Genomic DNA, 72,089 nt, shown 5'->3' with positions numbered 1-72,089 from the left:
AGACCAGCCCTCGTGGTCAGTAGCCTCTCTGCCCTGGGGGAAATTCTGGTGTGAGGAGAATTGGCTTCTAGGAGGGAAGGGTCATTCCTGAGTGGGGGTTCCTGTGGAGATGAAGGTTCTCCTGGCTGTGATTGGCTGCAGGACGTAGAGGCCCCGCCCTCAGGAGACTGACAAGTGGCCAGGGCAGAGCCTGGACCTGGAGAGGCTTCTTTTTATTTTTTTGCTTTTTGGGGTCACACCCAGTGATGTTCAGGGGTTACTTCCGGCTCTGCACTAAGGAGTTACTCCTGGCGGTGCTCGGGGAACCATATGGGATGCTGGGAATCGAACCAGGGTCAACCGCATGGAAGGCAATGCCTTACCTGCTGTGCTATCACCCCAAACCCCTGGAGAGGCCTCTTGACTCAGGCAGGCGTGAAGGGAATACATCTTCCCTGTGAGATCATCTCCCTATCCTGACCATGAGCCCTGGGGTCTCAGTTCTGTTCCAGAGGGAGACAGAGGTGTGGGGAGGGGGTCTACATGGTCAAAGTGACCCCCCAGAGCTGCAGCCAGAGAAAGTTCCACCCAGGCCTCACACAGAGTCCCTCTCATGGAGCTCCCATTTCACAGGAAACTGGGTCTCAGAGAGATGGAGAGGCTTGCACCAGGGAAACACACACAGCTCGGAAGTGGTAATGTCGGGGTTCTTCACACCAGCATCAGGAAATAAACAGCACCCCCAGACACCCCACAAAAACCTCTTTATAGCCCCACCCCCTTTTGTTGAGGAGCCTTTGCCCCATGTTCTGCCCCTTTTCCACCTGGGCTTTTTTTTGTTCTAGCATTCAGTACCCACCCAGGGACGGATCCCAGTTCCCGATTCCAAGAGAAAGATCTGAAGGATCCCAGCCTGGTGTTTGTGCCTAACCAGACCTGCACAGGCGGGAGACGCGGCAGAGCCAGGAGGCTTTGCGGGGATGGGAAGGGTGCCTTCTTGGAGATAGACCATCTCTACGGGGTTTGAAACCTAGAATTGTAGGCACTACTTTTAAAATGCTTTTGTTTAAATTACAAATATATTTGTTTTTTATTGAAAACAAAACAACAATTTCAAATGGGGCCAGGGAGATAAAACAGAGATTAAGGCACTGGGTTTCATCCTCTGCACCCACCCGACATGGTCCCCTGAGCCCTGCCAGGAGTGATCCCTGAGCGCAGAGCCAGAAGTAACCCCAGAGGTCTGTTGAGTGTGGCTTAAAAAAACAACAGATCCATATATGAAGAAGTAGAAAACAGATCTCAGCCACCAGTGGGTGGGACAAAAATGAAGACCCGAAAATGCTGTTTGGAATCTGACCTGTAAGGCTCCTTTAGTGTGTTTGTGTTCCTGCGCGGGTGAATGTGAGTGTGAAGGGGGCTGGGTAGGAGGGGGTGGTGTGGGTGATTCTGCCTGAGACAGGGGAGACCCGGGGTGCTGGCTTCACTGGCTTTGGTCTCAAACAGGAGAGGTCTTGGGATGGAATGAACACTTCATAGCAGTCTGGGCTGGAGCCACAGTGCAGTGGGGAGGGCATTTACTTTGCATGCAGCCGACCCGGGTTTGATCACCAGTATCCTGTATGGTCCCCCAAGCACTGCCACAAGTGATCCCTGAGTGCAGAGCTAGGAGTAGCCCCTGAGCATTTCTGGGTGTGGCCCAACAAGAACAAACAGAAAGAAAAAGAGAGAGAAAGAAAACTTCACAGTTTAGGGGATCTAACAGCAGGAAGGCAGCCATGGGCGGCGGTGCCTGGTCACCCAGAATGCCTGGTCATCATCTCCCATCACTGGTGCCCTTTTCCATCCCCTGCCATCTGGAGAGCCAGTGGGGTAACACTGCGGGCATGTCCAGGGGCACTGGACCGTTAAGCTGCTCTCTGGATAGTCTCCAGGTCTCTGCAGTCGAGGCATGTGGGACACCCAAAGAATCTGTCTTGTGTGGGGCGGGATTGTAGGAAGGGGACCCAGCTTCAGTGTCTCCACTGGCAGGACCTGAGGCTTTGCTGGAAGGATCCAGAGAGCCTAGGAAAAACTGGGAGCTGACCGGCAGGAGAGACCGTCAGCTCCCCCAGTCACTCTCACCCCCTGCCCCCACTGGGCCAAGGTCCCCTCCCTGGGGAGACAGGGACTGAGCAGGGACAAACCCCCAGCCCCAGGAATGGAGCTCCCGCACCGCACCCTGAAATGGCTTCCACACAGGAAAAGCCCGACCTCGTCCTGTGTGCCCGCACGGAGCCCCCAACCAAGGTGGTGGGAACCTGGGACTCCCCCCTGAGACCCCCATAGCAGCCCCGACGACTCTGCTCGCTTCTCTGGAGTCCTCAGAGGCACTACGCGACTGTCTCGCCAGGGACAGGCACAATGAAGAGGGCCCGGATCCTGCATGCACAGTCGCGCACACGGCAGTGGCATGCGGTTTACACACGAACACACACTCTCACTACCCACACGGCATGGGAGTCTCTCACACACACGCACACGCACGCACTTGCACACACACGCACGCACTTGCACACACACACACACACACACACACGCACGCACGCACACACCCCAGCCCCCTGCGAGCCGCAGCCACGCTGCGGGGTGCCGGGCGCGCGAGGACGGGGCGGTGCCGGGCGCCCTCTGGTGGCCGCGCGCGGCCGAAGCGCCAGAACCGGGACCCGCAGCCGGGCGGGGACGCGCGGGGTCCCCCGGCTCCGCCCCCGCGTTTCCTCCGGTACCAAAAGAAGGCCGTGTGCGGCGAAGGCGAACTTGGGCGCAATCAGGGAATTCGGAGCGTAGATGAGGGGCGGCGGCGAGCGGGAAGGGCCGGGGAGGCTTTGGCGGCGGCGGGTGGGCGGCCCCAGCCCCTCGGGCTAAGGGGTGCGGCTGTGGGGGCCCCGGGGCGGCGGAGTGGACCCGGCCGGCCTGAAGCCCCGCCCCGCCCGCGCCCCTCTTTGTCCTGCGGCCGCAGCCCCGCCCCAGGCCCCCGCGCCCCTGCGGCCTCCCCTCCCCGGGCCTCGGCCGGGCAAGTCCCGGAATCCGGGTGACCAGACCCGGCCTCCCGCACCCGCACCCGCGCCGAGGACGGAGGGGACACCCCGCGGGCCCTGCACGCTGCAGCGCCCGCCCCCCTAAACTTCTGCAGGGTTGGGGCCGCCGGGAGCGGGGGGCGCTAGCGGGAGGGGCTGAGCTTGTGAGGCTGAGAAGGGCCGAGTGCAAGTGGAAGTGGGAGGGGGTCGCCGGAGTAGCGGGGCCCCTGAGGGTGGGGTGGAGCTGGGAGGAAACGCGGGGCGTTCTGCGCGGGGCGGGACATCCCTCCCCAGCATCCCCACAGATGTTTGCCCAAATGTGGGCACTCCGCGCTCCCTGCAGCCCCGCGCCACCCGCAGGTGCTCGCCGCCAGTCACCTTGGCCTTTCTGCCCGGAGCCGCAGCCTCGGTGCGTGCACCCCAGGGCGACACTGTGGCTCCCGTCCCTCACAGCTGCTTCTCTGAGACAACGGGGGAGCCTGGGGAGCGCCGGGGCAACTGTGCGGGAGAAGGGGCGTGTGACCAAAGCCGGCCACCCTGACCTTCAGGGGAGAAGAGGCGTGAGCTGGAGTTTGCGGGGAGCTGAAGAGCAGCGAAGCGGGCCGGGAACCCTAGGACAGCGGGCACGGGCGGGCTCTGACGCCCCGGCCCCAGCCACTGGCCGACTGCATAGCCCCCTGCCCGTTTCCTTTGTTTTCACTCTGTCCTTGGCTATGTGTTAGTAACTCGGTGTGGATTTGTGTGATTTCATGGCGAACCTCAAATGTTTCCTTGTACAAAAAGGGCCACCCTAAGTGTAGCCCCAAACTCAACAATAAATAAACAAAAATGAAAACGTCGGGGGGTCCAGGGGGGCGGGATGGGGAGAGGGCCCAAAGGGGTGGAGCACACGCTCTGCATGCAGGCCCGGGGGTTCAACACCCTGAACATCTCTGGAGGCCACCCTTGAGCACTAAGCAGGGAGTAGGCCTCCAACTCCAAAACCACATTATTTATTTATTTAATTTTTGCTTTGTGGGTTACACCTGGTGATGCTCAGGGGTTACTCCGGGCTCTGCACTCAGGAATTACTCCTGGCAGTGCTCAGGGGACCATATGGGATGCTGGGAATCGAACCCAGGTCGGCGCATGAAAGGCAAATGCCCTACATGCTGTGCTATTGCTCCAGCCCCTCCAAAACCGATTTAAACAAGAAAAGAAAAGGAGAGGACAGGAAGGGAAGAGGGGCGCTCAGCCCACCAAGGGCAGGGAAGGCGGGGTGCTGTCTCTGTCCCACTTGCTCCGAGGGTGCCCCCAGCAGCCAAGCCTGCTCTGGCTCTGCACCCCAGCTACCCAGGGGATGGAGAGGGCAGGGCCCCAAGCTGTTCACAGAACAGCCATTTCTCTCTCTCTCTTTTTTTTTTTTTTTTGCTTTTTGGGTCACACCCATCGATGCACAGGGGCCACTTCTGGCTCTGCACTCAGGAGCCACTCCTGGCGGTGCTCAGGGGACCATATGGGATGCTGGGATTTGAACCCAGGTTGGCCGAGTGCAAGGCAAACGCCCTCCCCGCTGTGGTATTGCTCCAGCCCCCAGTCATTTCTCTCTTTGGCCCCCAGAGAGGAAGGCAATGTGGTCTTGAAGGGGACCAGCCTGACCACCCTCCTCTGAAAGCCCCTCCCCCCAAAATAAGCTGGACGTGGAAGGACTGCAGAGGGGGATGGACCTCCCTAGGAGAGCCTGGTGACCTGCAGAGGGGACTGTGGCTGGCTGGAGAGCAGTCAGAGCTCTGAGCACTAGCAACTGTTCTGTCCTGGTCATCCTGCCTTCCTCCTTCCTGTGAAGACCCGCTAGACCACTTGTGCACGGATGCGGGGGAGGGGGTTCACAAGGCACTCCCTGGCACAGTGCTCACATTTCATTCTCGACTACCCAGCTTTGTGTGTGTGTGTGTGTGTGTGTGTGTGTTTGGGCACACGTGGCGATGCTCAAGGCCCACTTCTGGCTCTACACTCAGGGATTTGGCTTGACAGGGCTCAGGGGACCGTGTGGGATGTCAGGGATCAAACCTGGGTTGGATGCATGCAAGGCCTTACCCACTGTTCTACCTTTCTGGCCCCTCAGTTGCCCTGCTGGTGCGGGTAGCATGCATTTGGTGTGACACACACCTGGCTGAGGCTGGAAACGGCTCATTCTGTTGTCATGCCAGTCCAGAGAGCGGAGAGGCACGGCCCACACACGGCCCACACAGGGACTGAACTCACTGCCTCACGCTTGCAAGGAGGCTCTTTACCACTGAGCCATCTCCAGGGCCCCAACTTTCAAAAACTTAAAAATGGAGCCAGAGAGATAGTACAGCAGGGAGGGTGTTTGCCTTCGTGCAGCAAGTGGGGCTTGGTCCCTGGCATCCTTTGTGGTGCCCTGAGCCCTGCTAACAGTGATCACTGAGCTCAGAGCCTGGAGTAAGCCTATGAGCATTGCTAGTTATGATCCCAAAACAAAACTTTAAAAATGGGCTGGAGAGGGCTCAGGGGATAGACAGGGACGTGAGGCACTTGCCTTCTGTGTGGAACGCTTTGGCCAACCCTGGCTTGATATCGATCACTTCATAAAGTATCCTGAGCACAGAGCCCCAGCCAGCCTCTGGGCACTGCTGCATGTGGCCCTCACAAAGGGTTGCAGATAGCCTGGAGGTTAAGACACAGGCTAGTTCTGTCCCCTGAGTATCACCCAAGGGTGGTCCTGGAGAACCCCACCTCTGCAGTGATCTGGGCAATGAAGAAACAGAAAGAGAGAGAGAGAGAGAGAGAGAGAGAGAGAGAGAGAGAGAGAGAGAGAGAGAGAGAATAAAGGCAAACAAAATTTAGAGAGACCGAGGATGGTTCAAAGCAAGTGTGCTGAAAAAAATGTTGTGGGGGGCACTATTTTGGGTTCCCTAAACCCCCAGCAGTGTTCAGAGCTTACTCCTTGCTCTGTACGGGGGTCATGACGGGGTTTGGGGGGCCGTATGTGATCCAGGAAATTAAACCTGTGTCGGCAGCATGCAAGGCAGACACCCTACCTGCTCTACTCTCTCCAGCTCTGACTTTCTGTATTTTGTTTTGTTGTGATTTTGTTCAGAGGCCCGTGCCCAAGGCTTTTACTCCTGGCTCTGCACTCTGGGATCATTGCAGGTGGGCTCAGGAGACCATATGGGGTTCAAACCAGGTGAGTTGTGCACGAGGCAAGTGCCTCATTTGCTGTACTATCATTCTGGCCTCCTCTTTTTTGCTTTTTGGGTCACACCTGGCGATGCACAGGGGTTACTCCTGGTTCTGCACTCAGGAATCACCCCTGGCGGTGCTCAGAGGACCATATGGGATGCTGGGAATCAACCCAAGTCAGCCGTGTGCAAGGCAAACGCCCTACCCGCTGTGCTATTGCTCCAGCCCCTCCTCTTTTTTTTTTTTTTTTAATAGTGTCTGTGTTCAAGGGTTGCTCCCAGGGGTGTTCACAGATTCATGCGGGCTTGAGGATTGCACCCAGAGCACTACGGTAAAGCATGTGCTTCAGCACTGGGTCATCTCTCTAGTCTCCTCTTTGATTTTTGTTTGTTTGCTTTTGGGCCACACTCACTGGTGCTCAGGGCTTACTCCTGGCTCTGTGTTCAGGAGTCACTCCCGACAGGACTTGAGGGACCAGATGGGGTACTAGGGATTGAGAGCAGTCAGCCCTGTGTGAGGCAAGTACCTTAACTCTTGGACTTCCACAAGCATGTTGCAAGGAGACGACAGGGAGTGAACTCAGTACCTGGTACCACCCACGTATGCTAACCATGATTCCCAGCAGTACTACTGTTTGGGACCCCCTATACCACAACCAAGGCATGTGACACATAGTTATCACAACAAACAGGGAAGCACCAGAGAAGAAATAAAAATGTAAAGAAACAAAACTAAGAATGTATTATTTTATGTAGTTATTATATATTATATACTATATTATATATAACATATACATTTATTATTATATGTTATGCATATGTATATAATATATGCATATGTATATGCATATGTAGAGATAGGACAGCGGTTAAGACTCTAACCTTGCATATGGTCAACTCTGGTACCACATACGGTCCCCTGAGCTCTGCCAGGAGTGATCCTTGAGCATAGAGCCAGCAATAAGCCCTGAGCATTGTTGCATGTGGGTACCCAAAAAGAATGAATGGGTGGCTGGAGCGGGTAGGGCATTTGCCTTTCATTCGGCTGGCCCGGATTCCATCCCCGCCATCCTACATGGTCCTCCAAGCATTGCCAGGAGTAGTTCCTGAGTGCAGAGCCAGGAGTGACCCCTGAGCATCGCTGCGTGTGACCCAAAAAGAAAAAAGAATGAATGGCTGCTTTTTGTTTTTGGGGCCACATCTGGCGATGCTCAGAGATTACTCCAGGCTCTGCACTCAGGAATTACTCCTGGAGGTGCTCAGGGGACCGGCTGAAATAACCCCCAGTGAATGGCCGGCTGCTTTAGACCCGGGGAACAGCTTAGAACAGCCGCCTTGCAAGTTCAGGATTCTTGACTTCAACTCCCAGTGTCCACACAGGCACCGAGCGCGATCTTCCCCCCACCCCTCCGCATCCAACGATTTCCAGTCACATAGCAGCCAGTCTGGCGTGTGAGTTCCTTAAAGTGAACCAAGCCCGGGCAGCGCAAGTTACAAATGTGAGCACCGTGGCCGAGCAGTGCGCCCCCTGGTGGACACATATGAGAGCACTCCAGCCACTCCAGAGGCCCCCAGTAAGCACCGCAGGCAAGGCTGTGAGACGCCAAGTGTGACTCCCCGTGAGCACGGGTGCAAGCACCATAGCTAAAGAAACGCGGCCTCAGCACGGTGGCGAGGGTGCGAGGTGACCGGTAAGCACCGCAGCTGAAGCCGTGCGAGCGCTGCAGCCAGGCGTGTGTGCAAGCCCGGCTCAGCAACGAGGGGCCGAAGGCTGGGGTGGGAATAAAAAGAGAAACTGTGTCCACTTTGTGCATGGATGTGAGTACAGGGGCTGGAGCGGGAAGGAAGGACCACACGGTGCTGAACAGTCAGCGGGCAGTGCATGCTGGCTAGGATGTGGATGAGAGGGGGAGAGAGACAGAGAGGGAAGAACCAAACCGGGAAACCGATTCTGGGCTGCGGAGAGAGCAAGAGCCCCGACGTGTCCACTAGATGGCGCCAAGCCAGGAGACGAGGCACCCTAGGAGACCAGGGAAGACCCCGCGCCCCCAGCTGCCTCTTTTAAGCAACTGGGAGATTTGGGGCAGCGGTGGGGTGGGAAACAGGTGGTCATGAATGGGGCTACAGGTTGTGCCCTGTCCCAGAGCACTGAACTGAAATTCAGGGGGCGGGACCGGCCCGCACAGCCAGGAGGAGGGCCGTCCCGTCTCACCACACCAGCTCGGAAAGTGCTCGCGGGACGGGCGGAGCGGGGAGGACACCAAGGGTCCCATTCCCCCAGAACAGACGGCTCCGGGGCGCTGTGGGTTCCACGTCTGTCTCTGGCCCCCAGGCACTCATGGCCAAGCAGGCGGAACGTCTTGCACACAGAGTCACGATTCATTTGGAATCCAAGAGTTCTGTGAAGGAAGGTCCAGGGACTCCGTCGCCCCCCACCCCAAAGCCGCTCTCAGGAAGAGGAGGGTGGGTCGTGCTCTAATTTCCTGGAGAGGAGCTGTAGGGGTCCCGCCCTGCTCCCGCTCCGTGCCCCCCAGCCCTGGCCCCAGTTCCTGCCCTCCTGGGAGCGAAGGTTTTGTAAACCCGTGAAATGGCGCAGAAACTTCGCTCCCAGGCCCAGGTCCAGCCCACGGTGCCTGGACTTTGGGGCACAGCCAGATGTCTCAGCTGGCGGGTTAAAGTGCTCCTCCCATTCCTGCCTCGCAGTGGGCTCCCCTGAGCTCACACCGCGGAGCGTGAGGGATCCATTGTGGAGCGGTGCAAGCGGGAGATCACGTTCCAGGCTACAGCCTGCTCCCCGACCATTCCCTTGCTGGGGACTTGCATCCCCCGTCTCTGTTTGAGTCCAGAAGACCCCATCTGCTGCGTGCCCTCGGGCGAGTCCTGGGGTGTTCATCCTCCAGCTTTGCACGGGTTGGAAGGTTTCCCAGACTCAGGACTTCTAGGGCTCCCCCAGGACAGTGGGGCCGGGAGTGTCAGACCCCCTCACCCTGGGGACTCACTGAAAGAAGATGGAGCACTGAGGATGTGGCCCCGGGGAGCCCCCCATTCTGGGAGTGACTCCTGTGTCTCCAGGAAGAGTAGTCCCAATCAATCATGCATACCCCACAAAGCATCCCCCAATCCTGCTCCTAATCCAGAAACATTTCTATGACTGGGCCCTAATCCCCTTCTCTCCCTTTTTTTTTTCTTTTTTCTTTGTTGTTGTTTTGGGGCTACACTCAGGCAGTGGGACCTGCCCACACAGCCCAGAGGAGGGCCGTCTCATCTCACCCACACCAGCTAAGAAAGTGCTGTGTGCCCCTGCAATGCTCAGGGCTTACTCTTGGCTGGGTTCTGGGGGCCATGTTGGGGTGCAGGGGATGGCAAATATTTTCCCTGCTGTACCATCTCTCTGGCCCCTCTGCTCCCAATTTAACATGGGGGGGCAGGGGGTTAATTTTGAACAAGTTCCCAGAGCCTCTTGCTGCCACTGGAGGAGTCCCACCTTCCAGAACATCTGGCCTTGCTGAGGGCTCAGAGCAGGCCTGGCCCTTCCTTCTGCTGTCCATGGCTCTATGGGGCAGGAAAGGTCCTGGCAGATCCACCCACTCCTAAACCCAGAAGCGCCCGCCTGCCGGTGGCATCTGCTTCCCAGCAGGAACCTCAGGCCCTGGCAAGCAGTGAAGTGAACAAAGGTCAGAGCAGAGAGGGCCCCCGGGCTGAGAGGGCACACCCAGCAGGAAGCCTCCAGAAGCCATCTCCCAGCTGCCTTGGCCCGGCACCCCTGCAGGGCCAGGCTCCAGTAGTGGAGGACTCTGGTGTCATCTTTTGGCTCCAGAAGAAGCAAATCCAAGTGCGCTGGCAGCCCCACTGTGTCAGAACAAGGGCAGGGCCAGGTTGTCCACTCAGCCCAGCTCTCTCCCGGCATATGCTCCAGGGCCAGCAAGAAGGAAACCAGGGGTCAGAGCCACAGCAGACAGGGCACGTGCCTTGCCTGTGGCCAACCCGGCACCCTATATGCCCCCTGTGCCCCACCCAGAGTGATCTCTGACTGCAAAGCCAGAAGTAAGTTCTAAGCACCTCTGGGTGTGGCCTTCCCAAAGGAAACAAAACGAAAGGAACAGCAACACCCGAATGGGGGCGCTGTGGGCCGGGTGGAGCCTGTCCTGAGCCACACAGGGCGAGTGGGAGCTGAAACCACAGCCCTCTGTTTGTTTGGAGGTCACTTCCTTCGTACTCAGTGGCCCACGGGGTACCAGGGCTCGAACCTGGGACTCCTGCTGATGCTCCAACTCTTTGAGCTAATTCTCCAACCCGTAACCACAGTCTCAACTGCAAGTGGGGGACCTGGCATTAGCGTTGGATTTGTACTTTCAAATTTTTGTGTTTGGGGCCACACATGGCGATGTGCTGGCCTTCCTCCTGGCTCCGCTCAGGAATCACTCCTGCGGGTGTTGGGGGAACATACGTTCTGGGGATCCAATTTAGGTCAGCTGCATGCAGGGCAAGTGCCTTAACCCCTGGACTGTCTCTGCAGTGCCCACAGCCCTAGGTTTGAGTTTCCGCTCTGCTAAGGATTTGCTGTTGATCCTGAACCAACGGTTCGAGCTCCAATTTCTATGACCAGGGCTGGAGCGATAGTACAGTGGGGAGGGCATTTATCCTCTACCTGGCCAACCCAGGTTAAACCCCCAGTACCCCATAGGGTCCACTGAGCCCCTCCAGGAGTGATTCCTGAGGGCAGAGCTAGGAATAAGTCCTGAGCCAACCCAGGAATGGCCTCCAAATCCCCCCCAAAACCAATTCCCATGTTCACCTCTGAAGCACGACTGTGAGAAAGCGCCGGAAAGCAGCGGGCACCACAGCTTGCATTAGCTCATTAGCTCGCCAGGGTCCGGCAGGAGGAGGGAAGCTGAGGGCGATTCTCCCCAGGGACGGCCCCTCTGATGGCTCCCTCACTCCTTCCTAGGCAGGCCTGGACGCCCGACTCCGTAGCCTCTCAGGACATCATGCCTGCTCCCCTCTCTCCCCTCCAGCACCAAAGCCAGAACCCCAGAAGTGAAGAGGGATCGTGTGTGCGTGTGGGGTGTGGGCCAAGGAGCAGGGCGGGGCCGGGCACGGGGGTGGGGGGCCCGGAGTGAAGAGGAACAAGGGGCCTGCAGGACACTGACTTGAGGGGATGGAGGAGATGGAGGAGCCACTTGCGCCCCTTCTTCTGGGTTGCCCTCCCCAGAATCCTTTCCCGAGAACGGTTCTGTGGGCACAGGCCCTGAGCAGGCGCCCTGCAGGCTGCTGGTGCCCCTAGCTGGCCTGCTCGACTCCCGAGTCTGCTGAGGGGAGACACTAGCTCCCTCCTCGGCGGGCTTCTGCGTCTGTTCCTGCGGGGAAAGCCTCACTCCGGCCCTCATCCTCCCTCCGCCCCGGGGTGGGACCCCCCAGAGGGGACTCCCGGATGGGCCAGGCTTGCCCACCCGCTCTCAGGCTCCTGAGTCGGGTTTGGGAGATACAGCAAACTCTGCTCTGGATGTGGTCGGACGCCAACTCAGGACGGGGTGCTGCAGGGGGCAGCTGGGGAGAGGATGGAATCTCCGAAGTCGAGAGCGACCCAGGAGAGTAGAGGCAGGTCCAGACGCCTCTCCCCCAGCGGCTTTCACCTGAAGAGCTCTGGGGAGCATATGTGTGGAGGGGACACCCTGGAGGGTGGCTGGACAGGAGGTGGCTGCAGAGGGAAGAGGAGGGCTGAAGGCTGCAGCAGGCTGGAGTGAGGGACCAGGAAGGTGGGCACCCACAGACAATCCCACTCAGAGGATTTGTGAGGCAGATGAGGTGGGTTTTGGACACCCCAAGTTGGAGATGCCAGTGGGGTTCCATATTAGAATCCACAGGAGCCCCATGTTCCTGGGGCTTCCCCTTTGCTCTGTGCATGAGGCCTGAGTGGGCAACTCCAGTCCTGTCCCCCCACTACGGACAGGGCGGGCCTTCCCCTCCCCACTGTATGACCGAGGACCCTAAACCAGCTCAGTTCAAAGGGGGACGCTGTGGGCAGGGAGGGCACAGAGATGGTACAGCGGTAAGGCGCTTGCCTTGCATGCAGCTGACCAGTTCGTGCAAGGGTTCGATCCCTGGCATCCCATAGGGTCTCCCAAGGCCAACAGGAGTAATTCCTGAGTGCAGAGGCAGGAGTAACTCCTGAGTGCTGCCGGGTATGGCCCAACAACCAAAATCAGAAAAAAAAAAAACCAAAACAGAGGGGATCTGGTGGGTGTGGTGTCCGTACTCTCCAGCAGGGAACCCCAAAGACTTGGGAGTGACCCAGCAGGCCGCTCAAGCAGCCACTCAGAACAGCCCTGGTCACCTGCAGCTACGAAATGGACCTCGAGTTCAACCCGGGTTTTCCTGGCATCTTGGTTCAAGCCGCCATCTCCTCACCTGGGCCACTGCTGCAGCACAGAACTGGTCCCTGCTCTCCCCAGGTAGCAACCAGCAGTTCCGGGAGATGGCTCGACGCGCTGGGTGCAGGTTTTGCATGCGGGAGGCCCAGGGTTCAATCCCCGGCACGGCATGGTCACAAGAGCACCTCCAGAACTGACCCTGAGCACTGCAGCTGTAGCCGCCAAATCAGTCTTTTGAACACTTCTCCCTCAACTGCCCCCCACCCCGTGGGCTCTCAGGTCCTCATTACTCCTGTCCACCCAGTCTTCCTTCCAGCCACACTGGCACAGCCCTTCTGCCACAGGACCCTGTGCTCGTGTCCCCTCCCCAAGATCCCCTCAGCATTCATTTTCTGTTTTGGGCTTTTGGTCCTACCTGTGGTGCTTGGGGGACCATGCAGCGCGGGGAATGGAACCCGGGATGCTTAGAGCATTGCTTAGGCTGTTGGTCTGTCACTGGCAGAAAACCCCTTTCTGGAGCTCCCTGGCTGGACTGGACAGGGGCCCCCACCTGTCTCCCATCATCCCCTTTGCTCTCTCCATCGCTCTTTCCTTTGACAAGATCCTGTCTCTCGGTTTCCTGTCTCTGCCCAGCAAGCTGTCAGCTGTGTCCCTGTGGGCTCCAGCCAGGTCTGGGTCACGCTGTTTCCGACCAGGATGGCCCCTTGTGCAGAGCAGAAATCAGACTCCTTCCTGCTCAGCAGTGGCCTCTGTGGGGAACCTCCCTCAACTCCAGAGGACGCTGGCAGCGGCGAGTGTCTGCACAGTTCTATCACAGGGCAAACGCTCAGGCTGGAGCCCCAACCCTGCATTCAGGCTTCCCGGGGGCCCCTGGGTCTCACAGCGCCCGCGTGGTTCCCGAAGGCCAGATGAGGAACTTCCTACCCCTTCCCAGTCTTTAAACTGTGAACACCGTTTCCTACCGAAACACAATCTCAGTTAAGACGGTCACTGGTGGTGGGGCTGCAGTGATAGCACAGCGGGTAGGGCGTTTGCTTTGCATGCGGCTGACCTGGGTTTGATTCCCAGCATCCCCTATAGTCCCCCAAACACCACCAGGAGTAATTCCTGAGTGCATGAGCCAGGAGTAACCCTGAGCATCGCTGGGGGTGACCCAAAAAGCAAAAAAAAAAAAAAAAGACAGTCACTGGTATGGTGGCAGGGAGACACCAGACCTGCTGTGAATGTGATGTGGTGTACACAGATGTGGAATCAGAACTAACACTGAGACGTCCATGGTGCACACAGTAACCTCAAAACATTTATTATTGTAGTTTGGTTATGTTGATTACACTCACAAGAGTTAACATTTGTGGTTTTGGTGTACAAAGTCACTTCTTCACCATCACAATACTTGTATCCCTTCTTGCCCCACTGCTTGGTAATCTGTTTTGTAGTCCAGAGATGAGGGCTTATGACCATCCAATACTATTCTCTTGTTTTGATTCTGTGTCATGTGAGTCAGACCATCCTGTATTTGTTCTTTTCTTTCTGAGGTATTTTGCTTAACATACCTTCCAGTTCCATAAGTTGCAGCAAACTTCCAGATTTCATCTTTTCTTACAGCTGAGTAGAATTACATCCACACCACAACGTCTTCATATACTCATCTGTTGCTGGTCATTTGGGCTGTTTCTTAACCTGGCTAAAAATTTTTTTATTAAGAAAAAAATCCTAGGGGGCCGGAGCGATAGCACAGCGGGTAGGGCGTTTGCCTTGCACGAGGCCGACCCGGGTTCGATCCCCGGCATCCCATATGGTCCCCCAAGCACCGGCAGGAGTGATTCCTGAGTGTAAAGCCAGGAGTAACCCCTGAGCATCGCTGGGTTGTGACCCAAAAAGCAAAAAGAAAAAAAGAAAAGAAAAAATCCTAGGTTGGGACTGGAGACAGTGTAGCAGATAAGGCATCTGCCTTGTACACGGCTGGTTCGATTCCTGTCATCCCATATGGTCACCTGAATACCACCAAAGGTAATTCCCTCAGTGCAGAGCCAGGAGTAACCCCTGAACACTGCTTGGTAAGGCCCCAGAACAAAATCTTGAGGTCAGTGAGATACTACAGTGGCTGGGTGCTTGCCTTGCATGCTGTGAACCCAGGTTTGATCTCGGAGCCCCATATGGTCACCTGAACATCCACCAGGAGTGACCCCTGAATACAGAGCTGAGCATTGCCGGGTCTGGCCCCCCAAAAAACAACAACAAAAAAAGTAAAGAAAAACTCCAGCTTGCTCTTCAAATTCATGTTCTCCCTTGGACATGTATCTTTTGCTGGTTTCTATGTTTCTTTGCCTATTTCCACTCTGGAAAGGTCTCTGTTCTCTCCTGAACACAGACTTCCCCTTTCTCTCCTCTCAATCTTTCTAAATAAGTTTTGATAAAAATGATCTCGCTTCACCAATGAAAAAATTTAGAAAAAGTACTACGCCGCAGCAGAGCAGCTCAATGGTTGAACACCCGCCTTGCAAGCCTGAGGTGAATCTGGTGGTTCTGGCATTTGGGATCCCAGGTGCCACGACAAAAAAAGAAGTGTGAGTTGTTCACACCATGATGAAGTGTTGCATGAGCATGACAAAGTGTGAACTCTGGTGAGCAAGGCAAGCCAGCCCAAAGCCTGAGTGCTGCAGTGGCAACAGCAAAAGGCAGTGGGGGTGGGCGGGGAGACCAAAGCGTTCAGTTCCTGGGGTAGGGAAGGCCCTAAGCAGGAGCTGGTGCAGCGGGAGGCAGCTACGGCTCCTAGCACAGGAGCCACAGATGGGGCAACAGGAAGCCTCAGCGAACGCACAGGAGGCGGCGGCAGGAAATGGGCCTACTGAAAGGCAGGGAGGACTTTGAGAAAGGAGTCCACGGGGTCAAGTGTGGCAAAGCAGGGCAGGGTGCGGGGCGGTGAGTGGCTTCCCGGAGCTTACTGGAGGGGCAGCCGACATGGGCAGCTGGCTCCACAGTGATTGGGCAAGAGGTTAACGCGCGGCTGCAGGGATGAGGGCGAGCTTTTCCCCTTTTAAGCTGAAATCTGAGCATGTTTTCATGCCAGAACGTTGAGGCAGTCAGGTCAGGCAAGGGCTTTTGTCTCTGCAGGCCTCAGCAGACATAGGGTGGGGTGCAATGCCCAGGAAGCAGGGTTGGCCAGGGTGAGGACACCGGCAGACATGGAGGCTTCTCCATCGCTGGTTGGGGCCAGTTCCCTGGGAACCGGGCCTCGGGGCAGTGGGCCTATACCGGCTGTTGGCAGGGGGCAGAGTCATCTAGAGTGCCAAGCAGGAGGAAGTTGAGTGGCCCTGAGGTCACATTACCAGGCCATTCCCTGGGGGCAAAGAGGAACACTTGCTTTCCAGCAGCTCGTGCCAGCCAGGAGTTGAGTGGTCCGAGGTTCTGCTTCCTCCAGCCAAGCCTCCTCGAGTGTGGAGGGTAATCTTGTCCCTGTGGGGCCAGCCCGTGCGGCACATATGCTAGTTCCAAGAACATGCACAGCTCACGGAGAAAAGTGTTCCAGCAAACCAACACACCTGGCCGGTATCATGAGCCCAAAATTGCAGGCAAGACCATGCCACTCCACGAAAGCACACAGACGAACACCCCACAAAACGACTGGAGAAAACCAGGAAATGAAGACCAAAGGCTTTCAGGAATGATTAACTGTGTGGCTCTGAAATCAGTTTTGGTTCCGCAGCCAATGACTCTGATTTTTACGGTCAGTGAGCTATTTCCTTGTGCCATTTTTTTTTTTAAAACAACTTAGGGCTGGCCTGGGGGTGGAATGAGACAGTGCACAGGAGGCTGGGAAGTTTCAGTGAGTCAGCAACCCTGGGAACAGCCTCAAGGGTGTCACAGCTGCTTGGGCTAGCTCCAGAGTGGAGGTTCCCCCCAAAGCCTAGAGGGGGGCCCCCTGACTCCAGGAAAACAGCAATAAACAGAACCACCAGGTGGAATGGGATGTCCAGAGACAAAATACCGTGATGAGGCGCTGTTCACAGCTGGCCCCCCTCCCCTCCTTAAACAGTCAGGTGTGGCCCCCCCAAGCAAAAAAAAAAAAAAAACACAAAACCTCAAACACCATCACCCCCAAGAAACCCCAGAAGAAAAATAATGTGTAAATTTTTTTTCCCTGTAAAGTGTATTTTATATGCCCCGTCCACCCAACTCCCACTTTTTTTGGTGTGGGCCACATCTGACAGTGCTCAGGGATTATCCTGGCTCTGTTCTCAGGGGTGACTCATGGCTGTAATCAGGGGGTCATAAGCAGTGCCATTCCATGGGGGCTTGGTTGCATGCAAACCAACCAGTCTCTCCCTGGCCGACGTTTCTTTGGCTCTGGTATGTGTATTTTAACCACAACTTAAAAAAACTTTTTAAAAAATCAACCTGTCACCAATTGGCATAATAGCCACATTTCAACAGATCAAAAGGTTTCGGTGTAAGACTAGATACACCACGCTAAGTAGCAGTCCCTGAGTACTGCCAGATGTAGTCCCCCAAAACAAAACCCAAAGTAAAACACCACTGAAAGCCATATGCGGAATCCCTGAGACACAGGATCCGTAACTGGCAAAAAGATTATGAAAAACTCAATATTTATTGGTGAAGTTGGAAATGCCACTGACAGGCTAGACAGGCTAATGCCTTTTCTGCAAGGTTTTTGGAGTCATTCAATGGAATGATAATGGTCTCTCCAACTGAGGAGCCAGGACGACAGGTCGAACACACACAAAAGGAGCTGGGAAGGCAGCTCGCAGCCAATGGCACATTTGAGGACCAAAGTTCAAAGCACCTCATGGCCCTCAGCACTGCCTAGGTTGCTCTGGAGGCCCCGCCAGCACATCCAGATGGCCCCTGGCACTGCTAAGCCTGGGCAGCTGCATCCTCCAGGTCCAGCACTGAACTTTCCCCCCAGTTGGCCAAGCATCACTGAGAGTGGTCCTTGGGTCCCCAGAGCAGTGCTAGGGAGATTTTCCCTCCCTCCCCCAACTCGAAGAATGAATGTGCTGGATTGTAGAACAGGACCTGCTCAAATTTCAAAGAATGTGGGGCTTAAGGATAGTACAGCAGCTAGGGCATGCCTTGCATGGGGCTGATCCAGGTTCAGTTCCCAGCACCCCATATTGTCCCCAAGCACCACCAGGAGCAATTCCTAAGCGATTCCAGAGCCCGAAGTAACCTCTGGGCATTGCTGATTGTGGCTCAAAAACAAAAAAAAAATTGAAAGAATTTTAATCTCTTATTACTTAATATGCAAAATTAATTAAATAGGATAGATAGGCTATTTGTAAGAACCGGAACTGAAATTACTGAAAATAAACAGAAGGGCATTTTTATGGCCTTCGATTTTTTGTAAGCAGGGTTGAGAGCACACCTGGTTGGCTCAGGTCTCATTCCTGGCTCTGATCACAGGATCACTCCTGGGGGGTTCAGGGGACAATATGAGGTGTTGGGGATTGAACCCCTGTCAGCTGTGTCAAGACAAGTACCCTATCTACTGTACTATCAATCTCTGCTGGTTTGGGGGCTACCCCCAGCAGTGCTCAGGGGCAAGGCAAGCACCCTGCCAGCTGTACTAGAGCTACAGTTCCTCAAAACAAAATTTTTTTTTTTTTTTTTGCTTTATGGGTCACACCTAGCAATGCACAGGGGTTACTCCTGGCTCTGCATTCAGGAATCACCCCTCAGAGGACCATATGGGATGCTGGGAATCGAATCCAGGTCGACCGAGTGCAAGGCAAACGCCCTACCCGCTGTGCTATATCGCTCCAGCCCCCCCTCAAAACAATTTTTAAAAGGGATAAGGAAACATTACTCTCCAAGATTTGATTTAAAGTGTAAGATACTGGTACACTGGTGATAACTAGTACAAGGGCAAAAATGAACTAATCAAAGTTGAGTCCAGAAATGCACAATACGTTTTTAAATGCAAAGAACAGTCTACAAAATAATAGAGTATATTAGAATAATAGAATATATTTAGCCCTTTAGAATACAGAACTATTATGTCAGATTCCTAGTTCACTGCAAAGATAACTTTTAGGGGAAAAGCTCAAAGATACAAAAAAAAAACAAAGATACAGAAAGCCAGGGGCTGGAGCTATAGCACAGTAGGTAAGGCACTTGCCTTGCATGCAGCCAATCCGGGTTTGATCTCTAGCACTCTATATGATCCCCTAAGACCCACCCATAGTGATCCCTGAGCAGTCAGGAGCAGGCCCTGAACACTACCAGTTGGCCCAAAATACTAAAACCAAAAACAAAAAGAAAACAAAACACAAACCATAAAGTTTAACAATTTTTTGTTTTTGGGTCACAACTGGTGATGCACAGGGGTTACTCCTGACTCATGCACTCAGAAATTACTCCTGGCCATGCATAGGGGACCATATGGGATGCTGGGAATCAAACCCGGGTCAGCCACGTGCAAGGCAAACGCCCTACCAGCTGTGCTATTACTCCAGCCTCAAGTTTAATAAATTATAAGCATGCACTTCCAAACAACCAAAGATATTATAAATAAAGACAAGTCAAACTACGGTACCAGCTATTTGTGATGCACATGATCCAAAAGCTGTAGCATCCAAAATACTTTAGAGTACTCCCAAGTACTTGTATAAGTACCCTCTTATGAGAAAAGGTGCAACAAAATATGGAACAAAATGTACAAACAGGTATTTAAATCACAGGCCAATGCCTTAAGAGTCTTGGTCTGATTGTTGAAAAAAATACAAACCTGGGATGGAGAGACAGTACAGCAAGTAAGGTGTTTGCCTTGCAAGTGGTTGGCCTGAGTTTAATCCCTAGTGCTGCATTATGGTCCCTCATGTCCCTCTGCGAGGCAGAGCCTGGCAAGCTACCCATGTGTATTGAATATGCCAAAAACAGTAACAATAAGTCTCTCAATGAGAGACGTTACTGGTGCCCGCTTGAACAAATGGATGAGTAACGGGATGACAGTGATACAGTGATGTCCCTCTAGGAGTGATCCCTGAGCACAGCGGGGTGTGGTCTCAAAACCAAAACCAAATTAAACTTTGGATGAGATTCTTTTTTTTTTTTTTTTTTTTGCTTTTTGGGTCACACCTGGCGATGCACAGGGGTTACTCCTGGCTCTGCACTCAGGAATTACCCCTGGCCGTGCTCAGGGGACCATATGGGATGCTGGGATTTGAACCCGGGTCGGCCGCGTGCAAGGCAAACGCCCTACCCGCTGTGCTATCTCTCCAGCCCCTGGATGAGATTCTGTGACACCCATCAGACTGATAGTCTGACAAGTGCCAGCAGAGATGTAGAGACCAGTTATGCTGGCTTTGGAAGCTCAATTTTATACTACCTAGAGTAATGACTGACCTAGCTCATGACCATCCTGTAACTTGGTACAGATGCTCCAACCCTCACAAGGGCCGGAGCAATGGTACAGCAGGCAGGGTGCTTGCTTTACACTTGATCAGTCCGGATTCTAATCCTATCACCCCTTTATGGTGCCCTGAGCCCTGCCAGGGGTGCTACCAGTGCACAAAGTCAGGTGTAAACCTTGAGCACCACCAGGTGTGGCAAAAAAACAAAAACAACCAAACCAAAACCAAGCCAAAGAAGAAACCCTTGCATATGAGCTAAGTAGATACACACACGAGTGCTGAAAATACTGAATCCTACATGTTCACCAAAAGAATGATTATATAATGGCATAGTGTCCACATGATGAACAAGAAAAAAACAGGGCTGTATGAAGCTGATCAATCTAACAGATCACTTTTCAAATAATAAAAAGCATCACAAAACCATCACTGTATCAGTTATCCCGTTGCTCATCGATTTGTTCAAGCGGGCACCAGTAACGTCTCTCATTGAGAGGCTTATTGTTACTGTTTTTGGCATATCCAATATGCACGGGGAGCTTGCCAGGCTCTGCCACTCGGGCTTGATACTCTCAGTAGCTTGCCGTGCTCTCCGAGAGGGGCGGAGGAATCGAACACGGGTTGGCTGAGTGAAAGGTGAAAGCCCAACAGTTGTGCTGTTGCTCTATCTCCTTATTCTGGAAGCTCAGTTATAAAAATCAAAATGAGCAACCAGAATGCCCGCCTTGGGTAAGATAAGCACCACAACCAAGCATATGTGAGAGCCCGTCGTCATGGCAGCACAGGTAAGATAAAATAAAATGGCTACAGTGGGTGGAGAGTGCCGCAGGCTTGCAAGCAGTAGAACCAGGTTTGATCCCTGGCACGTCATAAGGTTCCCTGAGTCCAGCTCAAGGAGTATTCTGAGCAGAGCCAGGAGTAAGCCCTGTACACAGCCAGGTGTGGCCCAAAAATTTAAAAATGAAGTCATGTTCCATTGTGTGGTGGCACTGGTCACCCTCAATGCAAACCTCTTTCACTAATGTTTAATCACTTAGACAAGATCTGCAGCAAGTAAGGCAAAATGGCAGATGGGACCAATGTGGGTGGAAGGTGCTTATTATGCTCAAGACTTTTCTGCATGTTAGAATTATCATTAATTGAAAAGAGGGAGAAAAGGAAGGGAAGTTAGAACTAGTATCTCTTGGCGATAGGCTTCTCACTTCAGTTTTCCTCTCTTCAGCTATGCATGCTGTCTCAATTTTCTGTAACAAATGTGTGGTGTGCGCCACTTGCAGTGGAAGTCACATATTTGTAAAATTCATGCCGGAGGCAGCCTGCTAGGCATACACGTCCCTCTGCTTTTCTTAGACACCTGCCCACTCCAAGTTTGGGGTGGCACCTGGCACCAGCTGGAGACAATGCCACCAGAATCTGTAGGGGAAGGCAAATGAACAGCACAGATCCTCCACCCTGGTCATCTGGGAATAGGCCGTGCCAAGCCTGCTTCAACACGGCACACAAACACTGTGAACATCTCATCAGGATGGGGGTGGGGGCTCGACAAAATCAAAGAAATCTGGAGCACTCGATCACTTCAAGTCCTGGGGTGCTGCTGCCAGTGAAGGGAGCCACTTTAGGTCACAGTCTGTTGCAGATTAGCTGCTATCCTAACCACGACTGGGGGCGGTGTAGTGTGCGCTGATGTTCTATTACTGAGGTAGATATCTCTGGCCAAAGAGCCATCTTGGAGAGGACCTCCAAATTCTAGGCTTAAGTTAAAATTCAGTAGCTGTGTAGTTGTGGACATTAGCTCTGTGGTAGAGCACACATGCTATGTCTGAGGCCCCGGGTGGGGGGTGGGGTGGTGGGAGGGATACTGGGAACACTGGTAGTGGAGAATGGGCAATGATGGAGGGATGGGTACTCAATCATTGTATGACTGGAACGTATCACGAAAGTTTGTAAGTCTGTAACTGTACCTCATTGTGATTCATTAAAAATAAAAACAACAACAAAATACCAAATACAGCATATCCACCAATTAGAAATTCAATCTAATATATATATGTATATATGCATATATATATATTTCTTGCTTTTTGGGTCACACCTGGTGATGCACAGGGGTTACTCCTGGCTTTGCACTCAGGAATTACTCCTGGCGGTGCTCGGGGGTCCATATGGGATGCTGGGAATCGAACCAGGGTCAGCTGCGTGCAAGGCAAATGCCCTACCTGCTGTACTATTGCTCCAGCCCCTCAATCCAGTATTTTATGGTAAATCCCACTCAGATTTTCCCTGAAGTATAGGAAAGACATACAAAGAGCCAGAAAATATAAAAGACCCACGAGACCTCAGTTCAATTCCTAGCACTGCAAAAACACAAAACCCACTTGGGAGGCTGCGCAGGGCACTTTCCTTGCTCGTGGTGGCAGGGTTCCATCCCTGGCATCCCATATGGTCCCCTAAGCACTGCCACAAGTAAGCCCTGAGCTCAGCTGGGTGTGGCCCCCAAACCCAAAACCCCACCTTGGCTAGGGACAGAGGTCAAAGAGTGCATTGTTTTTTGTAAGTGGAAGCCCACGTTTGGTCACACTGTGCCAGGAATAGCTCCCAAGGAACAAGTGTGTCCTTGCCCTCTACACCTCCCCAAAAAAGGAGGGCGGGGGAGATTTGCAGTGTATCAAAATAGATCTTAAAACTAGAGTAAATTAGGACTAGAAGGACAGCTCAGTAGATGAGAGCACATGCTCTACATACAGCAGGAGCCCGGGGCTCATCCCCGGCACCACAGGCTCTCCCGAGCCCTTCTGGGCCCCTTCGTAAGCAAAAACCTCCCCCCAAAACCAGAGCAATTTAGCACATAAACGGTCAAACAGGCAAAGGGAACAGACCTCAGAAACAAAGATTTCAATGCTTAGAAATAAGTGAAATGTGGGGCTGGAGCGTTAGCACAGCGGGTAGGGTGTTTGCCTTGCACGCGGCCGACCCAGGTTCGATTCCCAGCATCCCATATGGTCCCCTGAGCACCGCAAGGAGTAATTCCTGAGTGTAGAGCCAGGAGTAACTCCTGTGCATCGCCAGGTGTGACCCAAAAAGCCAAAAAAAAAAAAAAAAAAGTAAAATGCAGGGAAAAAATGAGATAAAACAACACGGGGGTCAGAGTTTAAGTAAGCAGCAAGGCCATAACTGTCAGTGCTCAGGATCACATCCGGTGGCACTCAGGGGTGCCAGGGATCAAACAGAGGTGAGGCACATGCAAGGCAAATACCTTAACCTTTCTACTGTCTTTCTGGCTACCTTATGCCAAATAAAAAAAAAAGGGGGGGGCCTCTTCACATCCAGCATACTCAGGATTTATTCCTCTCTCTGCACTAGAGATCACCCTGGCAGGACTCAGAGGACTCTATGTGGGGACCGGCCTCCCCCCTATTTCAGGCCCTCAAATTTTAAATGCTAGTAAGTCAATATAAAAATTATCCAAATGAGGGGCCAGAGCGATAGCACAGCAGGTAGGGCGTTTGCCTTGCACGCGGCTGACCCAGGTTCGATCCCCGGCATCCCATATGGTCCTCCAAGCACCGCCAGAAGTAATTCCTGAGTGCAAAGTCAGGAGTAACCCCTGAGCATCGCTGGGTGTGACCCAAAAAGAAAAAAAAAAAAAAACAAAAAATTACCCAAATGAAAAGTGGGTAAATGACACAATACAGAGGAAACACAAATTATCAATTAAAAAAAAAAGGCTCAGAAAGATGACCGAGGGATAGAGCACATGCTTTGTAGAGAAGACCTCTGAGTTCAAAGCCCTGGTACTTCTCGGTCTCCTGAGTACCAGTGGGTGGTGGCCCCTGCAATAAAGACAACCTTCTTAGTTATAAGGGAGACACATATTACAATGATTCACCCACCAAACCATCAGACAGACCAAAAAATAAAGTTTGGTAATAAAAGAGTTCACTGGAAAATCACTGATAATGAAAATGAAGTATTTAAACATTTCAATGACAGGAAAAAGGCCCAAGAGTCATTCTACAAAGAACACATGGCTGATAAAGAGGAATGGAGCTGAGCTGTTCCAAATGCAGGTGGAATCTCCAGAGCTTTAAAAAGTCTAACTTATTTATATAAAACACATACACACAAAAAATTTGCTACAGGGCTGGTTGTGGTGGTGGTAGAACTTTGGAGATTATCTGAATGATCTTAGTCAAGGATAAAAACTGTTACAAATTGTGCAACATGCCATTAAAGGTTTTAAAAATATCAGCATTGAAAATGTGTATGTAGTTGTACTTGCTTTTTTCAGAAAGTCTTGTCCGTTATTCCTTTCTCCTGGGGTTGAATTAAGCAATCTCCTGCAAGCTTTCATTATAGCTACAAGAGATGAGTTAATCTGGCCAATTTATATTTTACTCAATGTTTGACAGAGTCCAAATGGCAATGTGATGTGAATTCTGAAAAAGCCAGCCACTTCGTTTGAATTAAATACCCTAATCAAACCACTACACAAATGGTTAACTAATAAAAATGGTGGGCCAGAGCAAATAGTATAGTGGGTAGGGCATCTGCCTTGCAGCAGTATCCTATATGGGCCTCTAAGCCTGCCAAGAGTGATTCCTGAGTGAGGAGCCGGGAGAACCCCTCAACAATGCCAGGAGGATCTCAAAAACAAGAGACAAAAAGGCTGCAGCTTTAAGATTTTATTTTTCTTTTTGGTTGTTTGTTTTGGGGTCACACCCAACAATTCTCAGGGGTTACTCCTGGCTCTGCACTCAAGAATTACTTCTGGCAGTGTTCGGGGGACCATATGGGATGCCGGGGATTGAACTCAGATCAACTGTGTGCAAGTCAAGCGCCCTACTGTACTGTATGATCACTTTAGCCCCTACAGCTTCTTTTACCATAAAACAATTCCAGGGGCTTGGAGAGATAGCTCAAAGGCTGGGTATATGCTGTGCTTGTGGGAGGTCCGAGTCTGACTCTTAGGAGACCACCCGATCCCCAACACTGCAGGGCAAGACTCCTGAGCTTGACAAAGCACCAGGCATGGCCCCCAACTGTCCCTCCAATCAAACCAAATAAGAAGCACCAGAAATAATGAAAATACCATAAATCCAAACATACAGGTGTCAAAAATTAAATAACCAACTTGGACTTAAAAACCTTCAGCTCTGAAAGTTAAAGAACCTAAGCAAATATACCTGAGGGAAAAAATAAACCTAACTTTCTAAAAAGTGAGTGAATGGACATTAGTCTGCCCATGACCCTGAGCACTTTTCCAGGTTGCAGGCAGCAGTGTTGATCTGAGAAAAGCCAGGGTAGTCATAATGAGATCTTGGGTTACAGACAGTGGCACTCGTTCCACGGAGTCCCCATCACTTACTACTCTGAACTGACTACTTCAGCACATTTCTAAGATGTGCTCACACATCAACACCTCAATCCTTGACTATTCTCTGGTATTCTTTATGGTATGCCAACGTAATGGATTGAAGCGATAGCACAGCGGGTAGGGCATTTGCCTTGCGAGTGGCTGACCCGGGTTCGATTCCTCCATCCCTCTTGGAGAGCCGGGCAAGCTACTGAGAGTATCCTGCCCGCACAGCAGAACCTGGCAAGCTACTTGTGGCCTATTCGATATGCCAAAAACAGTAACAAGTCACAAAGGAGACGTTACTGGTGCCCACTAGAGCAAATCAATGAACAATGGGATGACAGTGCTACAGTGTTGCTCCAATGTAACAAAAAACTAAAAATGGAAAACAAACCCAAGATCATCTAATTCCAGTTCTCTAAATTTAAACAAAGAGCGAGAGACACAGTACTGGGGGTAAGGCACTTGCCTTACACGTGGCAGACCCTGGTTCAAGTCCCTGCACTGCATTTGGTCCCCTGAGCACTGCAGGAGTAAGTTCTGAACATAGCTGGGTGTGGCCCAAAATCCCAAATAAATTTAAGCAAGCAAAAAAAGATTCAAATCGAGTGAAGGTCATTTTTACAAGTTTCTGGAACTCCATTAATAATGGGGCATTTGTTTACTGTGGCCTTGTAGGTGTGACATTCTAGGAATAATTTTTTTTTTTTCTTTTTGGGTCACACCCAGTGATGCACAGGGGTTACTCATGCACTGAGGAATTAACTCCTGGCGGTGCTCAGGGGACCATATGGGATGCTGGGAATCGAACCCAGGTCGGCCGCGTGCAAGGCAAACCCCTACTCAGTGCTATCGCTCCAGCCCCTCTAGGAACAATTTTAAAGTAGTTTCCCCGTGCATTTCAAAGAACATGTTACTCACATGGTTGAGTCAAAAAAACAATTTTGTAAAGTCACTTTCTAGTAAGCAAAGTCAGTACTGGGCCTGAAAGAGGGTTCAAAGGACTGGTATTCATGCTGTAGTACATGCTTAGTATGCAAGAGACAAGGGTTCAATCCCTGGCAATGTATACTCCCCCTAGCACCAATGGGTTGAGGCATGGAGGCCTATCTATCTAGCACCGCTGGGGTGGTTCCAAAAGAAAAAAGTCAGTGCCACCCATCAAGAAGATAAATTATTTTGGGGGGTTGGGGGATGCACAGAGGTGCTCACGGATCACTCCTGGTGGGCTTGGGTGAGCATATGGGGTGCCGGGGGCGGTACCTGGGTTGGCTGCATGCAAGGGAAGCAAGCGCCTTACCTACTTGTACCATTGCTCTGGCCCCCAGAAAAATATTTTAAAGCCTTTTTGCCCTACCACCCAACTGATGAAATAGACTACTTTAGAGTGTAACTATATTAATAAAACATCAACAAGTTACAGATAAACGTTTTAATTGATTAAATATATTATTCTCAAGATCTTTTTGAAATTGTACTTGTACTGTACTAATCAACAGCCAAAGTCAATAAAAAAGTTTAAAACCAAAAATGTTCTTATATGAACACAAGACAGGAATTACTGCTATGTAAAGTAACATACACTGCTCCCAAGAACAATGATATTTTTAGAAGAGAATTCATCTTAATATATGCAAGGACAAATCTGTAATCAAAGGCTAGAAGAAATATATATTAGTGCCTGCTTTTAAAAGTTTATTTTACATCTTAAATACAGTATTTTTTTTCATTAAAAAAAAAAGAAAAAAGCCAGTAAGTGCCTAACCCCGTGGTTTCTCTACCATATATACAAGGAGTTGATGGATGACCTGAAGACAATTCTAGATGTAACAGTGTGGATACCTGTGAGCTGGGACTACCAAAATCAAATCTAAAACATAAATAAAGCACTGCTCAAGAGAAAATAATCCAGTTTCAGAGTAACTTAAAGAGAGTTAATAGGTACAAAACTAGGTATTAAAAAACAGAAATATAGCACACACACAAAAATCCCTTATGTAGTGACCTGTATATACTGCAGCTTATCAATGGAAACCCTACTAGAAGTGATTTGAAAATTTAAAAATCTATGTATTTCAGTAACAGAGAATAAGCATGTTATGTGTATATTGCCATCTTTGTCATTTTCTACCTACATTACCCTCCCTCCTGAAAACAATTTCAGACTAGTCAATCACATAAATTTGAGGCAATTAATCCATATTTGTTTTCAAGTAAGGAAAACAAAGATGTAACTCATCCCATCAATAAAGACATAATACAGATTAAAGCTATAAAAATTTTAAGCATGGCATATGCATCACATAGAGTTTGTATTTTAGTAATAAAATAAAGGAAAACGAACTATATCTCTGGCAGTGATTTTCCTATTAGTGCAATGTTATTCCCCATACACTGCATTGTACTTACATCAATTTGTTTTTATTTAATAGGTGCCAATCCGAGTTAACAAAATCCCCGACTACATGCTTGTGTTAGAAAGGTTCAACTTGATATGCTCTTTATATAAAGCCAAATCAAGAAAAAACAAACCGCATTTGCTCTGCTACCAGCGGTACGAACACATGAAAAGAAGCCAAGTGTGTGGAGGCTTACTAAGGATATCTGAGATCTTCTTATACTGGGATTTCAACTACAAATTAGGTTTGAATAGTCTTAAGATGATGTCAAAAAAAAGAGCTCCCTGTAACAAATCTCTCAGCTAGACAGCTGCACCCAAGGTAAAAAATGATCTGCCACTCAGAACAAGATCAAGTCAAGATGACTACCTCTTTTCCTATCATAAGATCTTAGTTTTTAATTTAAAAAGTGGCGACCTTTCCTCAAAATCATCTTCGCCTCATGCAGACCATGAACATAAGGATTTCAAATGAGACCACTCTAACTGGGTTTGCAGAAAACACAGCAGGCAGCAATGGACTAACCATCAGCCAGGTGGGGTCAATGTTGGGATATTTTATTTGGGAGACTTTCAAGATTTAACACATAGCTCATGTAACTTCAGCATCCATTAGTGACTCTGCTGGTGAGCACCCACGGGCTGGATGAGTCGGAGACTCCCTTCCACCCCGACATTTGAATGCTCAAGAGTCTCAGGGAAATCCTGATTCCCAGTGAGTTCGCAGACCATCAGAACAAAATCAACAGGGTAAACACAGACTGCAATGTTCCACAAAAGTCAAAAGAAATTTCCAAATTAAATGCTTTCCTCTGCCCAACCCTAGACTTTGAACTCTGTAACAACATTTTTATCTAGTATAATAGACTCTGTAGTAGACAGATTTTGACCTCCACAAAGAGTAGGAGTTGTCAAACTTGAGGAGATAGACTCCTCTCCCTGGATATTGGTGGCTGCCGGCATATACTTCTTCGTGACAGTCCCGTCGGTACACAGGCACAATCTCATCCAGCAGAGGCTTATTGGCATTCTTTTTGGCTTTATCTTCACAAGTGATGTTTTCTGTGAGAAAGCAGGGAGGAGACAATGAGTAGATCCAGGGAAATTGTGGTTTAAAAACCCAGGTTAAAACCCCAAGCAGTGAACCTTGATTCTTTGAGAATTTATTCACTGAAATTCTCTCAGTCTATTCTGCAATTTATGTACATGGAAAATGTATCTAGTTATTCTTTCAGTTGCTCATACATCTGAGCAACTGCTGTGTACCACACATAGTGAGGGTCTGGGCCGCTCAGTGGTGAACCACCAGTGGACGTCTGAATTATAATGACACAAGGTTAGAAGAAAAAGACTTCTCCATCTATAGGAATAGGGCCAGGGATGGAGCTCTGTCAGATTTCTTGTGAGTTAAATTACTTAGCAGGGCTAAGGAGAGGAAAACGGTCTTTCTCTGGGCCACACCCAACCTACTGCTGAACATACACTGTCATCATTACTCACAAAGCTCTTTATACAATGATGTCCACATACACAGAACATCCTTCCTAGACCTTTGCAGAAAGTTTGATTTCCACCCCTCTAGTTTTTAGACCACACCCAGCTGTGCTGAGAGGACCATATGATCGAACCCAGGGATCAAAACCTGGGTCCAGGTGCAAACAAGGCAAGTGCCTTATCCACTGTACTCTCTCCAGTCCTGGAATTGTCTGATTTGAATGAGAGTCTGTGCTGCATCAGAAAGGCCAATACTGGAGCCGGAGCAATAGTACAGCGGGTAGGGTGCTTGCCCTGCACCCTGAGCATTGCTGGGTGTGACCCAGAAACAATAAACACAAAAAGAAACATCAATACAGGGTCCAGGCCCGGGTCCTGGTGTTACTGAGGGGCATGGAAGCAGCCCCTGACCTACAATCTGCCTCACCGCACTCTCAGCGCCTGGATTTTTACATTCCTGTAGTTCTCTCAAGTTAAGTCAACAGTACTTGTGGACAATGTGTTTCTCTGGCTAGTGGTAGTGCTTTAGTATCACTGATCAGAAATAAAGATCAATGAAATTAAAACGCCATATAAGACAAAGCAGTTCCCAAATGGTACTAGTCTTTATATATGTGTGTTTTCAGACATAACACCAGAAGGCCAGAGCCATGGATGGCCGGGAATGATTGAACTGAATGGACACCTCAAAAACTAACAGAACTCTCAGTTTCCCTTCGTGTATCTGCCTCTTATGAGACTGAGCCCAACACAATCGCTGTGCAAAGACATGACTGACCCATGACAGGAACAAGCACTGAGTCATAAGACACCCGAAAGGTCGGTTCAGTTCAAGGACTGAGAAGGCCCTTCCACATCAATACTTGGCGCTGGCTCCTGGTGTGTTCTGAGGCAACTTTGAAATTCTCTGCATAACAGGACTGAGGGGTGGGACCATCTTCTCAAATAAGCAGTATATTTTATTACCTATGATCACTGGAAATATCCAATTGTATCTACTTAGTGAAAAAAAAAAGTTAAACAGGGACTTTAAAAGGGAAGAACAACTGAAAAAATTAAAAATAAAAATTATCAGATGTTCTGGTATTCTGGAAACAAAATGTGGTAATTTAATTTCCACATTAAAAAATATCTTAGCCAGGGGGCTGGAGAGATAGCACAGCGGGTAGGGCGTTTGCCTTGCACTCGGCCGACCCGGGTTCGATTCCCAGCACCCCATATGGTCCCCTGAGCACCACCAGGAGTGATTCCTGAGTGCAGAGCCAGGAGTAGTTCCTGAGCATCGCCAGGTGTGACTCAAAAAGCAAAAGAAACAAACAAACAAAAAAATATCTTAGCCATAACACTTAAAAAACTAGTATCGGGGCTGGAGCAATAGCACAGCGGGTAGGGCGTTTGCCTTGCATGTGGCTGACCCGGGTTTGATTCCCAGCATCCCATATGGTCCCCTGAGCACCGCCATGGGTGGTTCCTGAGTGCAGAGCCAGGAGTAACCCCAGTGCATTGCCAGGTGTGACCCAAAAAGCAAAAACAAAAACAAAAAAGACCACCAAAACAACAACAACAAAACTAGTATCAGAATATAAATTTATACAAATTCCAAAGGTGGCAAAATTTCTTGTTTGCTCCTTTACCATTTTTTCAAAATGACATTCTTGCATACTAAGATTTTCAACACCCAAAGCTGGAAGCTATAAAACAGCATAAAGAAAGCAATGAAATTAACCGTCAGATAGCTATTCCCAGCAATTAGGAAAATTCAGGATTGGTTCCCAAGCCCTTGAGCAGTGGCCCTCAATCTCACTCCCAACCTTTTTCCTTCCTACTGTCCCCTGGCCTACCAAGTGGCCCCCAAGTCTCATGCCGTGGCCCCCATTTATGTGACCTTCATCCATGGCATATCCTGGGAGCCTACAGGGAACACTGCCTATAAGATGCTGGCCCATCTCACAACTTTCAGCCTCAATCTCACCAAACAAGAAATCAATTCCTGGCTGTGAAGTATGACTGGCTGACAGCCGAACCCCCGTCACTGCCGCAACGCAAAACCCAGCAGCTACTGAATCTGGACCAACAGCTCTACCTTCTTCCTCCTCCTCGTCATCGCTGGACTCACTGACGTGTACACTGACAGCAGTGTTGGGAGAGTCTGTCCATTCAAAATATACCCCAAACCCAATGTCATAATGGTCTGTCGCAAATTCCCAAAAGAGGTATGATCCTTCTTCATGGGTGGGGACTCGAACAGTGACCACTTCTCCTCGGCCCACTGTAATCACGGAATCTGCATCCTGTCGAATCTTTTCTTTAAAGTCTTTGATCTGGGGTCGTGTCCACATGGATGGCGCTGCTATGGCTGGAAGAGAGTCTAAAGGCAACAGGAATTACAGAAGCTAAAGAGGCAGAGCCTGCACGAGCAGGCAGCAACAGCTGCGGGTGACCAAGTGCCCACACCCAGCCGAGGCACCTCGCACCTCACACCACGCCCAGTGACCAAAGTCTCCCCTCAAAGCATCACACATTTGCAATGTCATGGGGTACTCAGAGGTCATCCTACTATTTGAAGTAACAAAGTAATCTATAATCTTAGTGAATTTTTCCCCAACAGTCTTTTTTTTTTTTTTTTTGCTTTTTGGGTCACACCCGGCGATGCACAGGGGTTACTCCTGGCTCTGCACTCAGGAATTACCCCTGGCCGTGCTCAGGGGACCATATGGGATGCTGGGATTTGAACCCGGGTCGGCCGCGTGCAAGGCAAACGCCCTACCCGCTGTGCTATCTCTCCAGCCCCAACCCAATAGTCTTAATTAAATATAGAAATTTAAGAATGACCTTATAAACTTCCTCTTTGGAGCTGGGGAACTTTCTAGAGGAAGAGATATGAATTTAAGGATAAACTCATTTTTGATGAGTTTGAGGCTTTCATTTTAGTCTCTATGTGGAAAAAAACTCTTGGCCTGAGTATCTCAGTTTTGGGGGTTTTCTAAAGGAGTGCAAATAAATAGAAAAATTGGGGTCAAACTGAAACCATGCAGGGCTGAGTGAAAAGGGTGAAATCTTGCTAACAAGCAGGATTGAGAGCTCTGGACAAAATATCCATTTGAAAATACTGGGGAATGCTTGGGCCGGGGATGTAGCTTAGAGCTGTAACACTTGCCTTGCACATAGGAGGCCCTGGGTTTGATTCCCGGCACTGCAAAAACAAAACACAAAAAACACTAGTTTGAAAACGAGGGTGAACTCTCTTAAAGTTGGGATGTAGTGGATCAGGGCGTGGAGGGAATTTCAAGGGTCATCAGAGGAGCATGTGGTGCCGGGGATCAAACCTGGGCTTCCTGTATGCAAATATGGGCTCAGCCCATTGAGCTATCTCTCAGCCCTGAAGTTATTTTCTGTTACTTATTCTAAAATGACAAGCAGCCAATGTTTTTCCTTTTAAATAGCGGATAAGCAGTATTGTGGTGGGGTGATGGGGCCATATTTGGGGGTTGTGGAACCATACTTATAATTGTCTGGGGCTGAGAGAACACAGTTCTGGGGATGGAATGCAAGGCAAGGCCTCCTCTTACTTCCCCAAGCTCTGAAACCAACTTTTTTTTTTTATTATTAAATTAGTGTATCACCGTGAGGCAGTTACAGGCTTACAAACTTTCGTGCTTGCACTTCTGTCATACAATGATTGAGTACCCATCCCTCCACCAGTGCGCATTTTCCACCACCAATGGTCCCAGCATCCCTCCCACCACCCCCACCCCGTCCCCTCCACCCTGCCCCGACTCTGTGGCAGGGCATTCCCTTTTGCTCCCTCTCTCCTTTTGGGTATTGTTGAAACCAACTTTCTTACAACTTCCACCACCATGTCTGACCATTGTCACTGACGTGCTCTTCTCTTTATTAACTCTCACTCATGTTTCAGGTATCTCGGATAATTTGTCATTCACCAAGAAAGACAGGTGACCACTTTGATTTGGTCAAATTCTCCACATTACATGTTCTCAAACAATAATGCACCCCTCTCTTCATCCCCAGCATAGTACTAGTCACAGAACAATTCACATTTTATGTGTTATTTTGCCTCACCACTGTACCTCTGGCAATTCAAAAATATCTCAACCAACTGCTGAATGATTTGCCACGAAATACCAGTAGTTTTGAAGCTGCCAAGTTAACTCTGGTTTCAAAAAATATATATTGCCATATATGGTAACCAGCCTCCAAGACAGTCCTTGATAATCCTCACCCTATTTATCTTCTGCTACTGTGGGGGCCACATCTGGAAGCGCTGAAGGGCCAGGCAGCACTAGGGATGGAACTCAGGGCCTCATACATGCAAAATACTATCCTACCACTTGAGCACACCTCTGATCCACCTCTAGGTATTTCACACGAGTAAGATCACCAACCACAATTAATCAGATTGGTGAGTGTGTGCTCAGAATACAGCAGAGGTATTGACAGATCACCTCCAAATCTAGGCCATAAAAGATACTGACAGTTTCTTTTATTCTCTTTGGGGTCATGAAGCATGGAGAAAGTCCATCACCAAATAGACAATGAGATATGATGTGGAGGAGACTCATGCAGCCCTATGGGTAACACTGCAGGGCAAGTAATGGAGGTCTCTTGCTAACAGCCAACCCCAGGCGAGGGACTCCATTTTGAAAGCAGATCCATTACTCTAGTCACCTTCATTTTCACTGCAATCTCACAGACCAGAGCCACTGTCAACTGAGCCAAATTGCTCCTAGATTTTTTTTTTTGGTTTTGTTTTTGGGTCACTCCCGGCTCATGCACTCAGGAATTACTCCTGGCGGTGCTCAGGGGACCATATGGGATGCTGGGAATCGAACCCGGTCGGCCGCATGCAAGGCAAATGCCCTACCCGCTGTGCTATCACTCCAGCCCGCTCCTAGATTTCTGATCCACAAAAACTGAATCAAATAATCATTTTTAAGCCATTAAACTTGGACATTATTTATCAGACAGCAACAACATATATAATAACCTAAAGTGTTTGAGATATCTACAATAAAGTCACCTGGAAGCATCCACTTCAGAGTACAAAGGTGACCAAACATTCAACTTTGAAAAGTAGTGAATCCAACCTTTTCATCAAGTCTGAATTATGATGGAAGTCTGGATGGAAAAACACATGCCAAATCATACCTTTTGGTCCATTCTCTAGGACTTCTTCTGCAGCTTCTGGCTCAAGCTCTTTTTCAGGATTGTCAGCGTTTGTTTTGGCCTGTCCATTAATTGACATCACATCATTTGCTACAGTTGCATTCACTTTTGATGATGCAGGCAAAGATGCCCCAGCAACTGCGACTTCCTGTTGTTTCTGTAATGCTGCCTAAAAGCCGAGAAAAAGTGAAGACACACTGACCAGGAAGTGCTAACAAAGGGACATTTGCCTTGGTGAGCATTCTGGCCTATGTTTTTGCCCAACCAAAGCACTCTGCTCCAACAAAGTAACTTACCAGATTTTATTCTATCTATAGTGTAGAGTATATAAAAGCTTAAAAATTACTGCAAAAAACACAAGGACAACAAACTTACTTAGGAATAGTATTTTTGTGAACTGAGAATAACTAGAAAAATGACTAAGAAAAACTGAAGTAGGCAGAAATAACGCAAAACAAAAGCGATTGAGAACAAAAATTGGACACAGTAACATATATTCTTTAAGCTGAAAGAAAGCCAGGGATACGACTCAGCAGTTAGAGCTAATGCCCTGTATGTGTGAGGTCCTAGGTTAGATCCCAGGCATGCCACACAAACACACACACACACACACACACACACACACACACACACACACACACGGAAAATCTTGATATAATTCAAATATATAAAATCTGAGTCAGGAAAATTTCAATGTGGTAGAAATAAATGGGCCACAGAGGAAAATTCATAAAGGCAGGGCAATACCCATCTAATATGGGTATTCAGAGTAACAAATCACATATAGACAATTATTCTTATACAAACCAAAAAAACCATCAAGTAGTCACTATAACACAAATACAAATTCAGAGCATAGTTAATTGAAAACTGCTAAAATGTTATGAGATATATTAACATAGGTAATAAATGTTTTTGAAACGGTGGTTAAAATATTCTCTCAACGAAATATTTGTCACTGCTTACATAATTATGGTTAAAGTATATAGCACTGTAGCACTGTTGTCCTATTGTTCACTGATTTGCTCAAGCGGGCACCAGTAATGTCTCCACTGTGAGACTTGCTGTTATTGTTTTTGGCATATTGAATACGCCACAAGTAGCTTGCCAGGCTCTGCCGTGCGGGCGGGATACTCTCAGTAGCTTGCTGGGCTCTCTGAGAGGGGTGGAGGAATCGAAATGGATTCTTTTATTTTTGCTTTTTGCGTCACACCCGGCGATGCACAGGGGTTACTCCTGGCTCTTCACTCAGGAATTACTCCTGGCGGTGCTTGGGGAACCATATGGGATGCTGGGAGTTGAACCTGGGTTAGCTGTGTGCAAGGCGAACACCCTACCCGCTGTGCTATTGCTCCACTCTTGTTTAAAGCATATATATTCATAAATGTGGAATCAAAATGTACCTTGAATCAAAATGGGAAAGTGAAAACATTTCAAATATAAAGAAAACTACTTTGAGATATTTTTTTCATGCCGTTAAGTGGACAGGTGTTACTACTACCAGAGAACCTTATTACTTAGGTAACTTTTGGGGAAGCACTTTGAATAACATGCATACATAAAAAAGTATACAACTCATAAATGTACAGCTTGATCAATTTTCATAAATCAAACAGATGCATATAACTAATACTCAGAACCAAATCCCTCCGAATCCTCCCAGTGCTCCTTTCTATTAAACTCCCACCCCCAAGGGTAATGATCATGTTGACAACACTGTAGATTTGTCTTGCTGGTCTATAATGAATATTTCTTTTTTTTTTTGGTTTTTGGTTCACACCCGGCGATGCACAGGGGTCACTCCTGGCTCATGCACTCAGGAATTACTCCTGGCGGTGCTCTCGGGACCATATGGGATGCTGGGAATCGAAACCCCGGTTGGCCGCGTGCAAGGCAAACGCCCTACTCGCTGTGCTATTGCTCCAGCTCTTCTTTTTTTTTTTTAAATAGTATTGTACACCACAGCACTTTTATTATTATTATTTTTTGCTTTTGGGGTCACACCCGGTGTTGCACAGGGGTTTCTCCTGGTAGCGCTCAGGGGACCATTTGGGATGCTGGGAATTGAACCCGGGTTGGCCGCGTGCAAGGCAAACACTCTCCCCACTGTGTATCACTCCAGCCCCTGAATATTTCTTTTTGTGTCTTTTCTTTCACTGAACATAATTTTTGTGATATCCACCTACTGGCCACAAGAAACTATATTTTGTTAAAGTGCAAAACCTGCTGATGAGCATTTGGCTACGTAACTTTCTAAACTAAAACACTTTAGGTCATATGGGAATATGTATTTATAAAAACTTAAAATATATAGGAAAAATGTATATAATCTCATAGATTAGAATAATGACATTTTGGCATAATCATAAAGCTTTTTATTTAACATTATCATTTACAATCAAATTACTTAAATAGCAGCATCTTTCTTTGCTGCTAGCACACAGCTAGTAACACAGTTAAGATTTTATAATACCTTCTTCCAAGGCCTAGATTGTCAGTAATTTCCACTGTTTTACAGAAAGAGTACCAGCTTCCAGAAGTTCAAACAACCAAAACAAGTCAGCACACTTAGAACATTCACTGCATGACAGGAAAGCAAAAAAAAAAAGAAAAAGTATTTCTGTTGATGATCAAAAGGCCCAATTCAAATGTTCCCTCTTCAATTAAGCCTTTCTGGAAACTAAGCTGAATGAACATCATCATGGGATTTGACTGTGCACAATATGTAACATTACTATTATGTGTTCACATAATCCCCCTTCTACTCTTTGAGACGTCTAAAAGCACAGAAAGGTACAAGAACGATAGAAAGAAAAAATACCCAAGTAACTATACCCTCATATTAACAAGTGCTCCCCTTTTTGAGAAAGGGGACTGAAGTTCTCTATTTCCCAGTTTCTTTCCTCTCCCCAGAGACAACCAATTTGATACATAAAGTTAACTACAGTAATATAGTCTGAATTTTCTTTCTTTCAAAATCTGTTTCAAAGACTTCTGGTTATGCCCATAGGACTGGTTTTGTTCTCATTAAGAGCAACCTAAAAACAAGGACAGTGTACAAGCTCACCTATTAGTACATGATCTCAAAATCAAAGAAGCAGGAAAGGGAAGTGAAATGCTAAAGCAGAAACATGTTTTAGAAGACAGAAAAGAAATTCCTCAAAATGACTACTCCTTATCTTGAACAGGATCCAGGGTTGACATCCTTTTCCTCTACTTATTGCTAAATATGCAGTGTCTTTAAATTTCTCACCAATGTTAAAGATAGAGAAAAAGATTTAGTATAAATACTAATTTTCAAGGAACTTAAAAAGTTTGGCAAAAGCAATGAAGATTACACTTTTAACAAAAAAATGCTGAGCAACTACATGGAATATTCTTCTTTACTAAGATCTGACAAACTAAAGGCTTTATAAGGAAAAAGAAGTAAAACTTAGCTAGGCTTAAAGACACATTTTAGAATCAGTTATCTTCCATATTTACAAAGTAATTTCAAGGAGAAACAAGCTTCTCATTTTATTCTAACAATGCTGTGAAATTAATAGGACATAGTGACAGGATTTTATATCCCACTCCTGATTTAAGAGAAAAAGCAGAAAAATCAGATCAGTAGGTGAATAGTGTGAAATCAAACAAGATAATCAAAACCAAGCAGAATCCCAAGTATTATCTGACCTCCTAGTGCCATGTTATTTCCCCTCAACTCCTATACAGAAGCAAAATATTTGAGGGTAGAGAATTGGAGGAGCCCTACCCAGGTGTTGCAGGTGAGCACTATTTAATGGTGGTACCTAATACAAAAGTAAAGATATGTCTCACACAGCCCAGCAGAACCAGTGATAGTCTGATGGGGTGGGGCTCCCTCCCAGAAGCTGCCTGAGCCTATCCAATGTCTCTGAACTGGTCACCCAAGTGCTCATCACTATCAGAGTCGGTGTTAATATACTAGTTCAGACAACTCTCAAATGCCCTCCCTTAGCAGAACAAAACAGTGGCAACATCATTTACTGCTTCAATACCATATATTCTCTTTCATAATTGCCAGTGCAATGCTAAGATCTCCATTGATAAATATCACCTAGAAGTTACTTATACTATAGAGACTAATGCAAAATTTATTAGCAACTCTTTAAAAAGAAATTGCTTCCAGTGAACTAAAAAAACCCCTAAAGCTGAAACCTACGGTTGTCTAGCATACCTGTTGCTGTGCAAGCTGGACTTGATATAATTGCTGCATATACTGCTGATAGTGCTGCTCCTGCAACTGGCGGATGAGAATTTGCTGCTGCTCGTAGTTCCCTGGATACTGCTGGGCTGCATACTGCTGGAACTGCACGGCAGTCTGGGAGTTTAAAGCTGCCATTATCTGCTGCCTAAAAACATTAAAATATATATATATATATATATACTAGTCTGACTATAGGAGGTTTTTCATGACAAAATATCTTTTTAAATTTTAGAATGTGTAACTTTAAAAAAAATGACTAAACTAGTAATGTATATCAATCAGCATGTGTTCCAGGCCCAGAAGAAAGACGTTAAGAAAATTGAACTTGGAATCTGATTTTTCATTAAGGTTGCCACATAACATATGGGTTGCAGAGGGAGAACAAGCATAATACCCACACCACTACTACTGTCATAAGTGCCAGCTTTTCCTGTGCCCATACTAGGTGTTCTTCAATGGCCAAAGCACTCCCATAGGCTGGGGAGACTCAACAGGCTAGTATGCACACGATGTATATGGGAGGCCTATTCAAATCACTTATTCTGCCTTGGTCCCTTGGGCACTGCTGTAATAACACCTAGACACCAAGCTGGGAGTGGTCCCAAGCAACATCATGTATGGTCCAAAAGCCAAACTCCCCCCCCCAAAAAAAAAAGAGACCAACTAAACCAAAGGAAACAAACAAACAACAAAAAACCCTAAAGCATTTTCATGCACTAAGACCTCAGTTCCCAGTGCCACCCCATGGGAAGGCCTCATAAGGGAGAAAGTGACGGCATTCAAGTAGCTTGCCCAAGATTACACTGCTAATATGCCAAGGCGAGGAGTCAAGTATAAGCCTGGTGGTTCTAGCCCATCTCTTTAACCAGGATGCTTTAGAGGAAGGGAGGGCAGCTAATAGACAGATGAGATATTTAACTAGTGGCCCTGGCTTCTCTACCTAAAAGCAGGGCCAGGGCCAGAGAGAGTATAGAGGGCGGGGTGCTTGCCTTACACACAGCCAATCCGGGCTCAATCTCCAGCACCCCATATGATCTAAGCCCAACCAGGATGGTCCCTAACAGAGCCAGAAGAAAATTTTGAATACAGTGGGGTATGGTCCAAAACCAAAACCAAACAAAATAATGTTGTTTAAGAGCTACTGGAAATAAAGTAAGTCAATGAAAACTTACTTTTTTTTCTCCCCCTTTTTGGAGTGCCACACCTAGCAGGCTCAGGTCTTACGCCTGGTGAGCATGGGGGACCATATGGAATGCTAGGAATCAAACATGGGTCAGCTGTGTGCAAGGCAAACACCCTCCCCGCTATACTATCAAATGGGCCCCAGCAAAATCTTAAGGATCCTGAACATTTCATTAAAAGCCAAATAAAGAGCAACATTACAGGACAGGAGAGGTAGCACAGCAGGTAAAGGGCTTGCCTTGCCCGCAGCTGACGTGGGTGTGACCCCAGCATAATCCCTGGGGTCCACCAGGAGTGGAGCCCCTGGTGCAGTCAGGAGTTAAGTCTTAAACACTGCCAGATGTGGTCACAAACAAATCTGGGCACACTTGGTTTAAGATTCGAACTTTATCTACTGTAATTATTTTAAATTTTCCTTCCTAGAGGAACTACAACATGCTTCCTAACTCACTATGTGACTTGCTTTAACGAAGATCTCAAAGCCATCCAATAATGAATAAATTTCAAATGCAACCTCACAAACTCCTGAACAGAAAACGGCACTGGATCCATTTAGGGCACTCTCTGCCCCCAAAGAGTAATCATAGGTTTACTCCAAAGAGATGAAGCTCTGGGTCAGTTTGAGATAGACCTACAGCTTTCCTGAGGAACTACTCACAGATAGAGAAAATTAAAAAGTGGAGCCTCATATTCTCGTGTTTCAATTCTATGTCCCAACACTCACTCAGAGAACCTCAGGCCTTCTCCCCACTGTGTACTGGATATTAATCCCCTCTGAAGAAACAGTTCCTTCTGAGAGTTGTTCCCACAGTCCTTACTGAAGAGAAAAGGCTTCAGCTTCAAAGTCCTGTCCTAGAAGAGACACTAGTTGTAGGTTTCTCTGTCCTGGGAACTTATACCTAACTGGATCTCCCAGATTTCAGCCAATTTCTCTCATATGCAGGAAACAGACTATCAAAATTCGGGCTGAAATAGCCCTATGTATACCAAAGCAGACCAACAATTTGCAGAGAATAGGAAGAATAAAGCAGAATTAAGCTGAGAGAAGAGATTGTGTCGACCCAGAAAAGATGGCAAGACAATTCAGCTTGTGCTCCAATCCCAGGTGCTAGAGCTAATCCCAAATCCTTCCCAATATGCAATGCTTACTCTACGGTACTCTACAGACCTTTGGAACAAATGGCAAACAACTAACATTAGTCAACTTTCTAGTTATACAAAAAACAAAGGTATTCGAAGACACAATAACAAGCCAAGCAACAAGACATGACGGTACACTTCTCATTCTTCATTTTCACCAGCCAACCAGCTTACTTTTGCTGCTCCAGTCGAAGCCTCTCCTCTTCTATTCGCCTCATCTCTTCCTCCTCTCGTCTAAGTCTTTCCTCCTCTTCTCGCATACGTTTTTCTTCCTCCTTCTGCAGACGCTCTCTTTCTTCTTCTTCACGTCGCCTTCTCTCCTCCTCCTCTTTCCTGCAAGGAAAAGGAAAGAGAATGAACCCTATCCAGAATCTGTTAAAAATAGCTTGACTTATTTCTTAGTGAAAATTGATACTTTTGGGAGAACAATGTGGTATTATCAAAACCCAAAATACATACACTCTTAGTAGTAAGTACATCGTATATTGTCTACCTCACAATATGCAAGATCACAGGAAAGACAATTACTGCTACACAGCAGTAGAAAAGTGAGCTCTCAGAGCAAGATATCATTTAATCCACTCCAACAGATGATCACTCCAATAGATGATCGCAGCACTACAAGCTCTTCTTTTATACTTCTTTGCTAGCTGCTATAAAATCTGTGCAATAAATCTAGTGGCATACCTTCCTGACCCATTATTAACCACGTTGCTTAAGGGCAGAGGTGCCTGGTTCAATTAACTGCATCTTCTAAATTTAACATCTTGATGGGAAGATCCACAACAACAACTGTATATAAGAATACTCTGTACTAAAATGCCATGAAACTATTAAAAAAAAAAAGGAACAGAACTATATAGTCTAATAGAGAAAGGTCATTGGGGGTAGAGGGGGTTGTTTGTTTTGGGATATACTCCTGGTGGCTTCAGGAATCATACCAGGGCTTTCTGGGGCTGGAGCGACAGCACAGCGGGTAGGGCGTTTGCCTGGCACGCGGTCGACCCAGGTTCGATTCCCAGCATCCCATATGGTCTCCTGAGCACTGCCAGGGGTAATTCCTGAATTCAGAGCCAGGAGTGCAGGAGTGACCCCTGTGCATCAGCCAGGTGTGACCCAAAAAGCAAACAAACAAACAAACAAACAAAACCAGGGCTTTCTGCATGCAAAGCATGAGGCTGTTAGCCATTGAACTATCTCCTGTCCCAATAAAGACATTTAATATATCTCTTCAGTGAAAAAATATTGGTAAAATTCCAGAAAACTGCCTGAGAAGATGCAAGTTACAGGTGTTAGTTATTATGTAGGGGAAGAAGAGCACGATAAAGAGTGAGGTGGGGAGGTCGGGAACATGGCTCAAAGGGCTGGAGCACATGCTTTTGCATGCAGGAGTCCCAGCACCACAGAGTCCCCTGAGCACTTCCAGGAATGACTCCTGAGAACCAAGAAAGAGTAGCTCCCCAGCATCAATAGGTATGGCCTTCCCAACAATAGAAATTGGCTATGAGTGCCTGCCTTGTAAATGACAGTCCTGAGCCAGACTTCTGGTGCTGCCCCAACTCATTCCTGGCAGCCCTGCTTTCTGGGACCCCTGGTGAGCACTATAAACCAAACCACTATAAAACCCAAATGTGGGGCTGGAGCAACAGTACAGCAGGTAGGGCATTTGCCTTGTGCGCAGTATCCCATATGGTCCCCCGAGCACCGCCAGGAGTGGTTCCTGAGCCACAAGTAACCCCTGAGCATCACCAGGCTTTTGGGTCCAAGGAGCCAAAAAAAAAAAAAAAAAAAGCAAAGCAAAAGCAAAAAAAAAAAAAAAAAAACCAAAAACCCAGAATGTACAAGAGTATTACAACCACATGAGTGTGGGCCCTGGCAGTAACATGTACAAGCACCACAGTCTTAAAAGCCTGAGTCCCGACCATCACCACAATCAAATTTTTGTTTCTTTGTTTTAATTTGGTGGGGGAATTCCCAAGCAGTGCAGAGGGGGTCCCAGGGCCACCCCTGGAGATACTCAGGCCCTGCAGGGAACTGAAGTTGAGGCATACCTATACCAGGCCTGCAAGTCCTTTGAGCTGTCTCCCCACTCCCACAACCAAGCACCACTGGTGATGACAACAGCAGCAACAAAGGGAAACAGGGGAGGAAAAATAATGATTAAATTAAACTTAAATAACAATTCGAGCTTAGATTTTGACTTTAAAAAGATAGAACAATTGAAAAATCTGGGGTGCAGCTCTAACAGCTATCACTGGCCCCTCCCCACACCATGTAAGCCCAGTCCCTTTCCTAAGAGATACTGCTACATAGGAATGGATGCTATTCTGATTTAAGAGTGGCAGGAAAACACATAAAGAAGACTCCTGAGGATTCTCAGACACCATACCATTTCTTGGTCCTACCACTAGAGCTGTCCAGGATATCATACTTTTCTTCCCCAAGTCCTGTAAGTGATCAGCAACACACCTAAGCCATAGCCAGGGCATAAAATAAATGAGTTCATTGTATCACAGTTGGAATAAAGCAAGATGTTTCACAAATCTGAGTTTAATTTTCAAGACAGAGGAGACATACCTAGTCTTAAATACTTTAAACTAATGCTTTTCAACAACACCTTTCACACCTTGTGGATCAGCACCTGTTTATGGATCAGCAGTTGAAAATCACTTCTTTATCAAAGTTTTGATAGAATTCTATATGGATTTCACCTCAGGAAAAGTGTATTTTTAAAAGGAAAATATTTATTATATATGTTAAGATCACTAGAATCAATTATTATAAAAGGGATAATTTAAGAAATATATTTCCATAAAGCACTATACATCACATAACATCACTACACAGTGGACATAACCATATCCTACTCTTTTCAAAAATTTTCTTTTAATTAAAAAAAATCTTTCTTTGGGGCCAGGGAGATATTACAGCAGGTTGGGCACTTTGCCTTGCATGCAGTCAGCCTGGGTTCAATCCCTGGTATCCCATATGGTTCCCTAAGCATTGCCAGGAGTAACCCCTGAGCATTGTTTGATCCGAAAACAAACAAAATCTTCCTTTGGCTAAGTAGTTTCTAAAAGTGTACCAAGGTATTTCCTAACCTCTCAAACATAAACTACAATGTATTCTCTACTTTTTTTGGGGGGGTGAGGGAGCAGTGCTGAGGATGAAACCCAGGGTCTCATATATGTAAGGTTGTCACTTTACCACCCCCAGCCTAGTGCTCTACTTTTTCACGACTTAGGAATTATAATTATGTACTGTACTATGACAGAGACGTTTACATTCACACCAAATAATCTCTGAATGCCACACTTTTATGATTCTTCGGTTATTTTTTTATGGCTTCTGTCATCACTTTCACTACCAAGGTATTTTCTTTTTCTAATATTATTTCAATCTAGGTTAAAGTGGGAAACCAGACAGCCATTTTTTTTTTTTTTGGTGGGGAGAGTGAGCACTTGAAAGTACTCAGGACTTACTCCTGGCTCTGCACTCTGGGATCACTCCGGGTAGGCACGGGTTGGGAACACAATGGGGGCCAGGGACCAAACCTGAGTTGGCTGAGAATTCCATAAATATGAATAGCATGTTCAGCTATTCATATTCCCTCTTGAACCCCTGGAATGCTGATAACCATGATATGGGACATTATTTTATTTTATTTTTTTTGGCTTTTTGGGTCACACCCAGCTGTGCACAGGGGTTACTCCTGGCTCTGCACTCATGAATTACTCCTGGCAGTGCTGGGGGACCATATGGGATGCTGGGAATCGAACCCGGGTCGGCCGCGTGCAAGGCAAACACCCTACCCGCTGTGCTATCACTCCAGCCCCATATGGGACATTACTGATTGAAGCTGTGCTTATCTTAGGCTTGTAATCAGGGTAAGTAAGCTTCTTCCACAACATTCTGCCATAAAACTCACCAGAGCAGCAGGTAAGGGGGAGGGAATAGTTCATGGTAGAATTAAAAAAAACTTAGCATATCAGGAAAGGAGTGCTGCTATGGGATGGGAGATTCTTTTTTTTTTAAATGTAAAAGCAGCAGCAACCCCCTTTCTCCAAGACTCAGAAGATAAATCCCTGTCCATATCAGGATGTCTGAGCAGCTGCAGTAGTGGGAATCTATGGGAAGTAAGACATTTATTTAACTAGAATTGATGCTCCACGAGAGTAAAACCACCAAATCACTGGGATAACCAGGCTTTGTCCTGGAATGTCACCTTTTTTTCTCTTGCTCTTCCTTCTCTATTTTGTGGGACGTGACGTATGTTGAGAAGAGATGGCAACACCTATTTAGGAGCTTGACAAACTCTACCATGGCATCCTCTTTTGACATGCTTCCAAGGGCTGCCCATTCTCTCCTGAAAGGAACAACAGCAGCAAGTTATAGCCTATGTAACATACTGATAATCTAAGTGAATTTCAATTCAGGTACAAATAAACTGCAATGTCATAAATGAAGAACTATTATAAGCAAAAGGATCAAAACTTCAAGTTTTAATATTTATTAAATTAGTAAGCCATATACAATCTAAACTTACTGTCATAAACTTGTAACGGGGGGGGCGGGGGAAGTGGGGAGGGTGGTGGCAATAAAAAAATAAAATACCAAAAACCTGTAACTCCATTGCTGTTAATTGCCATATTAGGGGCTGGAGCGATAGCACTGCGGGTAGGGCGTTTGCCTTGCACGTGACCGACCTGGGTTAGATTCCCAGAATCCCATATGGTCCCCTGAGCACCACCAGGGGTAATTCCTGAGCTCAGAGCCAGGAGTGACCCCTATGCATCACTGGGTGTGACACAAAAAGAAAAAAAAAATCGCCATATTAGCAAAAGGGTATCAACGTTTAATTTTTTGTTTTGTTTTTGGGTCACACCCCGGCGATGCACAGGGGCTCTGCACTCAGGAATTACTCCTGGCAGTGCTCAGGGGACCATATGGGATGCTGGGAATTGAACCTGGGCCGGCCACGTGCAAGGCAAATGCCCTACCTGCTGTGCTATTGCTCCAGCCCCTCAACGTTTAATTTTCCTTACATCACTATTTAGTCTCAATTGAATATTTGATGTATTATTTTCTCATGTGTCCCAAAAATAAGGACATTAATCATCAATTATTATATATATATATATATATATATTTTTTTTTTTTTTTGGTTTGTGGGTCCCACCCGGTGATGCACAGAAGTTACTCCTGGCTCATGCACTCAGGAATTACTCCTGGCGATGCTCATGGGACCATATGGGATGCTGGGAATTGAACCCGAGTCGGCCGTGTGCAAGGCAAACGCCCTACCCGCTGTGCTATCACTCCAGTCCCCTATTATACATTTTAAATAACCTTTTTTTTCCTTTTTGGGTCACCCCGGCGATGCACAGGGGTCACTCCCGGCTCTGCACTCAGGAATTACCTCTGGCAGTGCTCAGGGTACCATATGGGATGCTGGGAATCGAACCTGGGTCAGCTGGGTGCAAGGCAAATGCCCTACCCGCTGTACTATCCCTCCAGTCCCAAATAACTTTTATTCTTAATTAAAAAATGTTTTTTGGGGGGCCAGAGTGATACTGTGAGTAGGGGGCTTGACCTGCAGGCAGCTGACCTGGATTCAATCTGTCACCTTATATAGTCCTTCAAGCACCAGGAGTAATTCCTGTGCACAGAACCAAGCGTAACCACTAAGGTATGGCTGAAAAACAAAAGAATAAACACATTTTTTGTTTGTTTTGGTAGACAGGTGGAAACAACAACAAAAAGGAAATAAAAACAAAAAGTGTGTTTTGTTTTGAGACCATACCTGGCAGTGCTCAGGATCACTCATGGTGGGCTCCAGGGACCATATATAGTGCCAGGGAACCAAACCTAGGCCAGCCATGTACAAGGCAAGCATCTTACTCGCTGTACTATCTCTCCAGTCCTAAGCAGCTCCTTAATACTTATGAAGAACCAAAATGAAACTGTGCTTATTTGATTTTCATAATCAGATAAGCAAACTTCTTCCACAATATTTAGCCATAAAAACTCCAACAACGACAAACCAACAACCTCCAAACCAAAACATGATAATCATATGAAGTGCAGAAATATTTTAGTTAGTTTTTTTTTTTTTCAGGTAAGACCTTTACCTTGCATGCGGCCAACCCAGGTTCGATTCCTCTGTCCCTCTCGGAGAGCCCGGCAAGCTACCTAGAGTATCTTGCCCGCACGGCAGAGCCTGGCAAGCTACCCATGGTGTATTTAATATGCCAAAAAATAGTAACAAGTTTCACAATGGAGATGTTACTGGTATCCGCTCAAGCAGACTGATGAACAACGGGACTAGAGTGCTACAGTGCTTTGAGGGGGTCACACCTGGCGTTTACTCCTGGCTCATGCAGTCAGGAATTACTCCTGGTGGTGCTCAGGGACCATATGGGATGCTGGGAATTGGACCCAGGTCGGAGGTGTACAAGGCAAACGCCCTACCCGCTGTGCTACTGCTCCAGCCCCTAGCTTTTAATCTAAGCTCATATCCAGCTATTTATATTTCAATCAATTCACTGTGTACCCTTTTCAATATTTTTCTCATTAACTTTTTAATACAACAAAACTGTTACCTCCTGTCATTCCCTAGTACGTCAAAGAATCCAACCTCAGGACAAGTGTCTGGATTATATGGACCCATAAGAACCTGCTTATGCAGGGCCACAAGTTTCAATTTTTCTTCATAAGTTGGATGAAATGCTTTGCAATCTTTTTCTATGAGAAAAAAGAAACACAAAGAGAACAATTAGCACTGGCAAAATACATCATTTTCAGCACAAAATATGGAAGTTTTATTATATCACAACTGCCTAGAATAGTCATAAACATTACTATAAGATTACACTCTTATTATTATTAAATTTTAATAGTCTAAAGCAGATGGTGGGAATGCCGACTGGTTCAGCCCTTCTGGAAAACAATTTGGACGATTCTCAAAAAATTAGATATTGAATTCCCATTTGACCCAGCAATACCACTGCTGGGAATATATCCCAGAGAGGCAAAAAAGTACAATCGAAACAACATCTGCACATGTATGTTCATCGCAGCACTGTTTACAATAGCCAGAATCTGGAAAAAACCCGAATGCCCCAGAACGGATGACTGGTTGAGGAAACTTTGGAACATCTATACAATGGAATACTATGCAGCTGTTAGAAAAAAGGAGGTCAAGAATTTTGTAGTTAAGTGGATGGGCATGAAAAGTTTCATGCTGAGTGAAATGAGTCAGAAAGAGAGAGACAGACATAGAAAGATTGCACTCATCTATGGTATATAGAATAACAGAGTGGGAGACTATCACCCAAGAACTGTAGAAATAAGTACCAGGAGGTTGACTCCATGGCTTCGAGGCTGGCCTCACGTTCCGGGGAAAGGTCAACTCAGAGAAGCGATCACCAACTACATTGTAGTCGAAGGCCATGTGGGGGAAGGGAGTTGCGGGCTGAATGAGGGCTAGAGACTGAGCACAGCGGCCACTGAACACCTTTATTGCAAACCACAACAGCTAATTAGAGAGAGAACAGAAGGGAATGCCTTGCCACAGTGGCAGGGTGGGGTGGGGGGGAGATGGGATTGGGGAGGGTGGGAGGGACGCTGGGTTTACGGGTGGTGGAGAATGGGCACTGGTGAAGGGATGGGTTCCCGAACTTTGTATGAGGGAAGTATAAGCACAAAAGTGTATAAATCTGTAACTGTACCCTCACGGTGATTCTCTAATTAAAAATAAATAAAATTTAAAAAAAAATAGTCTAAAGCAGAAACCCTTTATGCTTTTTTTTTTTTTGAGGGTGTGGTGGCTAATATTCAGCAATGCTCAGGGCTTCCTCCTGGACCTGCACTCAGGGTTCACTCTAGTGAGGTTCAGGGACTTGCTGTACTTTCTTTTTGGCCCTGGATTTCTCTTCTTTTTATTTTTTCTTTCTTTCTGGGTCACACCCTGTGGTACTCAGGGGTTACTCATGGCTCTGTACTCAAGAATTATTCGAATTACTTCTGGTGGTACCTGGGGGACCAAATGAGATGCCTGAGATTGAACCCAGGCTGGGCGCGTGCAAGGCAAGTGTTTATCTGCTGCACTATTGCTCCAGCCCCTAGATATTTTATTTTTAAAAACAAACATAAGCACATACAATACTTGGAAAAATGTCACTGTCATCCCATTGCTCATCGATTTGCTCAAGCGGGCACCAGTAACATCTCCATTGTGAGACTTTGTTACTGTTTTTGGCATATTGAATATGCCATGGGTAGCTTGTCAGGCTCTCCTGTGCAGGCAACATACTCTCAGTAGCTTGCCGGGCTCTCCGAGAGGGGCGGACGAATCAAACCCGGCTCAGCCTTCGTTGCAAGGCCCTACCCGCTGTGCTATCGCTCCAGCCCTGGAAAAATACTATGGAAAAAAAATGAAAACAACCAATCATGGCACTGACCTCATTTTATAAAAATTGAAACTCAGTAATCTATGACCCATCCATCTGTTTTTACCAATGAGCAATTATCACTAGATAATGAGCAAAAAGGGTAGGAACTTCCTCTAAAGTGCTTAGAACACAGTGATAGCTCACCAATTAAAAGGAAATTCCCATTTCAAAGCCTAAGCTTAGAATTCTATTTTAATCAATGAAGAATTATGTAAGTTTTTCCAACGTCTTAGGTTGACCAGTAATTGTGTCTTTTGAAAGTCCAACACAGGAGATCAGTGAGACAGCTCCAAAGACTTGAGTTCGTGCTTGGCCTGCATAGGACCCAGCACTGCTAGGGAAGCCCCAAAACACCAAAACCAATTCTAACATAGAATATAATCAATAGAGTCAAATTAATTTGAGTACATATCATTAAAATACATGGTTTGGTTTTGGCCGGGGGTGGGGGGAGATCAGTCACGTTCAGCAATGCTCTAGAGCTACTCCTGGCCTAATGCTCAAAGATCATTCCTGCTGGTGTTCATATGTGATGCTGGGGATCAAACAGGGGTTGGCAACATGCAAAGCAAGTACCTTATCTCCTGCACTGTCCCACTCAAAATACACCTTTAACAAACCTAAAAGAATTGCTTTTTTGCTTCATTCTCTTCCCAATGAAACTTCTAAAAACAAAGTTGAAAACCTATCTTTTTTTTGCTTTTTGGGTCACACCTGGAGATGCACAGGGATTAGTCCTGGTTCTGCACTCAGGAATTACTCCTGGCGGTGCTCAGGGAATCATATGGGATGCTGGGAATTGAACCCAGGTCGGCAAGGCAAGGCAAGGCACTGTGCTATCGCTCCAGCCCTTGAAAAACTATCTTGGCAAAAAACTTGTGGTATACTTATTCACTTGTTGCGTTAAAGTTATTTAAAAAATCTAATGGCAGGCCAGAGAGATAGTATAGGAACTAAGACTCTTGTCTAGTATGCAACCAACCTTGGTTCAGTCCCTGGCACCCCATATGGTCCCTCAAGCACCATCAGGAGTGACTCCTGACACAGAGTTAGGAGTAAGCCCTGATTAGTCAACTGTGGCTCAAAAAAACAAAACAAAAACCAAGAGGTAATATAATATTCAGAGAGAACAGTAGCAACCAAATACATACAACCCCCTTGGTTATTAACAGAAATAAACAAAGGGAAGAAAAACAGAAAAACATTTTCTATAATTTTAATAAAATAAAACATGCCCTTCCACTAGCATTACTATTACTTAGCATAAACTAGTATTTAAAAAAAATAATAAAACCCCGCCCTCGGCCCAGATAAATCCGGAGCCGCTGAGCGCGAATCGGACCCTTTGCGCCTAAAGACTTTGATTCCAAAGATGTAACACATTCGGGCATCCAGCGCAGCATCTGATAGCGATGCACTGGGACACCGAACTGGGCTACAACTCTGTGGGGCCGGGGGTGGATTTTTTTTCCTCCCCACCCTGTCTTCCTGCACGGAAAGCGGCGGGCTGGCGGCACCCATGTGGCAGGCGCCATCTTCTGTGACTCCAAACCCACAGGTATTCGGATTTTACTTTAGGGGCTCCCAGGAACTCATGGGAAGGGGGCGTAACCGGCACACCCTCGGCCCAGATAAATCCGGAGTCGCTGAGCGCGAATCAGACACTCTGCGCCTAAAGACTTTGAATTCAGAGACTTCTTACAGCAACGCACTGGGACTGTGAGCTGGGCTATGTAATTTCTGGCAGAATTTTCCCTGGACTTTATACAGAAATCCAAAACCGCGCGGACACGGGTTCAGTCCCTGGCGGGAGCGTCCACGCGACTTAACATTTATAATTGTCAGCAATGTGAAACGGTTCCATTTGAACAGGTCTGACTTGGGGGGGGAAACTCCAAATAATAACAGTAAGTTTTTGTTGAAATATTGAAGGTTTTTAATGTAGCAGCCACCTCTGGACTGTGAACTATGCAAAAGCCCCACGCTGGCCGACGAGGCGTGGCGTACACCATACTATGAGGCGCAGGAAGGGGGATAAGGGGGAAAAAGAAAAAAAAAAAAAGGGAAAAGGAAAAAGAAAAAAAAAAAGAGAGAGAGAGAGTTATGTACTTGTAGCAGTGGGGCTACATATCTCTTCATTTCCAGCAATGAAAAACTAACTATCAAATGTAGTAGGTCTGTCTCTCTTGGTTGGAAACTCCAACAACTATAGTGAGTTTTGTGTTGAATTATGGAATGTAATCAAGGTAAAGAAAAAATGGGATGAACCGAGAGCCGCGGCACGAGAAGCAGAGCCTCCCGCCTACTGACTGTGATCCTGAGGTCTCCTAACCCATTTTGGCACCAGAGCGGATGCATGAGCCATGCATTTTGACTGTGAACTGAGCTACAACCCTGTGCAGCCCGGGGAGGGATTTTTTTCCCTCTCCACCCCATTTTTCTGAGCGAAAATGGTGGCAGCGGCAGCAGCCACGCGGTGAGAGCCACCCTCTAAGACCCCTCCACCAGGAGGTAGGACTTTCTTTAGTGACGTAGCCTGTAGGTGGTCCTGGGAGGGGAGGTGTTCCCGGCGCGCCTTCCGCCCAGAGATGAACCGAGAGCCGCGGCACGAGAAGCAGAGCCTCCGCGCCTATTGACTGTGATCCTGAGGTCTCCTAACCCATTCTGGCACCAGAGCGGATTCTTGCAGCCATCCATTTTGACTGTGAACTGAGCTAAAATATTAGAAACCCAAAACTCAAAGTCTTCACTCTTACCAATGAAGAGAAATTATTAGATGATGCCTATTCGGCAGGCCTGATTGTTGGGGAAAATTTCCAATCAATAATAGTGAGTTCTGTATGGAAATATGAAATGTACTCAATATATATAGAGAATAATGGGAATATCATTAGCTACTTAGATGGGGGGTGGGGTGGGAGGGGGGGTGTATTGGGGTTCTTGGTGGTGGAACGGGTGCACTGGTGAAGGGATGGTGGTTTAATCAGTATTTGACTGTGACTTAAACCTGAAAGCTTTGTATTTTTTTCTTGTTTTCACGGTGGTTCAATAAAATATTTCTTAAAAAAAAAAAAGAAAAAATGAAGTGAAATTCATTAGTTATACAGTAGGGGGTAGGGGGTGGGGGCGGGGGGTATACTGGAGTTTCTGGTGGTGGAATGTGGGCACTGGTGAAGGGATGGGTGTTTGAATATTGTATAACTGACATATAAACCTGAGAACTTTGTAACTTTCCACATGGTGATTTAATAAAAATTAAAAAAAAAAAAAACCCTTCCCTGTAAGATGAAGCACATGACAAAGTTGCCACTCTTCACCACTTCTATTCAATACAGTACTGGCAGTACATGCCATACCAATTAGGCACGAAAAAGATATCAAGGGCATCCAGATAGGAAAGCAAGAAGTCAAGCTCTCACTATCTGTGGATGGTGACTTTATTTAGAAAATTCCCCAAGACTCTACAAAAAAAGCTCCTAGAAACAAAAGATTTGTATAGCAAAGTAGCAGACTACAAAATCAATATGCAAAAGTCTATGGCTTTCCTGTATGCAAATAGTTAAAGAGAGAGGTGTTTAAAAAAATCCCCATTCACATTTGTGCCTCAGAAAATAAAGTACCTTGCAATCAACTTAACAGGTGAAACAAAGAAAACAACAGACTACTATTTCAAGAAATGAGAGTAGACAAAGAAATGTAAACATATCCATTTTTCATGGACTGGGATGATTATTATCATTAAAATGGCAACACTGGAGTATATTTTCGGAGCCAGTGCATCAGCAGCCTGATGGTGCCTTCAGGCTTCCTGATACCCCCAAATTGCCGCTGTGCCTTTGGCTGAACCCCAACAACTTGGGACCAAGTTTACCAAGAAATTAAACAGCCAAAACTTAGGTATGTGGGAGCTATGCCCACAAACCACCTCTGGCTCAGCTATACAAGCTCATTTATTGGCCTTATTTCAGAGATCCATAGATAAATAACTGAAAGAGATCAAAAGCCACAGTTAATCTCAGACCCTCAAACAGCTGAATAGACCGGGGTAAACTGGAGGGGGGTGGGTTGGCCTGCTGGCCTGCCCAAGCAGAGCCCCCAGCAGCCATTTGTTTCCACAATCCAAAATCGCTGCTATACCCCTTGCCTGACTCCACTGTCTCAGGACGAATCTCACCAAGATAAAATCTGCTGAAAATTTTAGTATATGGGGGTTTTGTGACTGAAATCTCCAGGCTTTCTCGGTGTCAGGTTTGGCTATCTTCCTCTCCCCCCAGCTGTACTTCTGGAAGCCTCATCAGTCACATCCATATCCCAAAGCAGCCACCAAATTGAAAAGTTACTCCAGCCTTACCATACCCAATGCCCTGAACACCATGACCTCTTAGCACCTGTATTGCAAACCATAATGCATAAAAGGAAAAGGAGAAAGGGAGCAAGAAGGAAAGTGCCTTCAATAGAGGGAGACTGAGGGTAGGAAGTGGGGGGATGGTAGGGGGGAAATGAGGGAAATGTGCACTGATGGAGGGATGAGTGCCGGGTCATTGTATGACTGAAACTCAATTATGAACAGCTTTGTAATGGTCTATCTCATGGATATCCAATTAAAAAAAATTTAAGAAAAAAAAGTAATGTGGAGTTCATGCCCAGTTCAATCAGTTTAATCAATGGCTGAATAAATAGCAGTACTTCCTACATTAATAAATAAAATAAAATGGCAATATTCCTGAAGGCATCATATAAATTCAATGCAGTCCCCATGACATTTTTCAAAGAAATAGATCAAACACTGAAATTCATACAAAATAATCCCCCTCCCCCCAAGTAGCTAAAACAATCCTTGGGAAAAAAGAATATGGGAGGCATCACTTTCCCCATCGACAAACTGTACTACAAAGCATTAGCAATTAAAACAGCATGGTACTAAAATTAAGACAGACTCTCAGATCAATGGAATAGAGCTGAAAATCCTGAGACAGACTATGAGGAATATGATCAGTTAATCTTCAATAAAGGAGAAAAATAGGAAGTGGAACAGAAAAGTCTCTTTAACAAGTGGTGCTGGGAAAAGTGGTCAGCTATGTGCAAGGAAGCCAGACACAAAGTCAAATCAAAATGAATTAAAGACATTGATATTAGACCTAAAACCACAAGTTATACAGAGGAAAGTGCAGGCAGAATTGTCTGACATTGAAGCTAAAGGCATCCTCACGGATGAAATACCACTGATCAAGCAAGTGAAAGCCAAGATAAGCAAATGAGACTACATTAAATTAAGAAGCTTCTGCACGTCAAATAAAATGACCAGGATACAAACATAGCCCACAGAGTGGGATAAATTATTTGCCCAACACTCATTTGATAAGGGGTTAATATCAAAGATATATAAGACACTGGTAGAACTTCACAAGAAAAAAATTAATCCCTATCAAAATATGGGGAGAAGAGATGAATAGAAACTTCCTCAAAAAATACAAATGGCCATGGGGCTGGAGTGATAGTACAGCGGATAGGGCATTTGCCTTGCACTCGGCCGACCCGGGTTCAATTCCCAGCATCACATATGGTCCCCCAAGCACCGCCAGGAGTGATTCCTGAGCGCATGAGCCAGGAGTAACCCCTGAGCATTGCCAAGTGTGACCCAAAAACGAAAAAAAAAAAATGGCCAAAGCATATGAAAAATTGCTCTGCATCACTAATTATCAAGAAGATGCAAATCAAAACAATGATACATCATCTCATATCACAGAGACTGGCACACATCAAAAAGAACAAGAACAAAACCTGAAAACATACAATCTTTTAATGGAAAACTAATTATCAAATGCTTCCTTAATAGGGTTATCTTGTTTGGGGGTATAACTCCCACAACAATAGTGAGTTTTGTGTTGAAATATGGAACGCAATCAAGGTGAAGAGAAAATTAAGTGAAATTCATCAGTTATACAGTTGGGGTGGGGGGCGGGGGGTATACCGAAGATTTTGGTGGTGGAATATGGGCACTGGTGAAGGGATGGTGTTTGAATACGGTATAACTGAGACATAAACCTGAGAACTCTATAACTTTCCACATGGTGATAAAATAAAAAAAATAAAAATAAAATAATAAAAAAAAAAAAGAACAAGAACATCCAGTATTGGCACAGATGTGGGGAGAAAGAGACTCATACACTGCTGGTGGGAATGTCAACTGGTCCAACCTTTCTGGAAAACAGTATGAACATTCCTAAAAAATCTAGGAATTGAGCTTTCATTGGACCCAGCAATTCCACTTCTTGGAATATACAGTAAGGGCCCTAAAACAGAATGGGGGAAAAGACATTTGCACCCCTATGTTCTTTGCAGCACTACAATAGCCAAAATCTGGAAATAACCCAAGTGTTCAAGAATAGATGACTAGATAAAGAAACTATGGTATATATACACAATGGAATATTAGTCATAAGAAAATATAAAGTAATGAAATTTGCTGCTACCTGGAGGGACCTAGACAGTATCATGCTGAGTGAAGCTATTCAGAGGGAGAGAGACTAACACAGATACTAACACAAAAAATTTCTCATATTTGGGATTATAAAGATACATCAAGGTAGAATAATAAATACCTGCAGACAATGGAAACAAACATGAGAACCGGTATTCAGCAGGTAACACACCACCTGAGGGAGCTGTGAAACAGGACATGGAAGAGCAAACTCTTTGGCGAAGGAACATTAAACTGGCAGGAGGTGGTGCTGAAAGGTGGTACAGTGTTGTGTATGAAACCCTATCAATAGCAGTACTGTAGACCACATTACAAAAAGTTATTATTGAAAAAAAAAACCCTCTTAGAAGCAGACTTGTGGGAGGAAAGCAAAGGGTGGTGAGGGTCCTTAGTGAAGGGAAGTAGATGCTAGTGAAGGGATAAGTGTAATACTGTATGCCTGAAACCCAATCACAAATAACTTTGTAATAAATGATTTAAAATCCAAGTTAAGGGGCTGGAGCAATAGCACAGATGGTAGGGCATTTGCCTTGCATGCAGCCGACCCAGGTTCAATTCCCAGCATCCTGAGCACCACCAGAAGTAATTCCTGAGTGCATGAGCCAGAAGTAACCCCTGTGCATTGCCGGGTGTGACCAAGGAAGGAAGGAAGGAAGGAAGGAAGGAAGGAAGGAAGGAAGGAAGGGAGGGAGGGAGGGAGGGAGGCTGGAGTGATAGCACAGTGGGTAGGGCGTTGGCCTTGCATGCGGAGACCGGGGTTAAAATCCCAGCATTCCATATGGTCCCCTGAGCACTGCCAGGGGAGATTCCTGAGTGCATGAACCAGGAGTGACCCCTGTGCATTGCTAGGTGTGACCCCCCCAAAAAAAAAGGAAGGAAGGAAGGAAGGAAGGAAGGAAGGAAGGAAGGAAGGAAGGAAGGAAGGAAGGAAGGAAGGAAGGAAGGAAAGAAGGAAGGAAATCACAGTTAAGGGGCTGGAATGATAGCACAGCAGGTAGGGCGGTTGCCTGGCATGCAGCTGACCTGGGTTCGATTCCCAGCATCCCATATGGTCCCCTGAGCACAGCCAGGGGTAATTCCTGAGTGCAGAGCCAGGAGTGACCCCTGAGCAACGCTGGGTGTGACCCAAAAAGAAAAAAATATCACAGTTAAGATTTTTTTTTGGGGGGGCGCCTTTTTTTTGGGTTATACCTGGTTCAGGGTCTACTCCTGGCTCTGAACTCAAGAATTATTTTGCTTCAGGGACCAGATGGGATGCCATGAAAAGAACCAGTTTGGCAGCATGCAAGGCAAACACCCTACCTGCTGTACTATCGCTCTGGCCCCAGTTATAGTCAGATTTTTAACATTTTGTTTGCTTGTTTTGGGGCCACACCTTGGCAGTACTCAATGCCTGACAAAAAACTGAAACCAAACCCAAAGCACCTTATTAAAAGGGAACCAAGGCCCAGGGTTAGCTCAGTTGTAGACCTTGGGCATGAGGTCTGGGTTTGACCCCTGGTACTGCTCCACCTATTGACAGTGATCTCAATAGCACAACTGTACAATTTCAGTGAACCACAACCAAGTGAATAGTTTTGTCTAATTTTATGTTTATCAGTCTCTATTTAGATCAGTGTTTCCCATAGTGAGCATTACTCCCCCCTCCAAAATCCTATCATTAAAGGAATACAAGGAAGGAAAATTTTTAATTTTAAAAAATGGAAATGCACCACTAGTGATTTAAGGAAATAAAAGTATGGCAAGTCTAAGAAATAGTGAGAGTAGACTGCATAACGGAATAAAACTTCCTTAAATTGTTCAGTCAAGATTCCTGGAATTTCATTTTGCTTTTGGTCTTAAAGAAAAATTAAGGGTTGGGGAGATAGCTCAACAAGGTGGAGCCATGCTGTGCATGCAAAAACTCTGGGGGCTGGAGAGATAGCACAGTGGGTAGGGCGTTTGCCTTGCACGCAGCCAACCCAGGTTCAAATCCCAGCAACACATATAGTCCCCTGAGCACCACCAGGAGTAATTCCTGAGTGCAGAGCCAGGAGTAACCCCTGTGCATCGCTGGGTGTGACCCAAAAAAAGAAAAAGAAAAAAAAAAACAAAAAAAACTCTGGGTATGAGCCCTGGAACTTCATGGTCCCCCTAAACACTGAGCTTAGAGTAGCCCTGGAGCACTGCTGAAAGGAGGATGGAAGTAAAATTTTATGAAAGGGGGTACTGTGATCTAAATTAGTTTTCCAAACTTATTTCACTTATTTCCCCTTTCCTGGGGCAGGGGAAATTACTCAATACCTTGAACATCTACCGTAAGAGAACAGAAAGAGACTCTCAATTGCATCCAGGGCAACTGCTACACCCTTATAGTTCTAGCACCCCCGGAAGATAGGAGGGGGGAGTAATGCCCACTATAGGAAACATTGATCTAAATAAAGACTGATAAACATAAAATTAGATAAAACTATTCACTGGAAGACCAAACACTTTTCTGTTTAGTCATGTAATCCACACTTAAAAAAATTAGTATTTACTGCAGGGAAATTACATGAAGCTGACAGGGCAGTAGGCATGAAAAAACACCCATCTAATAGATGACTATTAATTTTAACAAAGCATTCATTCCTTTGCAGGTGAGAAGTTTGCTTATTTCAAACATTTAATGGTGTCAGCTAGGTTAGGTGAAATAGGAGAGGGTGAGGAAATAAGCAAACTACCAATTATTCAGCAAGGCGTGAATCTTAACTCAAGTGCTCAAAACGAATTGACTCATTGAGAGGCAGGAGAATTTCAGGATCTGGGAATGTTCATTTTTATTAACACCTTTTTGTATCTGACAAAAACTGAGACTACATTTCTAATACATAAAGAACTGTTCAAAATACAAATTTAGGGGATGCTCCTGCTGCCAGCTGCACGCAGGAGTTTAAGGACCACTTCCAGGACTTTGTAAGCTGGAAGCCTGGATTCAAATTCAAGCATCACAGTCACCTGAGCATTGCTAGGAGCAACACTTCCCAAACCACCCCGGGTGAGGCCTCAAAATCAAAGGGGGTGGGGGGAGGGGGAACTTATCCAGTCTAACTCCAGTTTGATAAGAACTAAAATACAATCAGGGTTCGAGCAACAGTGAAGTGAGCAAGATGTTTGTCTTGACCATGGCCGGACCCAGGTTCAATCTTGGCATCCCACAGGGTCCCTGAGCACTAAGAGAAATAATTCCTGGGGCTGGAGTGATAGCACAGTGGGTAGGGCGTTTGCCTTGCACGCGGCCGACCCGTGTTCGAATCCCAGCATCCCATATGGTCCCCTGAGCACCGCCAGGAGTAATTCCTGAGTGCAGAGTCAGGAGTAACCCCTGTGCATTGCCGGGTGTGACCCAAAAAGAAAACAAAAAACAAACAAACAAAAACCACCCAAAACCAAAGAAATAATTCCTGAGTACAGAGCCAGGAATAACCCTTGAACATGGCCGATTGTGGCCCCCAAACCAATAAATAAATAATAAAATATAAAAAGCTGGGAATTTGGAAAGATGAAAAAATAAACATTTTTTTTGGGTGGGGCTCACACCTGGCTGTGCTGGGGGAATGTGCAAACAAGCATCCTACCTGCTGTACTATCCCCCTGGACCCTCTTCTTTTTTTTTTCTTTTTAGGAGTGGCGTGGCACACTGGGCATTGCTCAGGACCCACTAGTCGCTTTGTGCTGAAGGATCACTTCTGGTGGCCCGGGGAGTGATATGAGGTGATAAGAATTGAACCCAGGTTGATGTGCAAGGCAAATGCCCTACCTACTGGACTATCTTTCTGGCCCCCCAATTTTTTTTTTTGGTTTTGTTTTGAGGCCACATTGGTGCTGCTCAGGGGTTACTCTTGGCTATGTACCAGGGGGGATCTTTGGGATACCTGGGATCGAACCCAAGTCAGCCATATGCAAGCTCCCTACCCATGTACTATTGCTCCGATCCCCTTTAAAAATTTATTTTTAAATTTAAGCAGCAGGAAAAATTAAGATAAAAACCTGAAGGAACAGTTAAAACAATAAAAATTATTGCCTAGGAAAAAATGTTTTGGAGACAGAAAAAACAGAGATAACAATTCTTCATTATACATTTTGTAGTACAATTTGGACTTTTAAATTTTCAGTTACTTGGTTTGGGGCAGGAGGGCTCAAGAGGCTGGAGCAAATTCTTTGAAGCAGGAGCTCTGGGCTGGATCCCCGGCATCACCTATGAGCACCACTGGTGTGGCTCCTGCCCGCCAAACCAAATAAAGAAATAACTCTGGTTTCCATCTTCATAAAAAGACTAAATTAATAAATTCGCATAGTCACTTTTTGGTAATCAGTTCATGGGATATATGTGGTTGGCGAATAGTAAAAGATGTCCTAGCGCCTGTAAATATATTAATTACATAAAAAAAGAGGGTGAATAAATCTGTAACTGCCCTTATCCTGGAGTACCCACATGAGTTCTATAAAATCACAAATGTCCTTATTAATGGAAGGGGGGAAAAAAGAGTCAAGAGACCTTTGAAGTGGAGCACACTGTGTAGATGAAGGGGCCACATGCCAAAATAGTTAGGTGACCCCAGAAGATGGAAAAAGAAAGGTTACAGTTCTCCCCTAGTTTCTAGAAAGAACACAGCTCCGCTGACGACCTCATTTTAACCCAGTGAGACCCATTTTAATCTTCTGCCCTCTTATAAGACAGTATGTGTTATTTCAAGCTACTAAGGAGCAGTAGGAAATAAATTTAACATAATTTCCCATGCAATGTGTTTCAAAAGCAAAAAAAAAAATGGTTTCTAGATAATCACTGTCATCCCATTGCTCATCGATTTGCTTGAGCGGACACCAATAATGCCTCCATCGTGAGACTTGTTGTTATCTTATTAAATAGCTAACTTTATAGTTCTAATAAAGATAGCTTCAATCATTTGATAATTGCATTCTAATCAGATACCAATACCCAAAGTTCTGAAAGATTAAAATCAAGTCCTTTCCATCTGAAATTAATTATACAAAATGTTAGTCATCCCAAATCTCAATTGCTAAAATAAATTTGAGACAAATAATATTTTTCTCTTAATCTGTGGAGGCAACGATAGATTACTTTAATGTCCTTTCTAGACTTTATTTTGATGAAAGCCATACCATAAATGGGTGTAAAGCAAGACCAAAGCTCAAATCCCTTCCATACATTTGCTTGGCCTAATACTGGCTGTAACAATTTAAAAATGAATACATTATAAGACATGAATTTTAACACCAATAACCTAAAATATAAGAAATAAATAAAAATACAGCATTTCTATATGTTAAGGAAGTTATCTACTCAAACTACTATAAGGTATTTTCTCATAGCAAACATAAATACACAAGATAATAAAAATTAAGGAATCAAAGCATATCTACCTAGCAACTGCTAAACTAAGCACGAATACTTTTTTGGTAATGGGAATTCACTGTTCTAAAGAAGTCTGTTTATTCCATCTTTAGTTTACTGTGATCTTTAATCTCTTTATTCTCAGTTGATTGTTGTACTCACCAAGGGTGCGCTGCTACTTATATTTTTAGTTTGTTTTCTTAATATTTTGATCACACCCAGCAGTGCTCAGAGCTGACTCCTAGCTGTGCACTCAAGGATCACTTATTGGTGGGCCTGAGGGATCCTTGATCAGTTTTGAGGATCGAATCTGGGTTGGTCGCATACAAGGCAAGAGCCCTACCCGCTGGACTATGTCACCCTGCACCAGGGTTACTTCTCATCCTCAGCATTAAGTTAAATTCTTCTCACAGATTAGACCTCAAAAAGGGACATAAAACATTAGGGCTGGGGAGAGAACTCAAAAGTGTATGATTTGCAGCACAAAGGAGGCCTGAATTTGATCCCTGGTACCATACAGTCCCCAAGCACTACTGGGTATGAACCACCCCCCCACCCCACCCCAAGCACATAGCCAGTAGTAACAGCCCTTGAGCACTGCAGTGTATGACCCCCAAATCCAAAAAAGGGTCTCACAAAACCCATGTTTGCCATGAGTTCTCTGTTTTTAGGTCAAACATCCCTATTTAACCATATGAAACTTATAGCTAAATTCCAGAGCTGAAATTTACTACACTATCACTGGCAAGTTATATATTGAAGTTACAGTTCTGTTATCAATAAAATGACTGTATTATGTTGTGTAAGTTAGAAATAATGTGCCCAAAGTCTTGGCATACAGTGCCTGCATGAAGCAGTCCTTGCCTAAATAGCAGTTATTAACAATATGGCAGGGACTCATCCCCACTTTATACACTGTTCTCTTCTGAATGAACTCTACTTTGTCTTTAACCCCAACGGACAACATTTCAAACTGAAAGCAGAATCCAGGAAGTGTATTATCTGCATAGGAGAGCACAGGGCCATCTCTTACTTTCCTCCTCCTAGATAATGTATTTCCACCAACGCAGTCTAAGATTAAATCTGTTTTCTTTCCTGGTCCTATCACACCACTGTTTCAGAGACACAATACTTTGAATAAAATGATTTTTTATACAGCCAAGAGGGAAGGGCATTTGCCTTGCACGCGGCCGACTCGGGTTCAATTCTTCTACCCCTCTCGGAGAGCAGCAAGCTACCGAGAGTATCTCGTCCCCACGGCAGAGCCTGGCAAGCTACCCAGGGCGTATTCGATATGCCAAAAACAGTAACAACAAGTCTCACTATGGAGATATTACTGGTGTCTGCTCGAGCAAATCCATGAGCAACAGGATGACAGTGACTAAAATTAAAACAAAAAAAATAAAATTAAAGCAAAATTTCTGGGCTGCAAAAAAACTCCTAATGAGTACAATTTTAACCTATTTCTAAAAAGAACTATAATATAATGCAGTATTTCTAAGTCAATGAATAAAAAACACTGCCTAACATACATGCTAAGTGCTTAATAAAAGCTGGCTTCTCATTAATTCAACATATCCCATATAAGTTCTCAAATATTCTCTCTTATTCAGTAACAAAAGCAGCCACAGAATACCAATTTCCTGATACTCTGATAGTTCATAAACATATGTAACTCCTTATAGTATTTTGTTTTTGTGTCACACCCAGTGGCGCTCAAGGCATATTCCTGTCTCTGGGATCACTTCTGGCAGGGACTGGGAAAGCAATGGAGTGCTTTTCTGAAGACAGAATCTGGGTCAGTCAAGTGCAAAGTAAATGTCCTATCCTCTGTATTACCTCTCCAGCACCAATTTACTTATACTCTTACAATGACCCCGAGTTTAAAAAAAAAGGGCAGAGTACTCCTGGCAGAACCAGAAAAGTACCGCAGGTTTTGCTGATACCAGAGCTCCTAAAGAGTAAGCCAGAGAAGCTCTCTGTTTTAGTGTTAAAAATGGGGACTGACATTTTCGACAGGTCTCACTGTTTGGGGGAAAACTCCAAATAATGACAGTGAGTTTTCTGTCGAAAATTGAATGTAATCAAAGTAAGGAGAGAGTAAAGTGAAAATCACCTGCCACACAGGCGGGGTGAGGGGGTATGCTGGGGTTCTTGGTGGTCGAACATGTGCACTGGTGAAGGGATGGGTGTTTGATCATTGTGTGACTGAGACTTGATCCTAAAAGACCTGTAACTGTTCTCACAGTGACTAAATTTAAAAAAAAAAAAAAAAAGGCGGGGGTGCTGGAGAGAGGACAGCAGGTAGAGCAACTGCCCAGCACACAGCCAACCCAGATTCAATCTCCGGTATCCCATGCTCACCCCATGCACTGTCATGAGTAAATTCTTGAGTGCAGAGTCAGGTATAACTCCTGAGCTTTGCTGGGTATGAACCTGCACCCTCCAAAAATAAATAAATAAATATTAAAACAGACATTTCAGGCCAGGGAGAAAGCTCAAAGGTCTACTTGGGTGATTTGCATGCAGAATCCCCAGTTCAATCCCCACATCCATCATCCTCACAGCAGTGTTGGGAGGGACCCACCCTCTCAGCACCTCGAGGTGTGATCCAGAAACCCTCCAAAATTTAAAACTAAAAGACCCTATTACATCCTTTGGGTGCTGGTTACCAATGTGTTTGCACTTTGTGAAAATTCATCAAGTATTTTTGTACCTTTACGCATGTGTGGTTAAGCAGGCAAATGTTAAAATCACATTAAGTGTATGCACATTAACATATCCTTATATCCAGCTGTCAAAACCTTGAGCATGAACAGCACTGCATCAGGCCCTTGCACTGAGCACAAAAAAAGGGTGGAGGGGCGCATGAAATAAAAAGAAACATGAGGGGCTGGAGAGATAGCACAGCAGGTAGGGCATTTGCCTTGCACGCGGCCAACCCGGGTTCGATTCCCAGCAGCATCCCATATGGTCCCCTGAGTGCAGAGCCAGGAGTAACCCCTGTGCATCGCCAGGTGTGACCCAAAAAGCAAAAAAAAAAAAAAAAAAAAAAAAAGAAATATGAACTAGCAAACATAAATTCAGATGTCTGAGAAGCATCGTTATTCTTGGTAGTTATAAATTCATTCATTCATTTAGGTTTTGAAGCCACACCAAGCGATGCTCAGGCACAACATGTGGTGCCAGGGATTAAAACAGAGCAGGCTGCATGCAAGGCAAATGTCTTAACCTCTGTACTGTCTCTCCAGCTCTATAAATTTATTTCCTACAACTATCTTTAAGTCTTTAAGTCCAACAGTACACACCTATGTCTAAATCTAAAGACAAGAAAAAATAAGCTAAAAATGTAAATATTCAATAATAACAAATAAATTTGAAATTACCTGAAGCTTAATCACTAACATCTAGGAGGAACACACCAAATACATATAAGCACCAAAGTATAAATTATAGCTGAATAGTATTTTAGTATTATTCAGGATGTGAGGGCAGGAGCAGGCAGAATTAGGCACTGAATCCAGGACCTGATACATACAAGGCAAACAAGCTTTCTACCACTGAGCTCCATCCTCAAATCAAATATAGTATTTTTACAACTAGAGCCATTTTTCTGGCCCAGAGATAGTACAGAGGATTGGGTAAGTACCTTGCACTCAGCAGACCTTGGTTGGATCCCTGGCACCCCCATATGGTCTCCTGAGCACAACCAGGTCTGATCCCTGAGCAACAGAGCCAAGACTAAACCCTGAGCACCTCAAGGTGTGGCAAAAAAAAAAAAAAAAGCCAAACCATGAACCATCTTCTGAAAGTTCGTATAGTTCTATATTGAAAGGAGACCATCCCCCCAAATGAAACCACTTCAGCATGTCAGTATAATTCTCTGTTTAGTAATATAAGTGTAATCAACAGCAATGCTAGCAGATATGTATCTGCATCAACAATTCCCTGAAAATGGGTCAAGACTAATTCCTTCAAAATCAACTCCAAATTTCCTTTTATAAAGCATGCCCTCGCCTGGACCAGGGAAAATGGGCCAGGAGGACTGGTAACTGGTTGGTCAATGGTGTGAGAGATGGAGGATAGTTAAGATACAGTAGGGATCATTATGACAATACCAGCTGGAAATGATCACTGTTGAAAGCAGGTATAGGGATATAGATAACTTCTCAATATCTGAATTGCAAACCATAATGGGAGAGGGGGAAGGAGTGAGGGGGAAGGGCAGAGAAGAGAGGGGGGGAGGGAGGGAGAGAGAGAGAGGGAAAGGAAGAGAAAGAGAGAGAGGGAGAGAGAGAGACAGATGCTTGCCACAGAGGCAGGAAGGGGTGGGAGGAAACCAGGGGACACTGGTGCTGGGGAATTACAATGGTGAAGAGATGGGAACTGGAACTTATATGATTGAAACGCAATCACAAACAATTTTGTAATGCTCTATCTCACGGTGATTGAATAAATTTTTTTAAAAAATCATACACCGGGCTGGAGCAATAGCACAGCGGGTAGGGCGTTTGCCTTGCACGTGGCCAACCCGGGTTCGAATCCCAGCATCCCATATGGTCCCCCGAACACCGCCAGGAGTAATTCCTGAGTGCATGAGTCAGGAGTGACCCCTGTACATCGTTGGGTGTGACCCAAAAACAAACAAAAAAAAAATCATACACCATAAAAAAAATATGCCTGGGGCCAGAGAGTTAATACGGTAGGGAAGGGTCCTTGCCTTGCATGATAAAAAATCCAGGCTTGATCCCTGGCACCCCCATGGTCCCAGAGTCCTGCTAGGGATAACTGCTGAGTGAATCCCTTCCAGTGCCCTTTCCATGGAAAGAAACCACATTTTACAGAAATGGCTGATTTCCTGCTGAGGAATGAACCTGGAATATCTCATGTCAGATAGCAAGGAAGTTATTAGTCATGTCAAAAACACTTAGGAGACAAACTGAAAAGGCTTCTACTTGGTAAAGATGTTACAATTTGAACAGCTAAGGGGGAAAATAAAAAATTTAAAAGCATGAGCACCTAACATTTTTAAAAAACTGACACTTTTTTGAGACTGCTAGAAACAACTATTTTGAAAATCAGTTAAGGAAAAACAGCATATTTTTCCTTTTCTGTTGAAACTGTGCCCCAAACCAAATAGCATAAAAGGAAAAGCATTCCTCTGGAATATAATTAGAATATCGCCAGTATCAGTTAAAAAAATAATAATCATTACATCAGCTACATGCAGGCCGTTCAATATCTCTACACTGTAGCAGTAGTAGTACTTATCCTATCATTTGGGATGAGGGACATCAGCATTATTCAGTAGCTACTCCTGGGTCAGTGCTTGGGGGTTGCTCCCAAGGGGCACTGAGGGGACCATGTGGTGCTGGGAGGTTGAACTCCATCCCCCCCACCCCACCAGTCTCCTATATGTAAAGCATGCACTCTTGTCTGCATTACTCTGGCCCCCATATCAATTGTTTTTTATGGGGACATTTAATTCAGTCATTTGGAGGGAAATCTCATAACACTCAATCTTCCAAATGTGAAAGAATCATTATATAGTTAAAAAAAAAAAAGACTAGTTTCAAAAATTTCTTGTGTAGACAAAACCAGTTTAGTCACCTAAGAAATGTTTCTGGGACCAGAGAGAGTACAGTGGGTAGGGCACCCACTTTGCTCTGCCTAACTGCTTTGTAAACTGCTTCCTAACACCATCCCTAGTCTCCTTCTGCATTCTGAGGGAGAGAAGTGCTCCCAGGTAAAAGTCTTTTAGCGTGCACACAATAAACTGGTACTAATTGCTTCAGGCATTTGGCTTGTTATTTCTGAACTTTTGGCCATAAGAATTCATAGCAGGGGATTTCTCCCACATTTTACTTTCCCAGTTATCTAAAGACGCTGTAGTTTTTCTAAAGTGTATAAAAAATATAAAATCTTTCCATTAGCTCTATGAATGTATTTACATATTTTTCTATCTATCTATCTACATATATATGATTTTGGGCCACAGCAGTGCTCAAGGTTCTAAGTTCAGAGATTATTCCTGGCAGGGCTCAGGGTATCATACGGGTTGCCAGGGATCAAACCTGGGTCAGCTGCAAGAAAGGTAAGTGCCCGGGGCTGGAGCAATAGCGCAGTAGGTAGGGCGTTTGCCTTGCACATGAACGACCCAGGTTCCATTCCCAGCATCCCATATGGTCCCCTGAGCACCACCAGGGGTAATTCCTGAGTGCAGAGCCAGGAGTAACCCCTGTGCATCGCCGGGTGTGACCCCCCCCCCAAAAAAAAAGTAAGTGCCCCAGTTCTTTATAATATACATTAAAGAAGTCCAAAACCGGAAACAGTAGGACAGGTTGCTCTGAGAACACCATCAGAACGCAGGGTTCCTATTCGCTTTTCCTCTCCTGTCATCAGAATCAGAGGGCACACTAAGGGGCCAGAGCGACAGTACAGTGATTAGGGCATTTGCCTTGCACCTGGCTGAGGTCAAATCGCCACGCGAGCACCACCAGGAGTGATCCGTGAGTGTAAAGCCAGGAGTAACTCCTGAGCATTATCAGGTGTGGCCCTCCCACTTTCCACAAAAGGCCAGGCCATAAACTTTTTTGGAAAAAGAAAAAACTAGTTTCAGAACTGAAGAGATATAAGAGGATAAGGAGCTTGCACTGTATGCAACTGCCCAGGTTCAATCCCAGACACCACATATAATCCTGGAGCACTGCAGGAGGATCTCTGAGCACAGAACCAGGAACAAACCCTGGGCACCACTGAGTATGGTCCAAAAACCAAAAATGGAATTTAGGGACTAGCACTGGCTAGGGATGTAGCTCAGGGGTAGAACACTTCCCTTGCCTGTGTGAGGCCCTGGGTCAGAGCTCTGGCGTTGACTGTACACCCTTCCCACTCACTCACAGCATTGGGTGTGGTCCCAATAACAAAAACAAAACAAGAAAATCAGTTTAATCTTGCTAAACTACAATTAGGCAACTTTGTTCCTCCCATTAGGAACCTTCAATGATTCCTCACTATAGAGAAAGGAGAACTACTTACAATGGCATTCAAGTCTGCCCCCTGGATAAGTCAACCCACTTTCTGGTCCTGAACTAGTACTGCCTACTTGCTATTTCCTAGATACACACATGCCTAGCCCCTTCGTTCCCCCTGCCTGGAATGACATCTACTTCCTTGATCCGCCACTTTAAACTGCAGTTGTCACTGGGCACTTAGTCTCTCTTTCAGACTATTACTATTAAGCTCTATTACTATTAGTAATAGCAAGTAGTACTATTCATTTACAGTGTTAACACAACATAAAATGATATCGTTTGTACTGATCTATCATTATCAGAAGCTTAATGGTAAATACATTTTCTCATATTTTTCATCTATTTTACGTTTATCTTCAAAAAATTAACCAAGTATATAGTTGAAATAGTGGGTTTAGTTATCAGGCTAACAACTACTGTGATAGGGATGATGGAAATACTGGGTTCCTAATTCCCAGTCAAAGTTACTCTCAAAGGAAAATGTTATTGGTGCTTTTAAGACTTATACTTACCCCACAGCAGAAGATAAAATGTAATATTTCTAATTCTTGTGGACTACTTACAAAGCCACAAAACAGTGATCTATTAGAAGTCTTTGCAAGACAAAAATACCAAGGTGGTTCATACATTACAACAAAGGCAGCAACACTTGACTCACTCCAGTTTTCATAATTCTTATGCTGCTTCTAGACCCTTCTTTCCCTTCAAGCAAGAATCTTATGTACCAACAGTCTTTTCACAACTAAGTAATAATGACCCATGAAGAAAGGTAGTTTTTAATGCTTCAGTGCTGCTTTATTATTCCTTTTAAAGAATACTGTATCTGAGAGTTTAACAGGAAAGGAGGGAACTGTAATTATCAACGCAGTTTTCTCTGAAGTGACTGAAAGCGAGCCTTCCTTCCCTACACGGTACTGGTTCCTTCAGGTGTCCTACTACTAAACAAACATGAGGAGTTTAGATCACTAAATCTTAATCCAGAGACATCAAATTTCACAAAATCAACACTCTCTTTTGATATAAACAGAAACTTAGTATGGTTTCTAGGTGCTTATATAGCATATAGAATCTAGGCTACCTGTTCCCAAAGAAATGTTTCAACCCACCAAATGAAGATATAACTTATTTTCAAGAGGGATTCAAAGAAATTAAATTCAAAGAATTTAAAAACAAAAAAAAGGGTTTTTTTGTGTGTGTGTGTTTTGGGGTCATACCTACCAATACCCAAGGGCTCATGCCAGACAGGAAAGAGAATGTCACTCCTAGTGGTGTTTTGGGAGATGATGCCACAATGGGGATAGAACTTAGGCCTCCTGCAGAAATTTACCCACTTTTCAGTCACATAGCAAAAGCTAGGACTAAAAGAAGCTAGGACTAAGCAACTAAGAAGTTGTTTCTTTTCTATCCTTAGCCACTCTTCTGTTATACTGTTAATCTTAATAATCTTATACCTTAATCTTAATGAACACTGAAAAAATATATTCCAAGAATAAAAATTTAAGGTAAAGTGTAGTTCTATGCCTTATACTTATACCAGGGGTTTTAATATGAGTGCCAATGCAGGAAACTCTAAATTTAAGCCAGTGACCCTCGGGTCAAGCGATCTAAGCCCCATTAGCCATTACCAATTCCCCAAGCTAGCTCGCAAGGAGAGAGGGCGGAACTCACTGTCAATGAGTATTTCAAGGGCAAGCTTTTTAATTTAAAAAACAACGAACTTGGCATGAGCAAATGTTCGAGAACTGTCTGGACCTCTTACTCCTCTGCGCGACTTCAAGTCCGTTTGCTCGTACACAATTTTTGCAGGTATCACGCCCTTGGAACTACTCGGCCCGGAGCAGCAGGTAAAGGATGTACTCCGAGACACTCCTCTGGGAAAAGTGTCATAAATAAGCTGTTCTGGAATGTACGGGGGGGGAGGGGGGAGGGTGACCTAGCAACCACTTTCAAAGTTTCACTTGCGATCTCTCTCCTCGGCCATCCGCCCCACGAGACCCAAATATCAAACTAACGGGCTTTTCCACAGACAAGATCACGCGGCTGATCATACCCAGTGAATCACCCGACTTCAAACGGTCCACACAGCAGGCACACACAATACTACTACTGCTGCTGCTGCGAGCTACTGTCCAGAAACACTAAGAGCACTTCTGAACCTCGTCGTACCAACATGATCCGGAGAGCCGGTGGCGAGGGCTGCCTGAGACCATCCCGGGCCGCCGTCGGCCGGTGGGGCGCCGAGCGGCTGGAAGTTACGAGAACAGGGAGGCACCCTTTCTCCTCAGGGCCGCCGCACAAGCTCCCCGGGAACGTCCTTGCCGAATGCTTCCTCCTCCGACGCCAAAACGCCGCCAGGTGATTCGGCTTGGCGGTTCCCCGAAATGAATGGGGGGAGGGGGCTCGGCTTCCACCGGGAAGATGGGTTCACCGCGGCCGGATCGGACCTGCCGGGCCACGGGCGCCGGGAGGAGGCAGGCGAGGGGGCGAGGGCGGCCGAAGGCGAGACCGAGAGGGGCGAGAGGGCTCCTGCTCGTCCCCGGCCTCGGGGAGGAAACTCGAGCCGCGCGATCAAGCCAAATGGCCCGGCAACCCGGGCAGCCGAGACGCTCGAACTCGAAACCAAGGTTCCAGGGGGGCGGGGGGTGTAACCGAGAGGCCGGGCGGGTGGTGACAAATTCCCGTGGCCCCAAGAGCGGGGCTCCAGTCCCGGCGGGGTCGGGCCAGCCGCAGCGCCCAGGCCCGCTGCGGCTCACCTTTGAAGAAGCGCAGCGCCAGGCCGTAGAGCTCCTCCAGGCCGAAGCCCCAGCGCTGCTGCAGCCGCCGCGCCTCCTCCGCCGCGCCCCCCGCCGCCGCCTCCCCGGGCTCCGGTGGCTCCCCTCCGGCGCCCGGGCCCCGGCCGGCCCCAGGAGGCGAAGGCGGAGGCAGCGGCGGCGGCAGCAGCGGGGCACCCTCCGCGCCGGGCCGCTCCTCCGGGTCTGGGCTCAGCGTGAGGCCATCGACGGAAACCTCCAGTCGCTCCGCGTTCAGCACCGCCGCCATCTCCGGCTGCTGCGCCTCCTCGGCGGGGACAGGAGGCGGCCACGTATCGACTTCCTGCTGACCTCTGACCTCCACTCACCCCGACCGGAACTTCCGGCGCCGCGGAGGAGCGCGGGGGAAAGGGCTGAGGGCGCCGCCCCTCGGCGACCACCCGTCACGCTCTCGCCTGCGCCCAGTGTGTTTCCTCCCCGGGCGCGTGCCGAGCCTCGGTTCCCCGCTCGCCGCCGGTTCGGTTTGGGTTTCGGTGTCGCCCGGAGCGGGGCCGAGTAGCCGGTGCTGAGTCTGGCGAGCGCACCTCGCCCCAGGTCGGCCACTGCCCACTAGATTTTTTTCCTTAAGTTTCCCCGCGGCGGCAGCGTGGGAAACTCAGGGCAAGTGCCTCTTTTTGTTTTTAAGGAGGAAGGGAGGGTGCAGAGAAGTTCAGTGGCTTCTCTCCAGGTGGTTGATCGAGAGAATGGTGGTTGGATAGGAAGGGGATAGGGTTTTTCGAGAATTGAGGCTCGTTCAATGAGTGAAACCCTAAGAAAAAGTGGTTCCAAGTAGGAAGATAGGAGAGTGATAACCTGATTGCAGACAGAAAGGTTACGTTTTTGAAAATAAACAAACTCTACAAACTTCACACGCCTAATCATAAAATTGTAATTGCATGGCACTTATTCAAACTGTCCAAAAGTCCAGAAACTGTTTGATTTGGAGGCATGCCCAGCAGCGTACCAGGCTCTGTGGACCTTGCCATGAGCTGGGAGATAACCCGACTTCCTGCAT

General features: G+C 46.5%; 1 protein-coding gene across 1 annotated transcript; it reads right to left on the bottom strand.

The window, feature by feature from the left end:
- Positions 1 to 26,830: 26,830 nt before the first annotated feature.
- ACBD3 (acyl-CoA binding domain containing 3) lies at positions 26,831 to 71,387 on the bottom strand. Its single transcript, XM_004605426.2, has 8 exons — positions 71,039 to 71,387; positions 47,546 to 47,687; positions 45,169 to 45,309; positions 41,118 to 41,276; positions 38,592 to 38,766; positions 34,376 to 34,562; positions 31,293 to 31,577; positions 26,831 to 28,777 (listed from the first exon to the last, which is right to left on the bottom strand). The coding sequence occupies exons 1-8, from the start codon at positions 71,322 to 71,324 to the stop codon at positions 28,566 to 28,568; spliced, it is 1,587 nt and encodes a 528-aa protein (XP_004605483.1). The 5' UTR covers positions 71,325 to 71,387; the 3' UTR covers positions 26,831 to 28,565.
- Positions 71,388 to 72,089: the final 702 nt, after the last annotated feature.

This window comes from Sorex araneus, chromosome 9, assembly GCF_027595985.1.
Source record: "Sorex araneus isolate mSorAra2 chromosome 9, mSorAra2.pri, whole genome shotgun sequence".
NCBI classification, from domain to species: Eukaryota; Metazoa; Chordata; class Mammalia; order Eulipotyphla; family Soricidae; genus Sorex; species Sorex araneus.
Note: the sequence above shows the minus strand (reverse complement) of the source record. Positions and strands in the feature narration are given on the sequence as shown.

Excerpts from the sequence above, each read along its gene's own strand:
- ACBD3 (XM_004605426.2), bottom strand. The coding sequence starts at position 71,324 with ATGGCGGCGGTGCTGAACGCGGAGCGACTGGAGGTTTCCGTCGATGGC. Across the intron at positions 45,310-47,545 it reads GTACTAGGGAATGACAGGAG|GAGAGAATGGGCAGCCCTTG; the intron begins GTAACAGTTTTG and ends TGTTCCTTTCAG. Across the intron at positions 34,563-38,591 it reads TCCAGCTTGCACAGCAACAG|GCAGCATTACAGAAACAACA; the intron begins GTATGCTAGACA and ends CTCGGCTTTTAG.